Below are 72,089 nucleotides of genomic sequence, written 5' to 3' on the forward strand. Positions count from 1 at the left end.
ATGGAAAAAGGATAGAACAAAGATGGGCCACTTGGTCCCTCCTATGGAATGGGCATGCCCTCAATCCAACTATTCAGGGTTAGCTGAACTGCCTTTGTGCCAGTTTGCCCACTTACAACCCTCTGCCCCAAGGCCTGTCCCACCATCTGTAGATTCCCGCCAAACCTGTCCCACCATGCATGACCGCTGAGCTGCACATCTGCCTGTTCACCCCTCACCTCTAAAGAGAAGTCTTCTGTTGGCTTTTAAGTTTTTCTTTTTGATTTTCTCTTAGTTCTTGAATGAAATACACAGTTTTAGACAGAAAGAACAGGTAAAGTCTTTGACAGTGTTAAACAGACCTTTACATTTAAATTTCTAATATTTATCCCCAAGTTTTAGTAGAGGGAACTAAATCTCAAACAGCAAATGCCTTTTTGCTAAGCTAGATAACTTGATTACAGTGTAAACAGCCTTATGCATTCTAAACTACCAGATTTTAAGATACCAGAATTTCTAATTTTCAAGTTAAAGATTCCTTTAAAAGCCTTTTAAAACAATGTGAAGATTCTTTAAAATTTTTGGTAATATCCAAACCTCATAACTTTTTGAATTTTAAACTTAAACTCACCCAATTGTTACAGCATGCTGGCAATTTTTATCTTGAACATGTTCACACTCATACAAAATACATACTCATACAGATCTTAAAGCACGCAAGAATTAAAATCAGTTGTACGTACATTTTCTAAAATTCAGTGGCAAGAGCTTTTTTTTCTTTTGCCAATTTTACTCTTACAGATGACAAAAATTTAAGACAAGACTTTAATAAAGAACTTTTTCTAGGACATATTTTTTTTTCCAGGGCTAGCTTGTTTAGCCAGGCCTTTTTTATACCTTCAGTTAGAGGAAGGCTGAGTGGGAGTGGTGGGGGAGGGTCACCTGAAACTAAACTGGCCTGATTCTGTGTTATACCCAATTTTAGACAAGAACAATTTTCAAAATGTTACATTGCCAGCTGAAAAGTCCAAACCAGGCACACAGCCTTCTACATTCTCCCCTCTGGCAGCCTCCACAAGGAGAAAATGCAGCCTGAAGCTTGAAGAGTACCAAACTAGTCCTGCAACCTTCCATGCCCCACAGGAGGGGTACAGTAGCAGGTCTATGACCTGGCCCAGCTGGAGGCTGTTCAAATAAATAATGAAAAGCACAAATAAACACAAAAACCAAGGATTCACATTTAAAACTGGTACCAATTCTAAAACAGAACAAGACAAGACAACAACCAAAGGTTGAGTTCAGCACTAATGGGCTCCCAACTCATCCCTACCAGAACTCTGTGCCACTCTCACTCAGCAAGCTGAATCCAGAGTCTGCTGAGTGAGCCTGCCACTCACACCCAGAACTTCCCCACCTTGGAAAACAGAACAGAAAACACACCAAAGTAAACAAGACAGACATGTGGCCACAAAGACAAAATCAGGTGTCAGTGAATGGGGAGACATCTTACCACCATTCACAAGTGAGACTCAAATTACTTACCAGGGGATCCAATCCCCTCTACTCACCTCTGGAGGATTTTTCTTTTAGATTCCTGCAAACATTGACTTAGGGACCTTCCAAGGCAGAGGATAAATCCCAGTCATCTTGGGGCAAGGGAAATAAGTCCCTAGTGGCCATTCCCTCAGACTGGCAGGTTCTCCCCCATGCTCAGACCCCCTGGGCCAAGGCCTGAGGCTGAGATCTAACTGGGGACATTTGCAGTTTCATTACTGACAAAGAAGCAAGTTACAAAAGCAGAACTAGCAGTTTATTTTTTCTGGAAGTCTTTAAAATGAAGTAGGACAAGGTCTAGGGGTATCCCGGGAGTGGACTCACTTTGTCCCATATTTTTCCTGTAAAGTAAATTCAGTTACAAACATGGCAAGTAAAAGCAAAAGCATAATGAGACACAGACAGACACGATTATACACAGAATGAGGAGGGATCCCAAAACCAAAGTTACTTTTTTTCTCAATCTATTTTCTCCACAAGCAAGCTCCCATCCAACTAGGACTGCTAGGACTGGTAGATTGAGGGGTCCAGGCATCCCTGGATCTCCTCGGTCATAGGGGACTCTGCTGTGTCCAGCCTCACCCTACTTTTGGCCTCACTCTGGCACCTTCTCTACTTAGGTCTACAGCCCTTACCTCGAGGCCTTTCTTAGAACTTCTCTCCAACAGCCGAGGGCACACAATGTCCTCCTGGCTGGAGACTTCAATCCCCCTCAGGTTGGAACGGCTAAGAGCTCTATCCTGGATGAGCCCCCATTAAATGAAGTAGGAAGACTCCTACTCAGGCAGGCAAGCCCACCACCTAGTCATCCAGAGTGACAGAGTCCACTGCAACAAAGTTGTTAACAAAGAAGCAACTTTATTGAGACAGTTCCTACACTGACTGGTCATGGCAGCAGCACAGGCTCGGGAGCTGATACTGTGACCCCAGCAGCCCACATACTTTGGTTTTTAAAGGCAAAATCCATGAAGTCAAGCCTGGTCACTCATAGGTGACAATGGGATTGTAACACACACAAAGGATTGTACAGTCATACTAGACCACACACAGGTGGCCAATGAGGTTACAGTTTTCCTGTAATGGCTGTTTAAACAGGCCTATCACCTTCGTTTAAAATGGCATGCAAATTTAGCGGGTAAGGCAGGGGTCTACCTTTTGGTGAGCAAAAGACAGGGTTTACTATAAACAAGTGGTGTCACTAGTTTGAGCCAGATTACAACCTATCTGTTTTATCAGACAGTCTTTAACTGAACAATCAAGGGTGGGTTATGTTGTTAAGGGGAGGGGGACCAGATGCATTTTTTTATTCAGGGAACTGGGCCTAAAATCCCTAAAACAAAGGCAAATATCAAAATGGAATCATACAAGCTTGCGCCCCATCTCAGGGTCCACTTCAAAATATAATACAATACTGAACAACAAACACAACACATAATATAATATTTCATATGTGAGACATTTACACTGAGTTACAAACATAACAGAAAATATCCCCTGCTGAAAGTCATCTCATATGTCCACGTATATAACTATCTGTTTATTTCAGGGACTGAGCAAATTGCACATTTAAAAAAGATTAAATTACATAAAAACAAGTTAAAGAAAATTGTATTATTAAATATTAATGTTACATTATGTTATGGAGCATATTATCGTGTAAACAAAACACTTAAACTAAATTCCTCCCAGCCTGAGGAAAAACGCTATTTCAAAATTTCAGTTTCTTGAATCATTTATGATTACAAAATGTTATAACCTTTAGTACATAAATGCGTTTGTTTACATATATACAGGGTATTGTGTTTATCTTAGGCCTTTTCTCTTGACTCAGTTTTAAAGAACACCCACTCATTCCCTCACTTAGCAACTCTTTGGAATTGCAACTCTTATGAACTCTGGAATGCATGTTCATGTCACAGCTTTATTATGCAGCTATTTTTAAAAATACCTACAATTTGTAGCATTTCTTAGTAAATAGGATTTCCTTCTAGAAATTGATCACTTGTGTTCCTTCACAGAGCTTTCAAGGTACCAAATTCCAATCTAAGCCTGAGAAATGTTTAGATAGAAAATGAATACATAAAGAATTTTTTAAGACCCACAGAATTCCTTTTTGTAGAAATAACTGAGGGATTCTAGTCATTTAATCTCACTTTAAACCTTCACTGCTTGACTTTCTAGTTTGAGTTCAATTAGTCTGTTTTGATCAGACAGAGCATGCAGAAGTGGAATGATTGTTTATGTTGCAAAATTATTGTGAAGGTTTGTCAGTGGGATATGTTTATATCTATGAGGCACTGAATGTGATGTGCCTATTACTTGATTATTAATGTGTTTTGTTTAGCTATGTGAGACACATACCCTAGAATATGATGTCAACTTGGGTATACGATGCGACTACTAAATGTTAGGAAACTCATCTTTGAAGTGCATTTCTCCATTGCTTTGATTATATCAAACTTAAATTTTAATATCAAGCTCCTGTTTGTTGATCTGGAGATTAGATAGAGTTATCCTGATTCCAGAGCAAACATTGAATAGAAATTGGTTACAGAAATGCCAGGCTTCCAGTTTTAGTTTCCTTATAAAGTCGACAAAGTTTGGAACTTAAAGGTGGAGAACTGAATATGCATTTACTTTCCTGAATTTATTTCCTTTCCACATCTCATGGTTAAATTCCATCTCATGCTTGTAATGCATTCTGTGTTCAGAATATTGCTTGATTCCTTCTCACAGCTATAGTCCTTGAGTTGTAACCTCAAATCTAAAAAAATAAACTGGAATCACAGATGGTGCAAATATTTGAAAATAGATAAATACAATCTAGGATTAGCTGTTCAGGCTCAGAAATGTCAGCTTCACATTGCTTATTGGTCACTCAAGGAAATTTTAGTTAAGAAAACCCCATGGCAAAAGCGTCATGATAGAAAATTGCTGGTTTGGGGTTGTACAACATAACAAGCCCATAATTGTTATATAAACCTCACAATGAGTCACTCTGTAGCAAGGGAAAAGTATTTCAGAGAGGTCACAAAGGTCCAAGAGGTTATACAGAGGATTAAAAATTAAACAATATCATAACAGTACTGTACCATCTGCTGACTTCCATTTAAAGCCAATTTTTAATACATTTTTATTGTAAAAATACTGTAAGAGGGGTTACAGCTACATGAATAAGGTAATGAGTACATTTCCTATTGAGCATTGTTACTCCTCCTTTGTTTTTCCCCTACCCCCTTCCTTCCCATCTTAAAACCAATTTATAAAGAGAAAATATCCATTTGTATGGATGTACTTTAGGTAGGAACATATTAATTGACGTGAATATTCAAAGCAACAAATTGTTGACATAAAATTTGCAGCTCATAGTTATTAGTACATGTTTGGATTGCTTTTTTCTGTCTGAATAGTTTTTTGTTTTGATTTGTTTTGGTGTGGTTTGATGTCATGGCTTCACATTTGCATGGTTTGTTTGCTTTCTTAACTTGCACTCTACCTCGTGAGCTATGGGTACATACTGCCTTTTTTCAGTTGTGGGGCTTGAACTCAGGGCCTGGGTGCTATCCTGAGCTTTTTCACTCAAAGCTAATACTCTACCACTTTGAGCCACAGTGCCACTTACTAAAATCTCTCTCTCTCTCTCTCTCTGTGTCTCTCTCTCTGTCTCTCTCTCTCTCTGTCTCTCTGTCTCTCTCTCCTTTTGGTTGGTTGTAGGGCTTGAACTCAGGTCCTGGGCACTGTCTCTGAGCTATTTTGCTCAAGGCTAGTGCTCTACCACTTTGAGCCACAGCTCCACTTCCTCCATCCCTACCTTTTGCTAATGATTTAAAATCATATTTCACAGACTTTTCTGGCTGGTCTGACCTGAAACTGCAATTCTCCAGAGCTTAGCCTCATGAGTATTTAAGATTATAGATGTGAGCCACAAAGGCTCAGGTTGTCTAAGGGTTTTATGCAAGAGAAACTAATTTTTATTCAGATTTTTTTCAGGAAGTATAATACAAACCTGTCTATATCATTAATCACCAGGTTCACTGGTAAGACAACAAAGATTAAAAATTCCCACCTTGCCGGGCGCTGGTGGCTCACGCCTGTAATCCTAGCTACTCAGGAGGCTGAGATCTGAGGATCGCAGTTCAAAGCCAGCCAGGGCAGGAGAGACCGTGAGACTCCTATCTCCAATAAACCACCAGAAAACCGGAAGTGGCGCTGTAGCTCAAGTGGTAGAGCGCTTGCTTTGAGCTGAAGAGCTCAGCTCCCAGGCCCAGAGTTCAAGCCCCACGACCGACAAAAAAAAAAAAAAAAAATTCCCACCTTTCAAAATTTCACCACTGATAAATTTGCTAGATTAGAAACTTCAACAATTTTCTCAGGAGTTTTTTTTTTGTATAGTCTTTTTTTTTTTTTTTTTTTTTTTGGGTCTGGTCGTGGGGCCTGAACTCTGGGCCTGGGCACTGTCCTTCAGCTCTTCAGCTCAAGGCTAGCACTCTACCACTTGAGCCACAGCGCCACTTCCGGCTTTTTTCTTTTTTGCTTATGTGATGCTGAGGAATCGAACCCAGGGCCTCATGCATGCAAGGCAAGCGCTCTACCACTGAGCCACCTTCCTAGCCCTTTGTACAGTCTTTTGATTATTAGAAGCATGTAAATTTATTTTTGTTTCATCAATAAAGAATGTTAAAGTAGGAAGTCTCTACAGGATTAAGGGTTATTTTCATTTTTACTTTTTTCTGGCTAGTAGGTTTAGTAAGTGTAGAAGTTATGTTTCTTCTATCTGGAAGAAACAAGAGTTGATGGTATATTAGTTTGAAATTCAGATTTTCTTCCATGTGTCATTTCTTATGTAAAAGTCTATATGACAGACCTAGACCAAGTCAAAAAATGTGTTCTCTAGGAAGGAGAGCATGGCTGTCATTTAAATATATACTGAGCAAGTCAAAGATATAACTCTTTAATACCTCACCTAACAAAATGATAACTTTGACTCAAAGAGTTTTTGAGTAGAGCGATTTATAAATCCATCTAGGAAAGGAATGGTTTAAACAATTTAGAACTTACATTCAAAACTGGTTAATATCCAATAGAATATCTAAACCATAACATTTCTGGTTATCTTTTACAGTAGACAGAAAGTTTGTTTATAACTGATCTATCTATATTCTACAATAAACTATAATTTTAAAGATTCTGATCCTATGTTACATAATAAATACTAAAGGCTTATTCTAACACACACACACACACACACACACACACACACACACACACACAGAGTATGCCAGCTGAATAACAATCTACACTGCCATTGAAAAAATTGACCTACAAGGCTACTTAAATATTACCTGCAATTCTCAATATGCTTTTTAACATCCCAACCTCAGAAAAGCTGTACAATCTAGGTCTATACAAGGTGTCACAGTCAACTTTTTAAGCAAGTTTATCAACGGCTTTTGTGGCGTCTTGAGTGTCAGATTTGATTCACCAACAGCAAGGTTCTGGAATGCAGCCAGTCAGCTAACACTGCTTGTCTTGTTGATTTGTCCCCACAAATTGGACTAGGTGTCTGAAGTGCAGAGGAGAACAATTTGGTAATCTCAAAAGCCCTTCTGTGAAGATTAGATAGGATAACTGCAGATAGAGAAGTAGAAAACCATTTTTCTCTGGACTCATGTTTAGGTCAAAGACATGGTGGTATAGTCCCTGGAGATGGCTGTATTCAGAGCTGCTCTAAGAGAGACATAAGCTACTCATTGGTCAAGAGGTATCTGGAGATTTTTCTCTTTGTTACTAATGTCCCTGACTGCCATTACTCCACCTAACATCTATCTGTAGATTTGATGTTTTACCATGACTTCTATTTCCAAAATGTATTTTTTTTCTTGGAATTCTTAAGGGTCATTTACTTTTGTACACATCCCACTTTGAAAAACACTTATTTAATTCCAAGATATTCACAGGCTATCCAATAGAGTTAAGATTTGTTTGCTCTCAATAGAAATAGAAAAGAAATGTGATGAATATTTTCTAAATGCATAAAAAGAAAAACATAGAAAAGAAAACACCACCACCACCATCATTAATGAGCCATTGATTCTCAGAAGTATTCTTTGTCTTTTGGCAAGGATTTTTTTTCACTTTACAATAAAGCTTGAAAAATAGAAAGTGCAATACTCCGAACCATAATATATTTTATTGTTTTTCATAAAAGAATAAGATCAGACATACTAGATTTGGAAAAAGACCAAGAAAATGCTCATGTGTGCTCAACATTCACTGAAGTTGATCTCTAGTGTTTACTAAGTGAGTACAAGTAGATGAACTTAATATGATATTTTGATTTTTTAAGATACATTGCTAAGATCAAGAATATACCTCCAGAATTCATCTTCCTATTCTGGAATTTATATGATAATTTAAAAACTGTGGAATTTTATTTTGCAATGATCCATAAATATTTAAATCTCTCTTACACTATTTATGAAGTTCTTAATCTACAGAGATCCAAAGATCTATACAGTAGTAAAATCAACAACAGTAACAAGAAAATAATCTCTATTAGCAATAAGATTCATCTTTTTCTTTCTTTATTTTATTTTATTGTAAAAATGCTGTACAGAGGAGTTATAGTTACATGAGTAAGGTAACAAGTACATTTTTTGTTGAACATTGTTACCCTCTATTCCCTGTGTTCCATTTACTGTGGTAGCTGTGTGTCACAAAGCATTGCCTATTTATTATGAAGACAAGTAAAACATCATGCACTTGAAAATTTGCAGCTACAAATAATCATTATAATTAAAATGCAATATTTTATAATAGAAGCATAATTGCAGTCTTTTTGCTAATTTCAACTTCTGAAAGTTGATATTGAAGCTAAAAAGAGGCACAGAATTAAGTATTTGCAAGGGTACCTAAAATCATGTGAAAGGTTATTTACTGTGTGAGTTTAGAAGAAATGTTCAAGCTCTAAAATTTTCTGTATTTCTTTGGGAGACTTAACCATCTAAGTCAGTTTAGAAAAGATTTCATGCCATATATCAGTATTATCACATTCATTCTACCACCAGTGTTAACCAAGGCCAAATTGTGCTTTCCATCAGATTGTGGAGGGATGTAAGATTTGTCTAATATGGAAATACTTCTGTCTATAAAAAGTAAATCTTATGAAACAAATTGATTGTGTATTTCAATATATGCCTGCCACCCAGATTATTTATAAATAGACCTTTCTTTCCTCTTTATAGATAACCTAAGTAATAAATTACATGATCACCATATTCCTCGCAGATATAATTTAAATTTGTAAGTAGATATCTGATAAGAATTGGTAAATTTCCATGATCATAAAGTTTTATTTTATAAAAAAAAATTAATTTATGCTGGGCGCTGGTGGCTCACGCCTGTAATCCTAGCTACTCAGGAGGCTGAGATCTGAGGATCGCGGTTCAAAGCCAGCCCAGGAAGGAGAGACCGTGAGACTCCTATCTCGAATAAACCACCAGAAAACCGGAAGTGGCGCTGTAGCTCAAATGGAAGAGTGCTCGCCTTGAGCTAAAGAGTTGAGGGACAGCGTTCAAGCCCCACGACCGACCAAAAAAAAAAAAACAACTTAATTTACTTTTATTCAATAAGGAGACATAATATATAAAGGCACTATATATAGTATATAATAGTGCCAATCCTGGAGTTTGAACTCAAGGGCTCGGCACTCTATCTGAATATTTTTGCTCAAGACTAGCACACTATCACTAGAGCCACAGCTTCTTTTCTGTCTTTTTTTTTTTTTTTTTTTTTTTAATTTTATTTTTTTATTGTAAAGCTACTATACAGAGGGTCACAGTTACATGAGTGAGGTTATGAGTACACTTCCTCTTGAACATTGTTACCCCCTCCATTGTTTTCCCCCTACCATCCCCTCCCTCCCTCCCTTCCCCTAGGTTCTTTTTTTTTTTTTTTTTTTGATTGTGATTAAATGATTACATAATTTCAAAGTCACAAGTTCATTCTAACTTCCCTGGAGCAAATTGTCTACCACAGTCTGTAATATATAACAGTGTTCACATGTTATATACCATATTTGTGATCAGCAGCATGAGGATATTTAGTAGTGGTTCAACCAGATGAGCGGGAGTTCTTTGTTTCTTAAGTCCTGTTAGTTTTGTCGTATCACTAACCTTTTGGATTTAGCATCCACTTATGAGGGAGACCATGTACCGTTTGTCTCTTCGTTCTTGGCTTACCTCGCTCAACATGATTCCTTCTAGCTCCATCCATTTCCCTGCAAATGCCATTATTTTGTCATTTCTAATGGCTGCATAATATTCCATTGTGTATAGATACCACAATTTTTGGATCCATTCATCTGTGGTGGGGCACCTAGGTTGTTTCCATATCCTAGCTATTGCGAACAGTGCTGCAATAAACATGGAGGTGCACGTGTCCTTGTATATTGGTTCCTGTTGTTCAGGGTAGATGCCTAGAAGTGGTATGACTGGGTCGTAAGGGAGGTCAATCTTTAGCTTTCTAAGGACCCTCCAGACTGCTTTCCAAAGTGGTTGTATAAGTGTACATTCCCACCAGCAGTGTAATAGGGTTCCTCTTTCTCCACATCCCCTCCAGCATTTGTCGTTGGCTGATTTGTGGATGTGGGACATTCTGACTGGGGTAAGGTGGTATCTCAGGGTTGTCTTTATTTGCATTTCCTTCACCACCAGGGATGATGAACATTTCCTCATGTGTTTCTTTGCCATTTTTATTTCTTCATTTGAGAAGTCCCTCTTTAGTTCCCTTGCCCATTTAGTAATTGGTTTGTTAGGTTTGGGAGGGATTAGTTTCTTGAGTTCCCTGTATATACAGGATGTTAACCCCTTGTCTGATATATTGCTGGTAAATATTTTTTCCCAATTAGTTGGTTGTCTTTCTAGCTTAGTTGCGATAGATTTAGCTGTGCAGAAGCTTTTTATTTTAAGGTAGTCCCATTTGTCGAGTCTCTCTCCAACTTGTTGTGACCCTGGGACTCTGTTCAGGAAGTTCCTTCCTGTGCCTATTAGTTCAAGTGTCTCTCCTACTCTGTCCTGCAGTAGTTTCAGAGATTCAGGTTTAATGTTAAGGTCTTTAATCCATTTTGAGTTGATGTTGGTGCATGGTGATAGGCTGGGGTCCACTTTTAGTTTTCTGCATGTGGCTGCCCAGTTTTCCCAGCACCAGCGGTTGAAGAGGCTGTGTTTCTTCCATTGTATGTCTTTGGCTCCTTTGTCGAATATCAGCTGGCTGTAGGCCTGTGGATTTATATCTGGATCTTCTATTCTGTTCCATTGGTCTTCGGGTCTGTTTTTGTGCCAGTACCATGCTGTCTTTGTGATTATAGCTCTGTAGTAGAGTTTGAAGTTCGGCATGGATAGCCCTCCCATATTGTCTTTATCCCCTAGAATTGTTTTGGCTATTCTAGGTCTTTTGTTGTTCCATATAAATTTTTGGACTGTTTTCTGTATTTCAGTGATGTACGTCATTGGGATTTTAATAGGAATTGCATTGAATTTGTATATTAATTTTGGAAGTATCACCATCTTTACTATATTAAGTCGGCCTATCCAGGAGCATGGGAGGTCTTTCCATTTCCTAGTGTCTTCTGCAATTTCTTTCTTTAACTTTTTATAGTTCTCATTAAATAGTTCTTTTACATCTTTGGTTAGGTTAATTCCTAAATATTTTATTTTTTGGGAGGTTATTGTGAATGGGGTTGCTCCCTTTATTTCCCTCTCTTCCTGTGCGTTATCAGTGTATAGGAAGGCAACTGATTTTTGTGGGTTTATTTTGTATCCTGCTATTTTGCCGAAGTGACTTATGATTTCTAAAAGTTTGGGGATGGAGTTTTTGGGATCGTGGAGGTATAGTATCATGTCGTCTGCAAAAAGGGATAGTTTCACTTCTTCTTTCCCTATGCGGATCCCTTTAATGTCTTTTTCTTGCCTTATTGCCCTGGCTAAGGGTTCTAGGACTATGTTGAAGAGGAGTGGAGACAGTGGACATCCTTGCCTTGTTCCTGTTTTTAGGAGGATTGGTTGTAGCTTTTCCCCATTAAGTATAATATTGGCTATTGGTCTGTCATAAATGGCTTTTATTGTTTTTAGAAATGTTCCTTCTATTCCTATTTTCTCCAGAGCTTTTAGCATGAATGAATGTTGAATTTTATCAAAGGCCTTTTCTGCATCTGTGGCGATAATCATGTGATTCTTGACCTTGGCTCTGTTGATATGCTGGATTACATTTATTGACTTACGTATGTTAAACCATCCCTGTGTCTCTGGGATGAAGCCTACCTGATCATAGTGTATTATTTTTTTTATGTGTTTCTGGATTCTGTTAGCTAGAATCTTGTTAAGGATCTTTGCATCTGTGTTCATCAAGGAGATTGGCCTGTAATTCTCCTTTTTGGTTGGGTCTTTGCCTGGTTTGGGGATGAGTGTGATATTGGCTTCGTAGAATGAGTTTGGGATAGCTCCCTCCTTCTCTGTTTCTCTGAAGAGCTTGAGGAGTATGGGTATTAGTTCTTCTTTAAAGGTCTTATAGAATTCTGCTGTGAATCCATCTGGTCCTGGGCTTTTTTTTGTTGGAAGACTTTTGATAGCTTCCTGTATCTCATTATAGGATATTGGCTTATTTAATTGGTTAACTTCTTCTTTGCTCAGTTTGGGTAACTTGTATTTCTCTAAAAATGCATCCATTTCCGCCAGATTTTCTTCCTTTAGAGAGTATAGCTTTTGAAAGTAGTCTGTTAGAATTGTTTGGATATCTTGGGTACGTGTTGTGATGTTTCCCGTGGCATCCCTAATCCTATTAATATGGGTTTCCTCTCTTCTTTTTTTAATTAATCTTGCCAACGGGCCATCAATTTTGTTTATTTTTTCAAAGAACCAGCTTTTTGTTTGGTTTATTTTGGTTATGGTTTTCTGATTTTCTAATTGGTTAATCTCTGCTCTCAATTTGGTTATCTGGCTTCGTCTAGTAGCTTTAGGTCCCATTTTTTCTTGTTTTTCTAGCTGTTTTAGTTGCAACATGAGATTATTTACTTGGTCTGTCTCCATTCTCTTGATGTGGGCACTGAGGGCAATAAATTTGCCCCTCAGGACTGCTTTTGCTGTGTCCCACAAGTTTCTTTGTGAGGTGTTTTCATTTTCATTGAGTTCTAGGAAATGCTTTATTTCTTCTCTGATCTCTTCTGTTACCCAGGCCTTGTTAAGGAGTGTGCTGTTCAATTTCCATGTATTAGAGAAATTTCTGCGGTATGCTTTGTTGTTGAGAGCTAGCTTGATTCCACTGTGGTCAGATAGGATACAGGGGATTATGTCGATCCCTTTGTATTTGCTTAAGTTCCTTGAGTGAACTATGATATGGTCTATTTTGGAGAAAGTTCCATGAGCTGCTGAGAAGAATGTGTACTGTGTTGTTTTAGGGTGAAATACTCGGTAGATGTCAGTTAATTCCGCTTGAAGTATGGCCTCACTTAATTCGGTAGCTTCTTTGCCAATCCTCTGGTTGGTAGACCTGTCCTTTGGTGAGAGTGGCGTGTTAAAGTCTCCTAGTATTATCGTATTGGGATCTATTTTATTCTGTAAGTTTGAGAGCATTTGTTTAACATATCTGGGTGCACCGATATTTGGGGCATATAAGTTGATGATGGTTATATCCTCCTCTTGGATTGTTCCCTTTATTAATATGTAATGTCCGTCCTTGTCTTTCTGTACTGATTTTAATGAAAATTTTATTTTGTCAGATATCAGGATAGCTACACCTGCTTTCTTATTGGGGGAATTTGATTGGTAGATCCTTTTCCACCCCTTCACTCTGAGTTTGTTTGTATGTTTGGCTGAGAGGTGGGTCTCCTGAAGGCAACAGATGGATGGGTCTTGTTTTCTGATCCAGTCCTCAGTTCGTTTTCTTTTAATTGGCGAATTCAGCCCATTTATATTAAGAGAAAGTATAGAGAGATGCATTGTTGTCCCTGCCATTCCGTTTTCCTAAGTTTTTCTTCTTTCCTTTCCTCCTGTGCTTGCTCAGTTAGACTTTGAGTAATGCCTGTTTGGGGCAGGTCCCAGTTCCTGGTTGCTTTCTTCAGGTTGTGTCCCCCCTCTTAGAATTCTTTGTAATGCTGGCTTAATGTTTATGTATTCATTTAGTTTTTCTTTGCTATTAAAAGTTTTCAGTTCTCCATCGAATGTGAATGCTAGCTTTGCCGGGTATATCAGTCTGGGTTGGCAGTTATTGGCTCTCAGGGCTCGTATGGTGCTTTCCCAGGCTTTTCTTGCATTCATTGTTTGTGTGGAGAGATCTGCAGTGATTCTAATTTTTTTCCCGTTGTAGTATAGCTCCTTCTTCATTTTTGCTGCATGCAGGATTGTTTCCTTATTATTCAGATCCATCATTGTTACTATTATGTGCCTAGAAGTGTTTCTCCTGGGATCTTGCTTGTTGGGTGTTCGATAAGCTTTTGTGATGTAGTTAAGATGGTCGTTTTTGAGGTGGGGAAAATTTTCATTGACTATCTTGTTAAATAGGTGTTGCATTCCCTTGCTCTGGAATTCCTCACCTTCGTCCACTCCGATTATGCGAAGGTTAAATTTTTTAGCATTATCTGCTTGCTCTTGAATTTCCCTTTGGTTTAATTTGAGTGATTTTTCCATATCTGTCACTTTTTGGTCCAGTTGGTGTATTCTGTCTTCTGTATCTGACACTCTACCTTCCATTTCATTCACTCTGTTGACCGTGGCTTCTATTGTGGTTTGCATGGTGGAAATGGATCCCTTTATGGATTCAATGTTGGTTCTCAGAGTACTGATCTCACCTCTCAATGAGGTGATATCAGTATGCATTACCTCTAATTTGGCGTTTATCTCACTTCTTACTGAGGTTTGTGCAGCTTCTATTTTTGCATCCAATTTTTGTTTGATATCCTGTATATCTTTTGATAGTTCATCCTTGTGCTCTTTCAATTTCTGATCCATTTCTCGCTTTATTTCTTGAGTCATTGCCTCCAGCAACCCTTGGATGTAGTTTTTGTCTTCCATTCCTGCTTTGCTCCCACTGGGGCTCTCCCCTGCGTGGCTGCTGGCTTTTGAGGTGAGCTTGCTGTCCTGGGTAGTGGTAAACCTTGTGATTTTTCTCTGTGATTTTCGCATGGGGGTTCAGGAGACTGCTCTTCAATCTTGTTTTGGTGTGTCTGTCTTTGCTTGGTTGCTGATTCTCTATTGGTAGAGAGAGTCTGTGTCTGATCTGGATTCTGTTGGGAGCCTATTTCCAGCTGCTATTCACTTAGGATTCTCAGCTCTCTGCTGTAGCAATTCCCGCCTTTGGAAGGGTTGAGCAGCCTAGACTGCTTGTGTTTGCTCCTGCGGGTGCTCTTGGGAAGATCAGATGCTCTGGATGCACTCTCCCAAATACTGGAGTCTGCTATGGGCTCCTGATGTGTTTTTGTTTGTTTGTTTTGGGCTGGTTGTGGGCTTGAACTCTAGGTTTGGGTGCTGTCCCTCAGCTCTTCAGCTCAGGGCTGGCACCCTACCATTTGAGCCACAGCCCCACTTCTGACCCTTTTTGCTTTGTTCAGGCGCCGGTCCCCTGGCCTGGTTCCGGCCCCAGCCTGGAGCGCGCTCGTTAGGCCTGTGCTAATGTGTATACCACCTTGGTTATGCAGCCTGGAGGACACAGTTCAAATTTCTTCTACTGTTGGTAGTCTTGACCCAGGGGCACTGTTCCTGGCTTGAGCATTTAAGCTCCCTTCCCGGGGCGCTCTTGCTCTGGCCTGGCCAGCAGAGTGTGCTCCACCGGCTGGTGGGGCTCTCGAACAGTTCCCAGTTTTAGTGGGTCCTGTGGTCCGGGTGTTGGGGTAGGGAGTCTAGGTCAGGGTCTGGGGATTCCCTCCAGCTCTGGTCTCCCTTGATGGATTCCCTGTCCCCTGATGGGTACTCACCCTGTAGGTCGTCAGTTGTTGTTGCAGTCCGTCAGTTGTTGTTGCAGTCCGAGTTCAGTTGGGGTGGTTGCGGGCTGGGTTGGGCGGCCCCCCGCCGGGTCGTTGCGATCGCGATTGGGCGGGTGGTCTGCGGACAGGTCCCTTTGTGGCGCTGCTGGTGCCGGGCGGCTTTGGCGGGATGGAGCCTCTCCGCTCCGGTGGAGAGTGATGGGTGGGGTGGGATCCTCCTGGAGACTCCCGGCTGGTAGGTTTCTCTGTTCCTGGCGATCCGCTGTTCTGCAATCCGGTACCTGGTGATCTGCAAGCAGCCCCCTGTGTCTCTGGGGCTCCGGCAGCCCCCGCCGGGCCGGCTGGCCGGCGGCTTGGCGCACTGCCGCGCGGCCAGTAAAGGTTGGGGGAGGGGTCTTCGCTCTTCTCTGTTCTGAAATTCTTCTTTTCCTCTCTTTCTTTTTTTGTTATTTTCCACCTCTGGTTTTTCTCTGAGTGTTCGTCTTTTTGTTGTTGTCGGTCTCTTGGGGAGATTAAAGGTTGGAACTCGAACTCTCTTTTTGGTTGGAGAGAGCTGTGGCGTTTCCCTACTGCCCCGTCGCCATCTTGAGAACTCCTTCTTCTGTCTTTTTGATGGTTAATTGGAGATAAGAATCTCACAGACATTCTTACCTCGGCCAGCTTTAAACCATGAGCCTCTGATCTCAGCCTCCTGAGTATCTAGGATCATAGGAATCAGCCACCAGCACCTAGCAAAATAATAAATATTTAAAAGTGAAGTAAAAGAGGAGCTAATTACGACTCTAGGTCATCTATGACTCTTGCATCTCAACTAGAAAAGACAGGGAAGAATGAATAGATTCTTCACAATGTATCACAAGCTTTCTAACTACCTAGCATTATTTTGCAGGCTTAGTTTCTCAGCATTCTATCTGACCTTTGTTTATTTTTATTGATTGTGTGCTACTACAGGATTAATAAACTGTACACAGTTTTACTTTGTACATGCAGCACAATACCAAATTTGATGTTGTAAGTTTCTGATCTGAAGGATCACATTTCTAAAATCTAATGCACCTCTATGCCCACTGAGAATTAAACATAACACACGATTCTATCCAGCATAAATAATGCATGGGTTCATGTGCAAAAAATTTAGGTAGCATAATATGGGAAGGCAGGCTTATGTTTAGCACACACAGTTGTTGACTGGATTCCAAGTCTGAATCTGCCCCAATAGGCTGTTTGGGAACCAGCAATGGCTGGCAGAGTACCATACATTGTGCTGAATGCTGTTTATCAGCTCTAGTGACATCCAATGCAGGAGATGGAGACTGCCCATCAGTTAAGAAATGGAGCAGAGCCTGCTCAGGTGCTAAAGTAGGAACTGCGATTTTACTTAACCTTGAAGGAAATCTAACCTTAAAGAAAAAATCAATCTCAATTTATGTTGTTCTAGAATATGATTGGAATTATGGGGCCCATTTTGATATTCTTTCCATGATTTTAAATCCTTCACTAATCTAGCTCTTGCAATTGCTAGAAGCCAATTCAATGCAACATTAGACAACCTTAGAACAAGTGAATATAACATTTATCAGTGTATTTATCCAGGACTATAGAAGCATAGCTGAATAAGCTCAACAAATTATGACAAAGTTATAATAAAATCAAATTACATCAAATTGTAAAGCAGGACAGAGAAAGCAATTCAGTGCTTGTGTCAGAAAGGAAACAACAACCCACAAATGTTAGTACAACTTGGCTGAAACTTGGGAGAAGATCAAGTGATGACATAATTACAAAGGATCACATAGAGGGATCCGTGTGTAACCAGAAATGAGGGCTGATAATTGTTTGGCTTATTGGGAGAGCCACAGTGAGTACATTCTTGAGTATGAATCTTATATAAGAAAAGATGAAAGGATTGTTGAGAGATATGAACTACAGGCAATGCCACGCTAAGGATATTAGATGCTTTCATTATAGGTAATGGGGACACAAAAATTAATTTAAGTAGAGAACTAATATATCTAGGTTGAATTTCAGAACCATAAACCATATGAACTATTAAAGAAAAAGGAGCAGGTTGCACTATAGGTATTTAATCTATATTTCAGAAGGCTTACTTCACAGAGGTATGATATATGCTTAAGTTTAAAGAACACTCAAGAATGTCATTATAGAAAGATAGGTATTAGTGATTCAAAGGTACATGAGCTATTGTGATGGAGTGTAATGATGGTGATAGGGAATTGTAAAGTATGACACTGTGGCAAAGACAGTACATGCGTTCTTCCAACCACTACTATCATACTGTGATGATCAAGAAGAATGTATTTATACATTTTCTACCACTGATGGTATGCAATGTAGGAAATGATCTTAACGTATACTAATTATTGCAAATAGGGGAAACCATGGGACCTCTATTTCTTTGGGTCTGGCTTACATTTTTTTTTTTACTTTTGTATGTTCTTCCCCCTATGGTATATCCCCTGTTGTCACTATATTTGATTTTGGTACCCTGCATTGTGTATATGCTTTTATCTAATTTGAGAAGGGGAAGGGGAATAACAAAATGCTGAAACAACATCCAGACACAGGATGACCCACCGCAACAATGATACTCATAAGACACTATGTTGGAAATGAACTTTACAACTTTGCAGGGAGGAGGTGTAGGGGATGTAGGGAGAGGTGGGGAGGAAAGGGATAGATAGTAGGAGAAAAACAAAGGAGGGGGTAATAATGTTGGACAAGAAATGTACTCATTATCTTACTCATGTAACTGTAACCCCTCTGTACAGCAACTTTACAATAAAATAAATTTTAAAAACTTACAAAACAAAACAAAAATATGTCAAACTAGAAGATGATGTACTTACTAGAACATCACAAGAGAACTTTTAAATGAGAGAAAATGTCCATCAATGGGATAGACGGTCAATTCAAAGGGTCAATTGCTTTAGAAGACATAATGGTGGATAAATTCACTAAATCTACCAAAAGAGTTAATGTGGAGAAGACTGAAAAACAGTGTGAAATAATATTGCAAATTGTGATGTCTATCTTTTGTGGATAAATAGCTGTTAAAATTATATTAGAAATGTAAAGGAAGATTATTTTGACTTTTTTTGAGATTAAAACATATTTATGGGTATTTAAATGTCTGCATGGTGACTTAGGCTAGAACAAAGACCCTGGGTTGTTAAAGAATGTGTCTCACATAAAAGCAGAATAAACATGGCTGAGGCACTTAATTCTCTGTGACTCATTTATCCTATCTAGACAATGGGAAAATATACCATTACCCATCACAGAAATATATGAAAATTACTGAGCTAACACACAGGTAAAGGCCTTACCATGTAATAATTACTCAACATAGACTTGTTTCATTTCACATGGCATTTTTATTATCATCATTGTCTACTCTACTCCACGTCAGTACACCTGGTATACATAACAAGAGCATCAAGATCTCCTGGATAAACTAAAATAGATTGAAGATGACAAGTGAAAGATTCCAAAGCTAATTTACACAATTTATACAAACTGGTTAACTTGCCTTAGTCATCTAAACAATAATTCATTTATTTCACATTGGTCTGAATAATTTAGAATTGCTAATAATTTCAAAGACATAAGAAATCTCAAATTTATTAAATAATCAGTTTAATAACTCCAACTAATTCCATATATCCTTAACTTCTATTTAATTAATATCTTATAACAGTACTTCTCTCTAAATGGACTGTAATACTCAATTCTCTAATATAATCTCCATTTTAATCCCCTCTGGAAAGAGAAAGGAAGAGGATTCCAAAGTGGTTTCCCTAATTCCATGTTAATCGAGCCTTTCATTTTTCCAAAATATTAAATTTGGCATTAAGTTTCTCAGTCCTCATAAATAATTGCACTGGCCTTAAACAGATACAACTTTTCTATTTGAAGCTGTGATTTCTATTTAATAATTTACTTTTATTTAAGATAAAATTAACTATTTTACATCTCTTTATGTTGAAATGTATTACTATATATTTTTGTCCACAAGTAAATCCTGCCTGAGTTTATGTTTTCATAGATAGCTGCAACTATGTGAAAACACAGTGATTTCTTTGATACTGTACTTTCATGAGCACAGCTTGCATTTCCATAGTGGTGGTGACATGTGCAATGCAATTTATCACTCCCTTCTATTCTAGAATTTATAATTAGTCAATCAACTTAGAGATTAAGGGAGATTCAGAACATTTACTTCTATTCTGGAGGTAAAACAGTGTGAAATGGGAAAATAATGTGTGTATAATTTACTGAATTATTAGTTTCTTTGTTGGCAAAATTTCAGGTATGATCAAAATGCAATCTATATTTCAACCAGAATCTATTTTAAATATTTGTTTATTTTTATGTTACTTTCTCAATAGCTTTTATAAAGTTAATACTACAATTAGTTGATTTGGTTTATTTACTTTGTACAGTAAAATAAAATCTTTTTTTCATTTTTTCAGTGCTAGAATTGTTCTATTTCAACTTTTTTCTTTTTGATACTGAGAAGATCTTCAGTCCTCTTTAATTTTTTTTTTTTATCACTGCTAATGTGCTCTGGCCATTTCTTAGATTGTTCTCTATCCTAATGGTTCATAATCATTTTGTGAACATTTATCAACCCAAGGGATCATCACCTCTTTGCTATGTCTATGAATTTTCTGAAAGCACCTATCTATAGTAGAGCTATCCCAATAAACTCCTAATGGGAGGAACTTTGAAAGTGGAGATGATGTAGTGTGATAATACCAGCACTCCTGTCTCACTCGTCTTCCTGACAGAATCCTATGGTCATAACAGTCCACATACATAGAAATTATCCACTCAGATAGCTGGGTCACACTAACCTTCCAAAATGATTTGTGATCTTGGTAGTTCTTGACTACTAAGAAAGTAACTTAGATGTCATATAAACTTCCTAGTTAAGAATATGTCATTCCAGGCCTGGCGCTCGTGGCTCACACCTGTAATCCTAGCTACTCAGGAGGCTGAGATCTGAGGATCGTGGTTCAAAGCCAGCCCGGGCAGGAGAGACCATGAGACTCCTAACTCCAATAAACCACCAGAAAACAGGAAGTGGTGCTGTAGCTCAAGTGGTAGAGCGTTCGCCTTGAGCTGAAGAGCTGAGGGACAGCGCCCAGGCCCAGAGTTCAAGCCCTACGACTGACCAAAAAAAAAAAAAAAAAAAAAGAATATGTCATTCCAAAAACAAGTTTTGTACAAAAGATTTTCAATTCAACATAGTGGCTGAACATTCAAGATGTCTGTTAAACTATATTAAAAGTAAAATAAAAATATAAAAATGAAGTGTTTTGTTCAGTCAAAAATATGTTTTTGCATGAAAATATTTTGCCATTGTGTGCCTGTATTTTGTGATGAAATCCAAGGTACAAAATTTCCCAGTAATTCAAAGGGATGAATTTTGTTCTCACTACATGGAAATATAGGAAATTTACCCTCTGGGTGTGAGTGTCTATAAGCAAGTCATATTCTCATCAAGTGAGATTTCCTTCCCTTATAAAGTTGTGGAGTTGAATTCAGAGAAAAATTGTTACCAAGAGTCACACTACTATCCGAATGGATGTAAAAATGTCACGGGTACTTTATGCAGCCAGAAGAGTTCTGTACCTGATACTAGATGGGCAGATCCTATTGTGGATAGACCCAAGGAACAACAGTCCCACCCAACGGGCTGCCAACATCATATGAAGAGAGCTAAAGTAAAGGTGCCTCGGGCCTTCCTGCCAAACCTCAAGTTGAAAGAGTTTTAAAGTGACAATTGTAGACATGTCAGCTCTCTGCCTACTTCCCCTTAACTCTTCCTCCACTTTGAGCACATTCCTTGAATTCTAACTGGAAACATTTCTTCCTCAAAGCTTTGTTGGATATCACCTTCAATCCACAGATGCACTTGATCACTAATATACTGGGTTCCATTTTAAACTGTGGACTGAACTCTCCTCCCTCCTGTAGGGTCCTAAAGAGGGAAGCAGTAAAGATACTAAAGTGGGAATCAGAGGATGCATATTCCTAATTTGCTTCTCACTTTCTGTCTCCATTCAACATTGAACAATGAGTTTTGCTAAAGAGCTGAAGTCATAGAGTTCAGTGTTCCCATACTACAAATGAGAGAAAGAAGAGAAGACACTCACCCTCCCTGCAAAAGGGAGAAAAGTAGGGATAGGAGGGGAGAGACAGAGATGGGGAGAGAGAAAAGAGGAGATATGGGAAGAGGAAAGGACACCTCGAAGGAAAGAGACTTAACAGCTCTCTGAATAAGGAACCAGGTTCAAACAGATTCTGAATACAAGATGAATATTTTTCAAACATGTATGGCCTCCATCACCATCATAATATGACTTAAACAATGTGTTTTTTTATTTATTATTCTGGTTTATTTTTTATTTATTTATTTTTGTCGATTGTGGGGCTTGAACTCTGGGCCTGAATGCTGTCCCTCAGCTCTTCAGCTCAAGGCTAGTGCTCTACCACTTGAGCTACAATGCCACTTCCAGTTTTCAGGTGGTTTATTGGAGATAAGAGTCTCACAGAGTTTCCTGCCGGGCTGCCTTTGAACCTGACCCTCAGATCTCAGCCTCCTGAGTAGCTAGGATTACAGGTGTGAGCCACCAGCACCCTGCTTCTGGTTTTTTTGTTGTTGTTGTTGAACTCAGGATTTGAACAAGTTGATAAACACTCTACCTACTGAGCTTCACTCCAAACACAATCAAAACTTGAAATGTTGTTGTTGAAATACTAAACTAGCTAAATAATGAAATGACATCTTTATGCCTATAAGTTACAATAGATAAAATGACACACAGAGAATAAATGCTTAGTTGCTGAATATTTATATTTGAAGAAGTTAGTTGGAGAGTTTTAGTTTTATAAAGGAGATTTACTGGGGCTGGGAAGGTGGCTCAGTGGTAGAGCGCTTGCCTTGCGTGCTTGAGGCCCTGGGTTCGATTCCTCAGCACCACATGAGCAAAAAGAAAAAAGCTGGAAGTGGCGCTGTGGCTCAAGTTATAGAGCACTAGCCTTGAGCTGATGAGCTGAGGACAGCACCCAGGCCCAGAGTTCAGGCCTCACGACCGGACCCAAAAAAAATAAATAAATAAAAAATAAAGGAGATTTACTGGAAGAAAAGCATAGGTTAACTTTTTATTCAAAATCTGGTCTAGAAACTAAATTCTGTCATCACCACAGCTGTGGGACAGTAGGATCAGGGAAAAAAATTGAGACTTGGGCTTTTCAAGGAATGCTGGTATTGCCGTCAGTACTCTAGCACTACAGACCACTTCCATATCATGCTCCATTTCACAACCTTGAAGATATTAATTTACTCTTTAAAACATTCATTGCTTAGATTAAGATTGGGTTTTTGAAATGTGTTCCCAAATAATTTATGCAGGAGAAAAATGCTGAATACTAATTTGAGAATGATCTATTTTCTATAATCATTTTACATTTCATCCCCCTACTGAAAAAGTTCCGATCTTGGTTATTTTTTTCCTTGCTTTCATTTCCTGAAGGAGAGATTTTCATGCACTACGATTCAATACTATTAGTCACACAATTCAGCTTTTATTAAAATTCTATTTCCTTCTTTCTCTGAGAATGTAAGCTAGATCAATCTGATACAATACAGATATGCAAGGAAAAGACTTGTCTTCAGATACTAATTTTCAACTATTATCAAGTAGGAGGACTAATTTCCTGCAATGCCTAGAAATATCAATGTTCTACTAAGATTATTTCTAGAAATAGTCATTTTGGGTCAATATTATTTATTTTTATATATCTTCTCTGTTTAAAAAATATTTTTATAAAGCTGACATTCAGAGGTTACAGTTACAAAATTCAGATAAAGAATACATTTTTTTGGACAATGTCAACCCTTCCCTCCCTTTCTTGCAGTTTTCCCTCTTGTCCCCATCCACAACTTGCTTAGTTCATTTTCAACATAGTGTTTAGTGAGTACCACTACTGTATTTGTTCACCCTTTTCCCCTCCATTTCTGTTCCCTAATTCCTCTCCCAAAGAAAGATAAAGAAGACAAAAAGAAAAGAAAACAAAAACAGCACCAAAAGAAAAAAATCTCTTGTTTCCCTTTTCTGCAGTTCATTTAGATATTATTTTCTGTGTTCAGAGACACATAAGCATTGCATCTTTGTGTTCCATCCTATGAATACCCTCCTTCAGTCTTACTGTGTGTGACTGCCTAGAGTCCTGTATAATTTATCATGTTCCTGTGTATTTTAGACCTAGCTTCTATATATGAGAGAAACATGCACTGTTCTCTATTTTATTTTATTTTCCTAACCATTTCATTGAAGTTTTGCAGTTCTTTTAAAGGCATTACTATAAATCAGACAATTTTAAGTATTCACTCAGGCTTGTACCAGGGTATGGTTATTGAAGAGCAGACATAAATTTAAAAGAGGCAGTTAAATTACCCTTGGGAATTCAAGATTGCTTTCTAAATAAATGAAGCAAATAAACAGGTAACAGCATTTAAGGAGGAGATCATGGGCATATAGTTACATCCAATGAATAATTAAAAGCATATTCATTTTAAATTACTAAGTTCTCTCTATGTATTTATTTGTTGGCTATGTAGACTTTCCTTCTAGATTTTCCTTTATGTGAAACACACACACACACACACACACACACACACACACACTGCTTGTGGTAGTTTCCAACATGGTTGCTCTGAGCACCCTTTCTTATGCCAGGATCTATTATCCATGGTAACAGGGTTGGTCAGTAAATAGTAACATTTTGGGCTTAAAATTTCACCTATTATATGTTAACTTCCTACTAACATGGATGAGGATGCACATCTCATCAATTCATTCCCACCAAACACCTTACATGATGGTAAATCTACCCAATATGTCAAACATTTACTCTTTATGTCAAATTTTTAAAAAGCCAATTTCAGTGCTTTCACTGGTAATGACTTCATAAATATTAACTACAGATAAGTCACTAACTCAATCTCAGTATTTTCATTGCTAATGACTATATAAATATTTTCTTTTTTAACCAATCTTTATGTATTTATTCACACATTTGATAAAAAGATCACAGTTAAGAGCAAAATCATTACAATGATGTAACTGTACAGAATCCAATTACTGTAAGTCAGAAGATGAGGCAGCCTCAACCACTTAGCACCAGTGTAGACTCTCACACATACAACTGTTCACAACCACAGGCGCTAAGTTCACACATGGCCCAGAGAATTTTCTCTGGTTTCTGTCAGGTCCCAAGGGAGAGAAATAGTGATAAAAAGATGCCAGACTGCTCAATGCAACTCTGCTCTGCAAAACAACTCCGAGAAGAGATGAAACACTGGGGCTTTCGTTGTTTCCTTGGCACATAAGTGAATAAACAACTAGAAGGTCAAGGAGGTGTTTAATTAGTCAGGTTTAGATTCCTTTCAACACCACAACAGGATAGCAAGCAGGAAAAAAAAAGAAGAAACTCCAGAAAAAAAGGAGGAGGATTTAAAATTTGATCCCCTATTCTCCCAAAAGACTGTGCATGACTATAAGGAAAACCAGTGAGGCCAAGCAGTACCATCTGGTACCATCCCAACAGTGTGGCCTGCTTTTGTTTCAGTTCTGAAGAGGGAAGGAAAATCTTTTTAAAGGAAGAAACCACATTCCCACTGCACTGAGTTTGAGGCATGACTGCATCTGTTCATCCACACAGCTTGCCTACAGTTCTGAAAGCTCTGAGGAGGGGTGCAGCCTACATTTCTCTTGCATTTAGCCTTCTGAGGACAAGCCAATTCAGTAGCTGGGGAAATGCCTGAACCAAAACAATGTATTTTCTAATCAGAATAGCTTTGGCGAGAAAGTGCTTAATTCCCCCAAGGCCTTTTTAATAGAAATATTAAAAAATTAAATGTGATTTTTTTTGTGTGCATTTCACTGACCCTGACAAAGGAACTAGTGATACAGAAAGCTGTTATCTAAAAGGGCTCATTTCTAGTGTTCCTGGCAAATGGCTAAGGCTGGCAAAGAAGCAATGATCCAAAGAATATAGCTTTGAGTGGGATAGTATTCTGCAAAAGGAGAAATTTCTTGGTATAAACTTCATGTCCCTAAGGATAAAAGGCACTTAACATGACCAAGTATCATTCATACCCATTCACACTAGACCTGTTACCAAGAGTACTTCCAGTGACCCCCCCATAAGAAATGACCAGCCAACCACACCTTCCAGGTGACTTGCAGAATGGAAGGAAATCCAAGCACTGCACAACTAATGGTAAGATATGGAATGTCAGCAAGGAAACTACTTGGAAGAAGCAGATGGAAATCATCCCCTTCTGGCCTGAGGTGAAAGGTTTGTTCCAGACTAGCTCGGAGAAACACTGAATCTCAAAATGGTTAGCCTGAGAATTTGACAACGCCTCCACAATGCTGCCTTCTCTGTTTGCTAGAGAGCAATAAGGGCTCTGAATAAGATCAAGACTCCAGTTAATGAATTATCCTGCATTGGTGGTTACAGCAGATGCCTTCTAATACATGTGGCTTGTCCCTGTTCTGTAGCAGTGATAAGGGACTGAGACAGGGTTAGAAGTGTCTGTCTATCCTTATCCCAAAGTCTTTCAGGCATATTCAATCTGAGCAGGGCTATGCCTACCCCCAGTCTTCTGCTCAGAGGACTGGGAAGTGGCCTTGGCCTCACTGTTCATTTCTAGAGGCTTAGCCGAGATGTAGTCCTTCACTTTGATCTCCATGTTCTTGGCTTTCAGAGTGGCTATGTGAAGCTTTTCCAGGAAATCTGGCATGCCGCTGGAAACCATCCAACTAACACAATAGCGAGGAAACACAGTCTGGGGATTGTCACTGTATGTCAACAAGTAGTCAAAGCTATTCTCATCATATGACTTGTGGGGACGGATAACCATTTGGGATTCATAGGATCTGACCCTCACAAATTCTGGAGACTGTGGCACAATGGAGTGTTGTACAGCAAGAGACACCAACACCATCACATTGTTCTCTTGATCCACACTGTATCGTCGAACCTAAACATAATCCCGAGAGTACATCGGATAAGGGAAATGGGTTACCCAGTGAAGAACCTCAGAACCACTAACCACGTCAATTACCTCCAGCTTGATCTCCAGAGATTCCCACTTTTTTCTATACTTTGTGTCCAGCTGAACATTGAAGAACTGCCAAGGTGTCACATCTGTGTAGGTTCCAAAAACTCGGTACTGGTAAAGGTGGGTGCCAATAATTGGGCGCCGCCACAGTTTAAAATGTTTTTTATCCATCGCCATTTCCCATGGTTCCTCTTTGTCCTTTAAATCTTCATTCCCTTCTGTTTGGGATTTTGATTCTGGAGGGTGATGCTCGACTCCAGAGCTCTGAAATATGCTTGACATTTCCTCCAACCGTTTCATTTCATTAATGGATCTCTGTAACTCCTCCTCCTGGATCCTCTCCTCATCCCACACGAAGACACCAGCAAGCGCTGCCATCAAGGCAGAGGCTGATGGCCAGGGCAGGTGTCCGAGCAGGACGCAGCGCGAGCTCTCGGAATACAGGCGATCTGGTGCGCGTATATAAATATCTTCTACAGATGAGTCACTAATTCTTTTGTTATACTCCACACGGTTTAGGTTTCATTAATGGTAATTTCCTGGTCCTATTTTGTTTCCATTTCCATTCTATAGGCAAATACATTATCCTCAAAATCTGCAAACAAATTAGAAATTTCGCAATAGGCATACTCCTGTGAGAACTTACAATACTCTTGATTTTACATAGATTGGTCATTTTGAGGGCCTGGTAGTAAGTACCTATGATTAATACACTGGTTGCTAGATCCAACTTCTCTTCTTTGTGATTTCCATAGTAATTTTTTTCTGCAGAATTTTTTTTCTGTAGAAGTTTCTAGAAAATGATTATTTTGAAATATTGAAGATTGAAATATTTAATACCATACTATATCAGTGAGACATAGAGTTCAAGGTTGGAAATAATGTTCCTTCAGTATTTTCTAGAAATGTCTCCAGTGTTTTCTAATTTCTACAAATATCTCCACTGAAAAGAGCCCTCCTAATATTCAGTTCTCTGTATTGTGAAATTTCTTATTTCTTTTCAGAAAAAAAAAACTTAACTTCCTCTCTTTATTTTCTTCTTCTGGAAGGCTATTCTCTAGACAATCCATTTTCCATGTATCCAATATACTTGATGCCTGGTTTAGAAACACATGCTTCTAAAATACAGAAAATGTTTTGTAGTATTTTAAAAATTATTTCAATATTCTTTAGCCTATCTTTTTGTAATTATTTTGGTGTTTATAAATTTGTATTTGTTTTTATTTTATAGTTTGATATATACTCACATATTTTTCTTCTGTAGTGGCTTTAACTTTCCTTAAAAACATTTGTACTGATTATGAATTCTTTTTATAGCATCTGTCATTAACCATTGAATTTGTAAATGAATATTAATAATATTCTTCTGATGCTTTTATTTGATTTCTACTTTTCCAGGGTTCTCTTACTATCATCTTCTCCATATTAGAAGTCATACTGGCATGCCTGAGGATCATTGAATATTCATTCACATTAATAAGAGATTAAGTCATCTAGAAACTCTTTTGTGTAAACCTAGTTTAAGAAATGATGATACTCTCTGTAGTGTCCAGACAGCTTTCATTTTACTTGGGATAAATATGACAAAATCTGTGCATATTTTCTTTGGATTTCTCCATTTTCATATAAAACCTGATCTGTTTTTTAATGACAGATTATAGGTGGCTGAAAGGGATGTTGGCTCTCATTAGGAAAAAGGATTTGGAAAGGACTTGTTATTCAGGATAAAAACATTGCTTGTCACTTGTCACTTCCTTCTTTCCTAAGGACTCTCATATGTTGACTCAGTTGATATCTTCAAGGCCTCTCATACTTTTTATTTTACTAGGTTTATTTGGAAATTTATCTTATTCTATTTGGATTTTTTTCAAAACTTTAGAATACCTACAATATAATGTATTAATTATAATGATAAATTATAATTATATTATATTTATTGATTATATAATTATTAATTATAATTATTAATGAATTAATAAATTCATATCTTCATGACTTCTACATATACTACAATATACGTTAGATCCGTGTAGGCTTCAACTTTCATTCAATATATTCTTCTCACATACTACATATCAAAGTATCAAACATTAAGAATTGTGGGAATGTAGAAAGAGGTGACAATGACCAAAATGCATTGTATTCATAAAATGTTATGTTGAATAGCAACTCCTCAGTACAACTACTTAAAGATAATAAAAATATGTACCTTGGGGAGGTATAGGGGTAGTTCAATCAAGGGTGCAAGTGTTTAGCAAAAAAAAAAAACAAAAAAACAAGCTAGAGTGGGAGGCTCTAAGTTCAAGACCTAAGACACACACACACACATGTGCATGTGCATGTGTGTGCATGTTCGTGCATGTGAACACACACACACAACACACAATAATATGTCCTGGGACTCTGAACATGCCTTACTGAATAATGTAAGTGGAAGAGCATTCATTAAATAGGTTGTTTTAACAAACATTAAAAGGTCATAAGGAATTATAAAGCACAAGAACTATCCTTTTATTTTAGCACATTACTTCTAAAAATGCTAATGGTAAAGAAGAATGTTTTCAACAGCCACATATTATTGGCTCATGTGGCAAAAGAGTATACATTTAAATTACACCACTATTTTAATATAAGGAGTTGCTAAGTAGCATGTCTTCCTATATATCTGTGTAAATATGTGCATTTTAGTGTTACTTTTTTTAACCAAATGTGTGTTTTTATATTTATCAGCATTTTATTTTTTTCTTGTAGGGAGGGACATAATTACTGACATACTTTATTAAATGTATGTTATTTTCTACAATATTAACCAAATATCTTTATAACATCTCCACAATTGATAAACACACCTTTTTTGATAGGGATATTCAAATGTTTGATAGACAATGGAAAATATAAGAAAAAAGCCACAATAATATTTCTGCTGTGTTGACATTATTTCACTCATCAAATATAAGGCCTTAAGTTTCTTGTTTCTTTTTATTTTTTTTAATTTGTGAATCATATTTTCCTTCTTAGAACCCTCACCTTTCCTACTTTTTGATAGGCTGGAGTAGAACACTACTGGCAGCCTAAGAGGTGAGGGGCACTTGGTTGCACCTGACTATTTCTAATTCAGACCAAAGAGGGAAGAAGGATGTTTTCCTCACTTTTTGTCTCCCATAGTATTAGATGAAAATTGTTATGGGATAAGAAAATAGGAGCATTGCTTCCTATTTTCATTGTTGGAGTGTTTTTATCATTCTCTAAGCAAGCAGGAGGACCTCTCCTTGAGAAGTAGCCCAGGAGAGAAACACTGGCATTCGCCTCCTGTTTTCTTAATGTTGATTCTTGTGATTTCATTACAGCAAGAATCAACATATGAAACAGATGGTTTTGTTTTCTTCTCAGGTGAAGTATCCTTTCAGGATTCCTAGACCATCTGAACTTAGTCTACTAGAGAGATGAGAGACTTCTAGCCATGTGTCCATAAGTTGCTCTGATTTACTACTAGATTCAACAATCCAGCTTTCAAGAGACAGGTAAAAAAAAATTCAAAAGAAAAAAATTCAAAAGAAATCAATCAGTAATAAGTGACACAACATGAAGTAAATATAAAAAGAATACATTTCACCCACTTATATTTTTCAAGTAGTGCTATTGGGTTTAGCTTGGTTTATCTTCTAGATTCAGCGTTTAGCCTATTTCTTTTTTTTCTTTTTCTTTTAATATGCTTTTTATTGGAAAAATACTATACAAAGGGGTTAGTTACATAAGCAAGGTAATAAGTACATTTCCTATCAAGCTTTGTTGCCTCCCATGCTTTCTAAGATCTGAACCTGTTTTATCTGCAGATATGGGATTTTCTTGGGTTTTGTTGTTGTTGTTGTTAATGTGGGGTTTCTTTATTGCCTAGGCAGGTCTTAAACTCAAAATTATCATGCCTCAGCCTTCAGTAGATAGGTACAACCATGCCAACTTCATATTTATAATTCTTAACCTATTTCTCTACCTTAATGCACATGAGGAGTAATACTTCTATCCTTAATTGTGCAAGTCAGATTCTTAAAATTGTTTTATCTGCATAAGTCAAATGGGTTGAAACAAAAGTTGTCTTCGTAAGTACAGAAAATTAAATTTATTCATTTCAGGAATCCAAAGCTGGTTCAATATTACAAACCTACAGCCAGTATTATACTTAATAGTGAAAACTAAAGCCATTTCCTCTAAACTCAGGAATGAGACAAGGATGTCCACTCTCTCCACTTCTCTTCAATATAGCATTAGAATGCCTAGCTACAGCCATAAGAAAAGATGCAAACATAAAAGGGATCCAAATAGGGAAAGATGAAGTAAAACTCTCCCTCTTTGCAGATGACATGATCTTGTATTTAAAGAATCCCATGGACTCCATTCCCAAATTACTCAAGCTGATTCAAAATTTTGGCAAAGTAGCAGGGTATAAAATTAACCCTCAAAAATCAATGGCTTTCACTTATACAACCACTTTGGAAAGCAGTCTGGAGGGTCCTTAGAAAGCTAAAGATTGACCTCCCTTACGACCCAGTCATACCACTTCTAGGCATCTATCCTAAACAACAGGAATCAATATACAAGGACACGTGCACCTCCATGTTTATTGCAGCACTGTTCACAATAGCTAGGATATGGAAACAACCCAGATGCCCCACCACAGATGAATAGATCCAAAAATTGTGGTATCTATACACAATGGAATATTATGCAGCCATTAGAAATGACAAAATAATGGCATTTGCAGGGAAATGGATGGAGCTAGAAGGAATCATGTTGTCATGTTGAGCGAGGTAAGCCAAGAGCAAAGAGACAAACAGTACATGGTCTCCCTGATAAGTGGACGCTAAATCCAAAATGTTAGGTGATACGACAAAACTAACAGGACTTAAGAAACAAAGAACTCCCACTCATCTGGTCGAACCACTACTAAATATCCCCATGCTGCTGATCACATGTATGGTGTATAACATGTGAACACCATTATATGTTATAGACTGTGATAGACAATTTGCTCCAGGAAAGTTAGAATGAACTTGTGACTTTAAATGAGCATCATTATTCTACAATACCGTGAAATTCGGGAAATTATGTAATCACTTAATCAAAAAAAAAAAAAAAAGAACCTCGGGGAAGGTAGGGAGGGAAGGGATGGTAGGGGGAAAACAATGGAGGGGGTAACAATGTTCAATAGGAAGTGTACTCATTACCTCACTCATGTAACTGTAACCCTCTGTATAGTATCTTTACAATAAAAAAAAATCAATGGCTTTTCTGTATGCCAACAATGAGAAGAGTGCAGTTGAAATCAGAAAGCAATTCCATTTGTAATAGCCCCCCCCCCAAAAAAATAAAATACCTAGGAATTAACCAAAGTGAAGGACCTCTATGATGAAACTTTAAAAACCTGAAAAAGGAAATCAAAGCAGAACTTAGAAAGTGGAACAACCTCCCATGTTCATGGATTGGAAAGATAAATATCATGAAAATGGCTATACTTCCCAAGGCTATCTATAAATTCAATGTGATACCGATCAATATTCCAACCTCATTCTTCAAGGAAATAGAAGAGGCAATCCAAAAATTCATATGGAACAATGAAAGACCCAAAATAACAAAAACGATCCTTTACAGAAAGAACAGTGCTAGAGGAATATCAATACCAAGTTTCCAACTCTACTACAAAGCCATAGTAATCAAAACAGTTTGGTACTGGCATAAGAAGAGACCTCAGAACTAATGGAATAGAATTGAAAACTCAGAAAGGAACCCACAGACCTATAGCCACCTAATCTTCAATAAGGGAGCTAAAAAAAATAGAATGGAAGAAAGACAGCCTCTTCAGTAAATGGTGCTGGCAAAATTGGTTAATGACCTGTAGAAAAACTACAGCTATCAACTCCAAATGGACCAAAGACCTCAGAGTTAAAAGAGACACCCTGAAAACATTACAAGAAGGAACAGGAGAAACCCTAGGTCTCCTTGGCACAAGCCAACATTTTCTTAATAGAGACCCAGAAACACAACAAAACAAAGAACTGTTGGACAAATTGAATTGCATGAAGCTGCAGAGCTTCTGCATGGCAAAGGACATAGCTAGCAAGATCAATAAAAAGCACACGGATTGGGAGAAGATCTTCACTAGCCATACAATGGACAAGGGTCTCATATCTAAAATATACTTGGAACTCAAAAAATTAAATACTCCAACAACAAATCCTCAAAGAAACAATTGCCCAATAAATAAGTGAGCTAAAGACTTACATAGAAACTTCTCTGAAGAGAAAATAAGAATGGCCAATAGACACATGAAGAAATGCTCAACCTCTCTAGCCATAAAAGAAATACAAATCAGGGCTGGGAAGGTGGCTCAGTGGTAGAGCGCTTGCCTTGCATGCTCAAGGCCCTGGGTTCGATTCCTCAGCACCACATAAGCAAAAAGAAAAAAGACGGAAGTGGCGCTGTGGCTCAAGTGGTAGAGCGCTAGCCTTGAGCTGAAGAGCTGAGGATAGCGCCCAGGTCCAGAGTTCAGGCCCCACGACCGGACCCAAAAAAAAAAGAAAAAGAAATACAAATCAAAACAACATTGAAATTCCACTTCACCCCAGTTAGAATGTCTATAATCAAGAACTCTAATAACAACAGATGCTGGAGGGGATGTGGACAGAAGGGAACCTTACTGCATCGTTGGTGGGAGTGTAAACTTGTTCAACCACTTTGGAAAGCAGTATGGAGGTTCCTGAAAAGAGTACACATAGAACTCTTCCCCACTTTTGCTTATTTACCCAAACGATCCTAAAAAAGGCCATACTAAGGCTACCAACACAACAATGTTTATTGCAGCATTATTCTCCATAGCTAAGATATGGAACCAACTCAGATGCCCCACAGAAGATGAATAAATCAAGAAATGAAAAAAGTTATAAAAAATTATATTAAGTGAAGTCAGCCAGGCTCAAAGAAACATAGGTCCCATGGTTCTCTTATTTGCAATAACTAGTATATGTCTGGGACAAGTAGAAAAGGTAAAAAGCTATGTACATATGACCAGATAAGATGGAGTTAAGCAAAATTAACCCCAATATAGGAGGAAGCAACAATGCTCAATAGGAAAGGTACTCATTACCTTACTCATGTAACTGTACAGTATTTTTACAATAAAAAAGTATTAAAATTGCCTTTAAATGGAGCTCAGCAGATGGTACAGTACTGTTATGATATTGTTTAATTTTTAATCCTCTGTATATCCTCTTGGACCTTTGTGACCTCTCTGAAATACTTTTCCCTTGCTACAGAGTGACTCATTGTGAGGTTTATATAACAATTATGGGCTTGGGCTGGGAAGGTGGTTCAGTGGTAGAGCGCTTGCCTTGCATGCCTGAGGCCCTGGGTTTGATTCCTCAGCACCACATAAGCAAAAAGAAAAAAAGCCGGAAGTGGCGCTGTGGCTCAAGTGGTTAGAGCACTAGCCTTGAGCTGAAGAGCTGAGGGACAGCGCCCAGGCCCAGAGTTCAGGCCCCACGACTGGGACAAAAAAAAAAAAAAAAAAAAAATTATGGGCTTGTTATGTTGTACAAACCCATGGGGCTTGAACTATGGGCTTGTGCGCTGTCCCTGTGCTCTTCAGCTCAAGGCAAGCGCTCTACCACTTGAGCCACAGCGCCACTTATCATGAGGCTTTTGCCATGGATTTTTCTTAACTAAAATTGCCTTGTGTGACCAATAAGCAATGAATGTGAAGCTGACATTTCTGAGCCCGATCAGATAACACTAGATTGTATTTACCTATTTTCAAATATGTGCACCATCTGTGATTCCATTTTTTTTTAGATTTGTGGTTACAGCTCAAGGACTATAGATGTGAGAAGGAATCAAGCAATATTCTGAATATAGAATGTATTACAAGCATGAGATGGAATTTAACCATGAGATGTGGAAAGGAAATAAATTCAGGAAAATAAATGCATATTCAATTCTCCACCTTTCAGTTCCAAACTTTGTCAATTTTATAAGAAAACGAAAACTGGAAGCCTGGCATTTCTGTAACCAACTCCTAATCAATGTTTGTTCTGGAACCAGTATAACTCCATCTAATCTCCAGATCAACAAACAAGAGCTTGATATTAAAATTTAAGGCAACCTTAAGTTTTGATATAATCAAAGCAATGGAGAAATGAACTTCAAAGATGAGATTCCTAACATTTAGTAGTAGCACCGTGTACCCAAGTTAACATCATATTCTAGTGTGTATGTCTCACATAGCTAAACAAAACATATTAATAATCAAGTAATAGGCACACCATGTTCAGTGCCTCATCGATATAAACATATCTCACTGACAAACCTTCACAATAATTTTGCAACATAAACAATCATTCCACTTCTGCATGCTCTGTCTGATCAAAACAGACTAATTGAACTCAAACGTCAAGCAGTGAAGGTTTGAAGTGCGATTAAATGACTAGAACCCCTCAGTTATTTCTACAAAAAGGAATTCCATGGGTCTTAAAAATTCTTCATGTATTCATTTTCTATCTAAACATTTCTTAGGCTTAGACTGGAACTTGGTACCTTGACAGCTCTGTGAAGGAACAGAAGTGATCAATTTCTAGAAGGAAATCCCATCTACTAAGAAATGCTACAAATTGTAGATTAAAAAAAAATAGCTGCATATAAAGCTGTGACATGAACATGCATTCCAGAGTCCCTAAGAGTTGCAATTCCAAAGAGTTGCTAAGTGAGGGAATGAGTGGGTGTTCTTTAAAACTGAGTCAAGAGAAAAGGCCTAAGATAGACACAATACCCTGTATATATGTAAACAAACAGGCATTTATGTACTAAAGGTTATAACATTTTGTATTCATAAATGATTCAAGAAACTAAAATTTTGAAATAGTGTTTTTTCTCAGGCTGGGAGGAATTTAGTTTAAGTGTTTTGTTTTCAAAATAAATATGCTCCATAACATAATGCAACATTAATATTTAATAATACAATTTTCTTTAACTTGTTTTAATGTAATTTAATCTTTTTTAAATGTGCAATTTGCTCAGTCCCTGAAATAAACAGATAGTTATATACGTGGACATATGAGATGACTTTCAGCAGGGGATATTTTCTGTTATGTTTGTAACTCAGTGTAAATGCCTCACATTTGAAATATTCATATTATGTATTGTGTTTGTTCAATATTGCAAAATATTTAAATGTACAAAATAAAAAAGCTGTAAAAAATAGAAAATACTATCTCTCCACAATCATTAATACTTCTCCTTATTATCTTCAATTAACCTAAATTGAGTCAAATTATATAGATTTCCCCCCTGATAATTACATACTTATATTTAAAACACTGATTAAAGCTTTTTGTTGTTGTTTGGTTTTTTTCATTTGCTGATTTTTAAGGAGGATCTCATTATGTAGCCCAAGAGGGTCTAGGAACTTTTGATCTTTGACCCCAGCCTCTCCAGTTCTGGTATTATAGGTATGAACCACCAAACCTGGCTTTAAGTAAGTTTCTTAGCTTGAGTTATAAATCCATTTTCCAAGTTGTGTTAAAAATGTCTTTTACTGACAAAATTATGACATTCATAATTTAGCAAGAAAACATAGATGGACGAGTTTGTCTCCAAGTTTTCTTAAACATAGATTTCAAATATTTTAAGCAAATACCAGATTAAGGCTGACATAAAATAATGCATAGCAATTTCCATATTAAAATATTTCAGATTAATATTACCTACGATGGCTATTTTACAGTTGATATTTCACATATGACATATTCCTCCAGAGTTCAGAATATGAATTATTTCATCAGAAAGCTGCTACCTACTTAATGAAAAAAAAAAAAGTATAATTATCTTTGGAGAGAAACAGTTGCTTTTAAAATTACATTTTAGTCATATTTCAGAAAATGGATTTCACTGTGTGCATGAGATTTTACTGTGTATGTGATGTTTATGTGTGTATGTGCATCTGTGTGTTGTTTTACGAACAATGATGACAGCTATGAATTGTTGGCAGCTTTTTTTTTCCCCCATGTTGCGTTCAGCAGAAGGGTGCCACCTGGCGGAATTGTGAGCAAATTTGAAAACTTACCTTCCTGAGTATAAAAGAATACACTAACAGACCTTGAGAATCTCAACATTATCAGAGACAAGTGAAACAAAGACACTTAAATTCATATTGTATGCAGAAGGATCTATCTCGATAATTTTATACTACTTAGATCTTAAAGGTGATATAAAGGTAACTTTAAAATGTCAAGCACTATTACAGTAGAAGCTTTAAACATATTTTTCATCCATTTTACACAGTGTCCTGTGCACACAGGTACAAAGCAACACTTGTGATTGTACCACATTTTTATAAAAGGAATGGGTTATATTGTTATGTGCATAATATAGGAAGAAAGCCTTAAGACAGATTTGATCTCCTGGCTAAGTCTCAAGTCTACCATTTCTATGACTTCTCAGGCAAGCTTGGTTAGGTTGCTTAACTTAATACTCTGTATCCTCATCCCTACAAAGTGAAGAACAACAGGATATACCTCTAAAAAGTTGGTTTAAAAGTGGAAAGGAAGGGGATGGTAGGGGGAAAACAATGGAGGGGGTAACAATGTTCAAGAGGAAGTGTACTCATTACCTCACTCATGTAACTGTAACCCTCTGTATAGTAGCTTTACAATAAAATAAAATTAAAAAAAAAAAAAGAAAAGAAAAAAAAAAAAAAGTGGAAAGGACAAATGCATTTGATACAGGGTAGCTTATCAACCTCAAGCGCAGCCCACGGACCCTAGCAAACAAACATTCAGGAAGGGGTTGTTTTCAAGCAATTAATTGTATTTAGCCACTCAACATTTGGGATCTGTCCATGGAAAATAAGACATTGATCGTGTTATATGTAAATGATTTTCTCTATTCATGTCAAATTATTTACATTTTTGACATTTTAAAAAGGTGGAAGGATACAGGAACAAAAATAACTGTTGCAAAGCATCAATGAAGCTTTAAAAGATCACTGATATAATTTAACTATTTTCAATGATAAAAATATTTTCAATGATTCAAAGAGTAAAGAAAATTATCCCAAAGCAGTATGGAGGTTCCTCAAAAGACTTCACATAGAACTCCCCTATGACCCAGCAATCCCACTTTTGGGCATTTACCCTAATGTTTACAAAAAAGACCACACTAAAGCTACCAGCACAACTATGTTTATTGCAGCATTATTTACTATAGCTAAGATATGGAACCAACCCAGATGCCCCTCAGTAGATGAATGGATCAAGAAAATGTGGTATATATACACAATGGAATTCTATGCCTCCATCAGAAAGAATGACATTTCCCCATTTGTTAGGAAATGGAAAGGCTTGGAAAAAATTATATTTAAGTCAAGTAAGCCAGGCCCAAAGAAACATAGGTCCCATGGTTTCCCTTATTTGCAATATCTAGTATAGGTATGAGTCAAGCGGAACAAGTCAGAGAATGTGATGTTAGGAAAACGAGCCCTCAAATATGTATTTTAATGTTTTTGTTTCTTTCATGCATGTGTTTCTAACGCATTTATAAGATTATTTCTTTGTTGCTTTGTATGTCCCTCCCCCACAGTGTAACCCCCGCTTTCACTATATTTGATGTCAGTATAACATGGGGAGGAGATGGGGACAAACAAGTCATTTAAGGATTCAGGTGGACCTGTTGTAACAATGAGAAGTACAAAATGTCATGTCAAAACCAGCTTTACAATGTCGGTGTGGGGGGGAGGAGGGGGGTATGGTTGGGTGGGGGGGAGGGGGGAGGCTGGGAAGGGAGGTGAAGGGTAAACAAAGGAGGAGGCTGCAATGCTTGGTAAGAAATGTATGCATTATCCTGCCCATGTAATTGTAACCCCTCTGTACAGTATGCTCTCAAATAAAATAAAATTAAATTAAAAAACAAAAAACAAAAAAAAAAAAAGAAAGAAAATTATCCCAATCCTGCTCTTTCTGAAAGTGGGGATGTCTCTGGTCACAGCTCTTTGAGACAGAACAGTCACAGACAAGATGAAACACACACACACACAAACCAAGCCCTGCACAGCATGACAACAGTAACCAAATTACATTGTTTCATATCATTTTTACTCCAAAGAAGGCCGGGTTCTTTGACTGGCTAAATAGAAACAGGTACTTACTCGGTGGCTCAAGATAAGGTTAATAATGATCTCTATCGTGGAAAGTGAAAGACTTTTTTGGCAATCTTCAAAAGTTTAAGTCATTCAAAATCAATACAGATGAATGTTGTAACCTCAGGCAGAGTTTCATAAAGCTGAATTTATGAAAGTGAACTGAAATGAATTTGTGAATCTTCTTTTTGAAATATCATGCAAGCTAGGATAATCAATAGCATTTTTATAGAGGTATAGTAGCTAGTATTGCATAAAAGTTGTGAGACCATGACAAAATTAAACCACAATGACTGAATCTATTCATAATCGCGCAGTCATGTATTGAAAGTATGCAAGCATCCACAGCAATCACCCACATTCCATGGCCATCAATTCAAAGGTTAGTCCTTGGCCAAAGAATAAAATAGATATTGATATTTCACTCTTTCTTTCTCTTTTCATTCATCAGTCTCTTTAAACACATGTATAAAAATGCACACCAATGACATTTTAAAATCATGTAAGTGCTCAAGAAGTCACTTGAACCTACTAAATTAAAATGAGAGTTCTTCACATGTCCACTCCCTGAATATTTGAATTGGCCATAAAAATATGAATACTAGCAAGAAAAAATGGATTGGAGCTTGAATTAATCTTTCCCTTTGAATTTTAAGTACCAGATTAGTCCTGAAAGAGGGATCTGCTTTGCATATACAACATGTCCATTTATTTGCATAGACATTTTCAGTTTCTGCTTGTTCTGCCTTGCCTTTCCCTCCCTACCTCCCCTCACCATGGCTGTACTGTTTGCAGCACCTCAAGTAACCAGCTGGTGTCACAGGTTAGTGAGCAAGGATTTCATGTGGGAACTCTAACTTATTCTTATGGCGAGCATTATCGTTTCTTTTCTACAGTTTTTATTGTAAAATGTTGTACAGAGGGGTTACATTACATGGCTAGCATCATTCTAAGAGCAGCAAAGAGGCTAGGTGGCTTGTTAATGAAGTTTAAGGGCCGTCAGTCTGAAAGAGGATGTCACATCCATGCTCTTTTAGAAAAATTATTTTTATACATCTCCTAAGCAGTTTTTACATGGTGCTGTGTGCTGGGCAGTGGGAGGAGGTATAAAAAGGAAGGGAAACTTGGATATAATATCTTACTTGTGCCCTTACCTGTAGGTATGGAGCAAAGAGGCTGGTTTAAGGCTTTAATCCAAACAACATTGAGATACCACCTCACCCCAGTTAGAATGGCTACAATCAAGAACTCTAATAACAACAGATGATGGAGGGGATGTGGACACAAGGGAACCTTACTGCATTGTTGGTGGGAGTGTAAACTGTTCAACCACTTTGGAAAGCAGTATGGAGGTTCCTCAAAAGACTCCACATAGAGCTCCCCTACGACCCAGCAATCCCACTTTTGGGCATTTGCCCAAAGGTTCACAAACAAGACCACACTAAAGCTACCAGCACGACTATGTTTATTGCAACCTTATTTACCATAGCTAAGATATGGAACCAACCCAGATGCTCCTCAGTAGATGAATGGATAAAGAAAATGTGGTATATATACACAATGGAATTCTATGCCTCCATCAGAAAGAATGACATTGCCCCATTTGTTAGGAAATGGAAAGACTTGGAAAAAATTATATGAAGTGAAGTAAGCCAAGCCCAAAGAAACATAGGTACCATAGTTTCCTTTATTTGCAATAACTAGTATATGTCTGAGTCAAGCAGAAAAGGTCAGATAAGTTGATGCTAGGAAAATGAACTCTAAGATATGTATTCAAATGTTTTTTTTTCTTTCATGGGATTGTTTCTAACACATTTATAAGATTATTTCTTTGTTGCTTTGTATGTCTCTCCCCCACGGTATTACCCCTGCTTTCACTATATTTGATGTCGGTATAATTTGTGGAGGGGAAGGGAAAAAACAAATGGTTTAAATGGAATACAGGTGGACCCATTTTAACAATGGAATGTATAAGTCGTTATGTCGAAAACGAACTTTACAACTTTGGTGGGGGTAGGGGAGGAGGGTTGGTTGGGGAAGGGAGAGGAGGAGGATGGCAAGGGATGGGAAGGGGAAACAAAGGAGGAGGCTACAATGCTTGATAGGAAATGTACTCATTATCTTGTCCATGTAACTGTAACCCCTCTGTACAGTATTTTCACAATAAGAGGGAAAAAAAAACAATGCTTTGTAAAGCAGCATGTACCCCCATTAACAGGAAGGAAGCTTGAAGGGATTGAATAATCTCCACCACCCGTGTGAAACATATGTGAGGAAAATGAAAAGGGAAGGAAGGGGGCAGAAGCGACCACAAGCCAGCAGAGATGACCAAGACTGTTCTGTGGACTTGACCTGGGGGTAGCCCTGCTCACCTCTCACCACCGCTGTGGGACTCCCGCAAAAGACCCCCACCCCCTCCGGCCCCAAGGAAAGATGTTTCTGGAGACCCTGTGAAGTTCAGCCAGTGCGCTTGGACTTGAACCTGGGGACGGCGCCCCGCGCCCCTTCCTGGCAGGGGACAGGGCACAGGTGGGCTCTGGGCCTGACAGTGCTCTGAGCCATGCCACCGGTGCCCCTCCCTCCTCCCTCCCCAGGCTCCTGCTTCTCCTGCCACCGGCCTGACCTTTACCCTGCCGGGCACCCCAGGAATCACGCCGATCCCCTTACATCTCTATTCCAGTCCACGCACATTTACCCCGCTGCCAGCACTAAGGGACAATCCCTATCACCCCCATGTGATAAACAAACAGAAAGGTTGGGGGAGTGGAGCGCAGCGTCTCCATATTATGTGCACAGGCCCACGAGGGCCAGTAGACCTCTGGGACTTCCGGTGAGCGCCTGTGTCCTCACTTCCGTTTCTCCACTGGCACCGGCCCAACTGCCTGGCCGCCACCCATTGTACCGCCCTCATCCGGGGCTCCGCTCGCCTTCCAGGACCGTTAGGGCCTTCATCTGTCCTCGTGGCAGGGGGAGGTCTCCCTCTGAAGGGCAGGCAGGTCACGCCAGGCCCCGGATCAGCGGGCTCCAGGGCCTAAAATGCTGGCTAGCTCCCAAGGCCACCTGTGGTCTCCTCCTCCATGCTTCTCGGCTTGCTGAGCCATGCCTGCCACCACCCAGGAACACGGCATCCTAGGCAGCCGGCAAGGGGGAGCCCGGGTTCGGAGAGACCACCACCGCCATGGGGCGTGGGATGTGGGGAGCTCTCTCCTGCGAGAGCCCCTTGTCTACAGGACAAAGATGGCCTGTGCACACATAGATGGGCACATCTGACGGAAGCTAGGAGGAGGGCATAGAATCAGAGGGAAACAGGGGAAAACATACAAGAGAGCAGCCCATCAGCTGCGCTGGACATGGATGAAAACGAACTAAGCAACTCAACGGCAGCGATGGGAGGGAGGGAATGAGAGGGAAAGAGCAACAGGTTATACTACTAAGCAAAAGGAAAGAAACGCACATATCACCCGCTGTGGAAGAAAGAGTTGTATTGGCACAGCTCATAGAATTTACAAACTTTGCCGGGCGCTGGTGGCTCACGCCTGTAATCCTAGCTACTCCGGAAGCTGAGATCTGAGGATCGCGGTTCAAAGCCAGCCGGGGCAGGAGAGACCTTGAAATTCCTATCTCCAATAAACCACCAGAAAACCAGAAGTGGCGCTGTAGCTCAAGTGGTCGAGCGCTTCAGCTCACCTTGAGCTGAAGAGCTGAGTGACAACGCCCAGGCTGAGTTCAAGCCCCACGCCCGACCAAAAAAAAAAAAGAATTTACAAACTTTATAGACCATGATAATGACAGAAAAAAAGATTACATATATACATATACATATATATATATATATATATGTATAAAGGAATGAGGGTTATGGATTGGGAATGGACATACTTGATCTGAGAAAATATGAAAACAAACTTTTCTGTTCCTGGTTTGCTACTAAAACAAAGTAGAGTGTTAGCTTTTTGTGTTTCTCCTCTAACCGTACTGTCTTTTATATGTAAAAATCCCTTTTACCCTATGTTCAGTTGCTGATTCTCCAGTCCTTGTGCCTACTTGTCTTCAGTGTATTACAGACTTGGGATGGGAACCAGCCTTGCATAATGGTAGAGGTAGACATAATGACAATGTAATTAGCATATTAATCTTTATAATTTGGAACATGATTTTATTATGAAACGTAGTCATTACATGTCAAAGCAGTTACAAACATGTCATAGTGCCAGGGATCAAGCCCTTTTCCAAGACAAATGATACTAGAAACCTCGAAATCAGACTCATAAACTAGCATTAAAAATACAGTCTTCACCTCATAGAATTATCAACAAATAGCAAAACAGGGGAAAGAAATATGGAAAGATTCTTCACAGTTCTGAAAAAGAGCCAACCCCACAGACATTTTGACATGAAACTTCCATCCCCTAGGTTTGTGAGATAAATTGTTAGCGTATGAGCTACTTGGCTCCTGAGAATTTGTTACTACAGTCATAGAAAAGGTACACTACCCATTCCAGTAGGGTCTCATACACAGGCTATATGACAGCTTTCTAAGAGTTTTCCTCACTGCTCACTGAAATAGCAAGAAATTTTTCTTCTAACTGGGTTCTCATTCATTCACCTAACTTGGAAATGGGAAGAGTGGTACAGACTTAAGCTGCATTGCCCATCTTTTTGATGTAGCTCCCAGAAAAATCTAGCTTAATACCTATGTGTCTTAATATGCATGTGTGTGTATATACATACACACATATATATACATGTATCAGACTTTTCATTGTTGATACCCTCCAATGTAGGATCTGCTAGTTCATTTCTCTCCATGCTAAAAGATTAAATTATACTCAGTCAAGCCCCTGTGAATTCAAATTGGCTAAAATTTACGTAAAACTAAGAAGTTAGTAGAACTTGAAACTTATACATAGTTATATGAAAAGGAAGTATTTCTGTTTTTCCCTAGAAATGAGGTTTCTTGTGGAAATTAAATGGTGACATCTGCAAAAGAAAGGTCTTTTGCAAGGTTTAAGATTGTTTCTTTCCTATTAAACCTAACCCAATATTTAATGCCCTATTGTTGTTAAATTTTAAATTCAAGTCACTTCATAAGAACTCAAACTTTATATGCCATCTAATTTTCTGCTTCCTATTGCCATTATTCCCTCCTTACTTTCACTAATCATGGCTATTTTTTCTGCCTATCAGATAGGGACTAGGAACAGCATGTTAGAAGCAGACTCCCATGCAATTTCGTGTTTGGCCTTTCAGTGTAGCATAAACCTGGAGAATGAAGGATTGTTCCTGGGTTCTTAGGTCCTTTTTCTGAAAGGGATGCTCACCTGCTTTAAATCATTGTGTGATGCATGTACACACTTTTACATCTAAGGATAATAGTTGCTAGTATATGAATTCAGCAAAGATCATGAACGAATTTCTCTTGACATGCTCTATCATTTTCTTTTTAGTTTCAAAGTAGAAAATGATCACATACAGATATTGATAGGCTGTCATCCTAGTCCAAAATGGTTTACCACTCAGATCAAGTCAACTCATCGTCATGTTGGCATTTGAAGAAATGCTATCTGTTAACATGTTGTCTTAACTGTATACAAATAAAAGAATGAATACAAAATTAGAGGGCTGGGAATGTGGCTTAGTGATAGAGTGCTTGCCTAGAATGCATGAAGTTTGGATTTGATGGGTTTGATTCCTCAATACCACATAAAAAGGAAAAGCCAGAAGTGCTGTGGCTCAAGTGGTAGAGTGATAGCCTTGAGTAAAAGAAGCTCAGGGACATTGGCCAGGCCCTAAGTTCAAACACCAGGACTGGCAAAAAGAAAAAAGAAAAAGAAAAGAAAAAAAAGACAGAGCAAGGAATGTGGCTTTAGTGGTAGAATGCCTGCCTAGCATGTATGAGACCCTGGGTTTGATTCCTCAGTACCATATTAACAGAAAAGGCTGGAAGTAGCACTGTGGCTCAAGTGGTAGAGTGCTAGACTTGATAAAAGTAGCTCAGGAACAGTGCCCAGGCCCAGAGTTCAAGCCCCAGAACTACTAAAAAAAAAAAAAAAACGTAATCATCCAAGGTCCAAAAAGAGGTTTACATTCAAAATAAGGCAGAGCTGGGCATTTGGTGGCTTATGCCTGGAATCCTACCAACTCAGTAGGATGAGATCTGAAGATTGTGGCTTGATGGCTAGCATGGGAAGGATATACCAGGTTTTCTGAACTCCAAAACCAACTTAGAAAAGGCCAGAAGTAAACCTATGGCTCAAAGCGTAGAGCACTACCCTTGAGAAAAGCAAATTCAAGGTTAGTGTCCAATCGCTGAGCTCAAGCCCTATGACTAGAACAAAATGATTAAATAATTTAGAAAGGCGGAGAGCTAGAGAATAAGTCTATATGCCATGGAATTGTCAACAAATAGGAAAATGGTAAAAGAAAGATGATAGATAGGTAGATAGATAAATAGATAGATATAAAAATATAGATTTTTTTCAAGATAAAGAGCCAATGACACAGAAATTTTGACATGAGACTTCCATCCCCTAGTGTTGTAAGATAAATTGTGAGTATATGAGCAATTTTTCTTGTAATAATCTATTACTGCAGTCATACAAAACATATACTCCCCATTCAAATAGCTATCTGATAGTTTTCTAAAAGTTTTCTTCACTGCTTACTGAAATAGCACAAAGTTTCTCATTCATTCATTCACTCACTAACTTGGAAAAGGAAGGAATGTTACAGATATAGCTGTAATGCTCAAACTTTTGATAGTTGCCAGAAAATCTGGCTGAATATTTGTGTATCTTTATGTACATGTATATATACATATAGGAATGCATCTCACCTTCCAGTGACATTCCAGTATATACTCTGTTGGCTTATCTTCCAGTGTAAGCTCTGTTGGTTTATCTTCCAGTGTAAGTTCTGTTGGCGCATCTCACCTTTCAGTGATATCTTCAAGTGTTATGGGGAAGAGTCCACCACTCAGAGACAGCCTCATGTAAAAAGATGACTTTATTGGGGAAGTGAATAGCTGACCAGCCAGGGACACAGCACAGACTCGGGAGATGAAACTGTGACCCCAAACAGCCTACAAGCTAGGGTTTTTAAAGGTAAAATCCATGTGATCAAGCCTGTCCACACAGGTGGCCAACAGAATTGTAACACACACATAAAGATTGCATATTTATGTTAGTGGCCAATGAGGTTACAGTCTGTCTCATAGTATCTGTTTGGACTAACCTATCATTCTGGTTTGAATTGGCACGAATTTGGGGGTTCCCACCTAAAGCAGGGGATATTCTTACTCCTGGGGGCAGGGATGAGGCTGCTCCTTCCTGGAGGGGCAAAGATGGCTGGGCTATTCTACAATTGTTAACCAAACAGGGCTGCAGATCTTATCTGGGCTAATGATAACTAAACTGGGCTCAGATCCCATCTGGACTATTGAGATCCTGTCTGGGCTATTGAAAACCAAACAGGACTGCAGATCTCACAGCCTTATCTCAACAACCAGCAGGGCTTTCCTCATTTCCTGGGGTCTCAACAAACAGCATATTTTCTGACCCTGAGGGCTTGTGAGAAACCAGTGTTTTGATTCTCAGGGGTGGGGAAACTCCTCATATAATAAAAATGGAGTTAGTTTTGGCTCCCCCCAATGCAAGTATATACTCAGTTGGCTTATCTTCCAGTATAAGCTCTGTTGGCACATCTCACCTTTCACTGATAGCTTTGTGTAAGCTCTGTTGGCTTCCCTTCCAGTGTAAGCTCTGTTGGTGAATCTCACCTTTCAGTGATATCTTCCTGTAAGTTCTGTTGGCTCATCTTCCAATGTAAGTTCTGTTGGCTTATCTTCCAGTGTAAGCTCTGTTGGTTCATTTTTCTCTGTGCTAAAGGGTTAAAATATACAGAGTCAAATACCAGGTAACTTTCATCAAAGTTACGTACAATTTACCTAAAAGTACTAAGTTAGTAGAAAGTAAAAGTTTTGCACATTTAGTTATATGAGAGGGGGTATTTCTGTCTTTTCCTAGGAATGAGGCTTCTAAGGAAAAGTATATGTTTATAGCTGCTAAACAAAGGTTTCGTGCAAAATTTAATAATTGCTCTTTACTAGGCCAGGAGTCTGGCTCAAACTTGTAATCTTAGTCTCTCAGGAGGTTGAGATCTAAGGGGCACAGTTTCTACCAGCCTGGACAGAAAAGTCCGTGTTTCTCCAATTAACTAACAAAAAAGCTAGAAGCAGAGCTGTGGGTCAAGTTGTAGAATGCCAGACGTAATAAAGAAAAGCTCAGGGACATTGCTCATGCCCTGAGCTCAAGCCTAAAGATGTCACATTTAAAAAAAAAAAAAAAAGAATATTTGTTTCCTAGTAAACCTGACAAAATGTTTAATGCCCTTTTGCTGTTTAACTAATTTTAAATTCAGTTCAACTTCACAAGAACTCAAACCTGACTTACCATCTAATTTTCTGCTTCCTATCTGCTCTATCCCCTCCTTACTGAAGTAATCATGGCTGCCTTTCCTGGCCTGTCAGATACAGATGAGGAACAGCAGGCTAGAAGCAGGACTCTCATCCTGTGTGATGGTGGGCCTTCAGGATTACTGAGTTCTGGAGAATGAAACACTGATCCAGAGTCAATGATCTCCATTCTCCTGAGATCTACAGAATAGTAGGACTGCCTGTTTCTGAAAGGGACTCACATCCCTTGGCTCTTTATGAGTTGCATACATGCACTTGGATACTCCAAGGATTGTGGCTTCCAGTCCTTGAATTCACAGCAGACCATGTCCAAGTCTCTTCTGACCTGCTCTATCATTTTTCTAAGTAGTTTCAAAACTGAAAATCACCAGGTGCACTTTTTGATAGGTCATCATGTATTCTGTCAATTGTTGTCATACTCCAAAATGGTTTACCCTGCAGATGACAAAAGAAGACAACTTACCCAATATTCAGGTTTTTATCATAATGGACCAAAATGTCACTGTGAACAAATGAAAAAGAGAAAATTAAGTTGCACTATGTAGCTGAAATCCCAGTTTTTCTACATTGTTTTTCATGACCACTGAAACCATGGCCTTGTGCAGTCTATACAAGTGCTCAGTCACTTGACCTAAATCTCCAGCTCTTCTGTCTCTACCACCACCTCTCTCAAGTACTGAGGTTTGAACTCAGAATCCTGCTTGCTAGATGCACATTTGGAGTCATGCTTTAGTCTCTGCTGGCTTATTCAGTGATCTCCTTGTTTGTGTTTTCAGCATAATCTGGGATGGATGGGCATGCCTCAGTCTCACATCTATTACCCTAGCTACTCAGAGGCTGAGAACAGAGGATAACAATCTGAAGCTACCCAAATATCTTGAGGAGTTCATCTGCAATTAACGAGCAAAATGCTGGCCTGAAAATGGGTTAAAGAATTAACACATCAACTGTGACTAGTGTTTTTGTTTTTTTGGTTTTTTTTGTCGGTCATGGTTCTTGAACTCTGGGCCTGGGCCCTGTCCCTCAGCTCTTCAGCTCAAGGTGAATGCTCTGCCACTTGAGCCACAGCACCACTTCTTCAGTTGTGAATAATAAAGCAGAATAGGTACTGTAAGCTTATCACCCCCACTTTGGGTTGACAGCCCTCTCCCTGCGTCCTTCACAAGCCAGGCCCAGCCATAGTTGTCTATTCCTATCAGCCCCGGCTACGTCAGCAATGGAGGATCCACGAGTTTAAGGAGACTCTGTGGTGTACTCTTCTGACAGTGTGGCACAAAACTTACTCTAGATTAGGGACAAAGTGATCATCAATTTTAATCCTACATGAAAACATTGTGGACTGTAAGATTCTTCACCTAGAAGAAATACTATATGTGTCACATCTCTATGGCTAATAATGCAGAAGTTAGAAACAAAGTTCAAATTTTCTATTGGTAATTGCTATTTTGCTGCCAAAATAGGCAGCAAAATAGGTCTGAAAGGCAGTCTGCCTTTTGTCATAAGGTGCTTATTGTGGATCTTGTTCTTTCTGGAGCTCTGGGTGATTGTAAAATGACTGTAGGAGGGAATGGCTGAGATCAAAGAACACAAATGCAGAGTGGAGGGGCTGGGTACTCTAGCTTTAATTATTTCACAGGCCAAACAAAAGCAGCTTTTGCTTGATTTAGAGGCAAAGGTACACTGTCTCTTGTTATACATTATATAATTCCTTCTTCAGCTGGATGAGTGGGACCCACATGGTCCCACAGTGGGGGAAAATACACACTGTCAGTAGTATATGCCAGCAGGCCTGGATCTAGCCAATCCACCAATCTTAACAATGGTGAATGAGGGACATAAGCCCAATATATGTACTTACTGTTCACTACAGAAGTACAGATGAGTAGTGCAGACCATCACCCAAAACAGATTTTCAGGTGTTTCGGGGCTATCAGTGCTGACCAAACTGGCTTTTCCCTTTTTGTTTTTTGGTTGACTGTGGAGCTTGAACTCTGGGCGTGGGTGCTGTCTCTTAGCTCTTCACTCCAAGACTAGCACTCTACCACTTAAACCACAGTGCCACTTCCACTTCCTTTTTTAACAATGTCTTAATCTGGTCCCATGTTGGCATTGTCTAACTAGTTTTCTTATGATAAGGATGATGGCGGCATCATCACATTTAGTCCTGCAAAACTGCAGGCCAATTCTTCCTTAGGACTAGGCTGTATTGTTTTCTTCTCCCTGGGGTCAGATGAGCCCAAGAGGAACCCACACATTGCTGGTGGATCCATCTTGAATGACAGAAGCATAGCCTTTCCCACCAGAGGTCATTAGTCCTGGTTTCTATTTATCAAATTATTTAAACCATATAGTGATATGATAGCGAGGTGGTGCTGGGGAAGTAAGATGCTTTCAACTCTAGTGTAAGGATCAACTTGAGGTAAATTTTAAAAAATTATAGAGTAAATAAGGTTAGGGCAAGAATTTCCCTTGGGGTTCCCCTTTTTTGTTTTTTAATAATTGAAGCTCAATGTTTCATGGGCTCTTTCCACGATGGCCTGGTTTTGAGGACTTATCAGGGTGACAAGTTGTTACTAACCAGGTTTCTTTTAAATAGGCTACAATTTCCTAGGCATCTATGTTTCATACCTTGGAATATCTTTTTTTGGGGGGGGGCGGGGTCCAGTCGTGGGGCCTGAACTCTGGGCCTGGGCGCTGTCCCTCAGCTCTTCAGCTCAAGGCTAGCACTCTACCACTTGAGCCATAGCGCCACTTTTGGCTTTTTTCTTTTTGCTTATGTGGTGCTGAGGAATCGAACCCAGGGCTTCAGGCATATAAGGCAAGCGTTCTACCACTGAGCTACCTTCCCAGCCCTACCTTGGAATATCTTTAAGAATTTTAAATTCAAAAAGTATGGAGGTGACATCAGTACATAAAGTGATGCCAATTATGATGGTATCAAAGATGTAAAACAGAAAAATACTTTCTCCTGAAAGAGATAATAAAAGATGGGTTACTGGATTCATCTTCGTTACAAATTTATACATTAATGGATTATTTAAAATGCATTGTCTAGACTAGATTAAGGGAAAATATATTAAAGTTCTCAAGTAGTCAATTTATATTCATATATTTGCATCTATGATTTACTAATTTATGCTTAGTAAATAAGAGACATAACCAAACCACTTAACAAGAGGCATGTACTACCTTCTCCCATGTATGAGGGAAGAAATGTACAGTTCTGTTGGACAAGCTCAGTACGTCACATCCTTAAAGCAATGGGCATGTGGAGTTTATGAAAGGGGTAGGGAGTGCTATTTTGAACTCATGATCTGGCCTTGCTGGTATCCCAAGGGGCTGCTAATTCCCTCATAGGACAAAGACAGTCTTCCATTTTCCAATACCGGCTTCTGCAGAGGTGAGTGGGAGGCCTCCAGGGAAAACATCTACTAACTCTCAGGCAACCTTTTTCAGGCTCTCACTAACCTGGCAGTAAACTCTCTGTAGGGTATATTGAATAGGTTTCACTAGGTAGGTGATGAAGAGAACAACACGTGCTATTTAAGCAGGAAAAGTTTATTTACCAGACTGCTGCCCCTGCCATGGAGAGGCATGTCTGAAAAAGGAAGGGATGACCCACCCCTGGGCCAGGATTTATCTAGGCCAGGGACAAGAAGAGGTGTGGCCAGGTGGGGGAAAGATGTGGCCACACTGGAACTGGATGTGACCTCAGGGTCTGGGACCCTCCTAAGGTCAGATGGGAGGCATGTGACCAGAGGTGGCCCAGGATGTCACCTAGCAGGAGGAGAAGGTGACTGCTTCCAGATCTGCCAATTACCTAGGTAATAGATACTGGGTGGAAACTTAGCCAAGAGATAGGGAGTTGTCCCTGTACAGACCTTACACTCCCTTTAACTCAAAAGCAGGAGTATAAAAAGTCATCAGGAAAGAACACAAACTGCCTTCTGAAGTGCTCTGGAGAAAGGGAGGCTGGGAGATCAAACTTACGACTTCTGGAGAGTGAGACAATCCATTGAGCACAGTGAGAGGTGAACAAAAAAAATTTACACTATTTACACCAGAAAGGGGTCTTGAGACTACCTTGTCCTGGGATAGATACCTAGAACCAAGAGCAGCATCAACCACCAAACGTCCAAACCTCCAATAGGTAATCCTGACCCCCTAACCTTTATTAGTTGGTCTGCAAACCTCCAAACCTCAGACCTTCCAAAGCTCCAAGCCTCCCAAAGGGAAGGCTTTTCCCCTTCTTCCCTTCCTCCTCCACTGCAGGCCTCTCCACTCTCCACAGGCCTGCCCTGCTCTGCACCAGGAGGTGCTTCTCCACAGGCCTCTCTAGAGGAAGGTCCCAAATGGCTTCCAGAGGAGGCCCCAGATGGCCCCCCAAAGAGGCCCCAAATGACCTCCATCCCAAATGGCTCCTCAAGGAGGCCCCAAATGACCTCCAAAGCTCCAAACCTCCAAAGGGGGTTTCTCTTTCTTCCCTTCCTCCTTCTCTTCAGGCCTCTCCACTCTCCACAGGCCTGCCCTGCTCTGCTCCAGGACGTGTCTCTCTCTGTTAGGCTTAGGTTAGCCAAAGTAACTCCATTTTTTGTCTAGGAAGCTATTTTGGTTTGTAAAGTATGAGCTGACCTTGCCCGCACCTGTTGTTTGTGCAGTAAGGGCAATCCGACCCTGTCTACAGGGGAACCAAAAAAAAAAAAAAAAAAGTTAGAAAAACCCCAAAGGTTCAGCCTTTATCCCTTCTCCATCCTTGCTAAAAAGCAAAAGAACATCTCTCCCTCAGTCAAGTTTATCAAGCTGGCAGCTTTGCAGAAGGCTACTGACAACCTTGAGGCTTATCACAGCTGCACTAAGTGGATGTATTAGTCAGGAGCTTATATTAAAAATAATGTCTGTAATAGTGTCAATAGCATTGGTAGTATTGCTCATGCTGACCATGCCAGGATTATGTCTTGCCTAAGCAAGGCTATGTTTTTGCTATGATTTGCTTCTGTAACCTTGCTTGCTTGCCTCAGTAACAGGGCCCAGACAAACAAAGGCGAAAAGTCAGGTCAGGTGAAGACTTCCGATCAGTAAAAAGCACATATGTGACCCTTCTGTTTTAACCAAGAGGAGTAAGATTGGCTACATGCTTACAGTTCATGGCTTGTGGTGCTGCCCTATGAAAGCTGGCCTGTAGGAGTGGGAGTCAGCGCGCTCTCCACAGGTCAGTTCAATTCTCCGTGCCCGGCACGAAATAGCGATGCGATTTACTTTGGCTTTGTGTCAGCCTCGTAACTTGGATCACGAACCTTAGCACTCTCCACAGGCCTCTCTAGAGGGAGGCTCCAAAGGGCCCCGCGAGGAGGCCCCAAGTGGCCTCTCCAGGCTTGCCCTGTCCTCCACAGGCCTGCCCTGTTCTGCTCAGGCAGGCTTTCCCTCCTGCCAGCTCTCCCTACTCTCCTGCTCCTCCCCTTCCTCGGCACTGTTTTCCTCAGGATCCTAGGTCTTTCCCTAACTCTCCTCCCCTCAGGACTCCCGGTCTCCTCCGGACTCCCCTCAGGACTCCCGGTCTCCTCCGGACTCTTCTCCCCTCAGGACTCCCGGTCTCCTCCGGACTCTTCTCCCCTCAGGACTCCCGGTCTCCTCCGGACTCCTCTCCCCTCAGGACTCCCGGTCTCCTCCGGACTCCTCTCTCTTCAGGAGTCTCCCGGTCTCCTCCGGACTCCCCTCAGGACTCCCGGTCTCCTCCGGACTCTTCTCCCCTCAGGACTCCCGGTCTCCTCCGGACTCTTCTCCCCTCAGGACTCCCGGTCTCCTCCGGACTCTTCTCCCCTCAGGACTCCCGGTCTCCTCCGGACTCCTCTCCCCTCAGGACTCCCGGTCTCCTCCGGACTCCTCTCTCTTCAGGAGTCTCCCGGTCTCCTCCGGACTCCTCTCCCCTCAGGACTCCCGGTTTCTTCCGGACTCCCCTCAGGACTCCCGGTCTCCTCCAGACTCCCCTCTCCTCAGGATTCCACGTGTCCTCCGGACTCCTCTCTCCTCCCTCGGGACTGTCTGTTTTCCCCTAACCTCTCCTCCCACACTCAGGACTCCAGTTTTGCTTCTACTCCCCCAGGGCCTCGGAGCACGCAGCCTACCTATACCGATAGGCACACTCAGGCTTTCAAACCGCCATTCATGCTCCTCCCCCAAGCTGCCCCCTCTCCAATCCCAATAGGCAGCTCACCCACGTGGGGCTCGATGCCCCTCCCCTCCAACAACATGCCCCGCCCCCTTTAGGCGGCATGGCCTTCCGGCCCGCACACCCGGTGGGGCAGTGACGTCAGCCTCTCAATGCCCTTCTCTATCCCGTGGCCAGTACTGTGGAGACGTGAGGCTCGCCTCTTGATGCCTGGCTCCCTCCAGTAGGCGAGACCATGGGGCCATGTAATAACCCCCAGGGGTTATTACAAGGTCCAATTCCTGACTGCCAGGGCAGCCCAGCTGCAAGGCCTGTCTGACGCACCCACCTTCTCAGAAAACCAGCAAGCAGAAAAGGAAAAAAAATCTCACTTTCTTCCTACCACATTTCACTAATGAGATAAGCATTCCTCACATCACCTCCAGGCCTCATCAAAAGTTTTTGTTTGAACAAAATGACCACCCTCATCAATGACTATTTATGACCTAGTACCTACTATTTTATATGCAACCAAATCTTGGTTGAGATTCAAGTTGTAATCAAAGCACTAATATTTAAACCTCACAAACATTCATTGCCTGGCCCTTTTTTGAACAGTACTTTCTGGAATACATTGTGGGAGTGTCAGTTGCAATATAATACTAATTAAAGCCAGTCAGTGAAAAACTGGGTTTGGACTGGCCTTTATTTGGGGCCAATGACTTCAAGAAGAATTATTTTGATGAAGAGGAACACATATGGTTGGGTTGACTTGCTAATTATCGTTGGCTCCTTTGTTTTGTAGTGGTAAAGCAATGAGTTTAATAGAGTTTAAGAGGAGTTTAATGTACACGATTAAAGGAAACAGTGGGCCTGAGCTAATTGGCTCAGGAGCCTAGGGTTCCTGTGACAGCACAATGTCGATATAGGCTTAAAGAAAGAATAAAGCTTACCCTGCTACATAAACTTGAAGGAAAACATTGATAAAGCAAATTATAGCCATTGCCAATGATATCATTCTGTATTCCACAGGAATATGAAGTTCACTCTTAGCTGGGAGATTATCCATAACAATCAGCCCCACATCAACAAAAAGATTCCAAATATTCTGAAATAAAGACAGTGTGCTTTTTCTCCACAGTTAACAATTATTAAAGCCATTCATCAGATACCAAAGGCAACTGGCAGGAAGAATTATAGTACATTAGAATCTCAAAATATTGGGGCTGGGAAGGAGGCTCAGTGGTAGAGTGCTAGCCCCACATGCATGTGGCACTGGGTTCAATTCTTCAGCACCACAGAAGCAGAAAAAAGCCAGAAGTAGTGCTGTGGCTCAAGTGGTAGAGTACTAACCTTGAGCTGAAGAGGTGAGGGATAGCGCCCAGGCTCAGAGTTCAGGCCCCACAACCACCACCACCCCCAAAAAATTACTCTGTCTTTACCCAAGAAAAGCAGTCATCAGCGAATGACATTCCCACCAAACCAATGACCTGGATGTTATGTAGATACATCAGAACCCCACTGCAAGACAGAACAAAACTGAAATAAAGTAATCTCTCTGTGTAAACTCTTTAAATTTGAGAATTTCATTAAGAAGCATCTATCAGTTTCTTGTAGTAAATAAAATGTCATTTATCTGAGTAAATTTTAAGAATTCAGTTGTCAAACCTCTGAAGTTCTGACTTATCTAAGCCCTTGAAAGATGACTTTGGCTGGTGGTTCACAGCTTTAGTATTATCTACTCTGAAGGCTTAGGAGGATCACAGACCAAGGCTAGCACCAGCAAAAAATTCTCAAAGGCCCATTTCAACAGAACAAGCCAGGTGTGCCTGGTCTCCCAGCTATGTCAGGAAACCTCAGTTGGAAGAGTGAAGCCCAGGCCAGTCAGAGAAAAAGTAAAAAATCCAAAGAAGTGTGGGCAGGTAGTAGAGTGCATGCCCAGCTAACATGAGGCCCCAATACCAAACTACAAAAGCACTTACTGGGGATTGAACCCAAGATACACAATGTTGCACTTGCTAGGCAAATGCTTTGCCACTGAGCTATATCCCAGCCCTCCAGTACCACTTGGACCGGAAAGGTTTTTCTTTTATCAGTGAGGTTTTCAAGTATATGGATATATATTCTTCAGTACTTTTAGTACAGCAATGAGTACAAGAAAAAGAATTCAATTCTATAAGTACGTATATGATTGAACCTTAAGTGCTTCTAAGACTTTTTCTCATATATTTGAAAGATACTCTCCATTAATTGATTGTATTATTTCTATATTTATGAAGAAAAATTCAATGGATTTCAAAGTATTTTTATAATGGCCACTCAAATTATTAATTTTGAAGAAACCTGAGTCACAGTATAAAATCATTCTTTCATGTAGAGAAGTAGATTAACATGTTTCCAGAACTGAGTAAAGAAATGTGTACAAAGTACTTAATAGAATGCAATCTATACTTACTTTGTTTTTTGTTTGTTTGTTGTCAATCATGGGCTTGATCTAAGGGCCTAGGTGCTATCCCTGACCTTTTGTGATCTACCACTTTGCTCTACCACTTTGAGCCACAGAGCCACTTCTTGTACTTACTTTATAATGTAGGCTCTACTTTTTCTTCTATGAGTAGAAAATCAGTATAGCAGTACATAGACTGGGACAAATGTCATTTCTTTGCAAGTTTAAATGTCTAGATTAAGGCAATTTTCCAAACTAAATTAGATTACAATAAGAAGGGATATTTTGCTACATTCTGTCAGTGGAAATTCTTTTTGTTCTGCTTTGACTTTTTCAGATGCTTTGCCAAATCTTGATGCTAAATGTCACACACATAGTTCATTGCTGGTATTTCTAGAGTCTCACATACCTAAAATCCAGAGATGTCACAATTGAATTCACGATTTTCTTGATGTTGGTGCTGTAAAATGAATAAAAATCAAATCAATCATATATTGTTTAACCAAAAAGCAAAGGCCTTTATGAGTAACAATTTAAGTATATGTATCAATTTAAAAGGAAATTCTTTTTTTTTTTTTTTTTTAATTTTTTTTTTTAATTTTATTTTATTTTATTTTATTTGAAAACATACTGTACAGAGGGGTTACAATTACATGGGCAGGAAAATGCATACATTTCTTACCAAGCATTGCAGCCTCCTCCTTTGTTTACCCTTCACCTCCCTTCCCACCCTCCCCCCTCCCCCCCCCAACCAATCATACCCCCCCTCCCTCCCCCCCACCGACATTGTAAAGCAGGTTTTGACATGACATTTTGTACTTCTCATTGTTGCAACAGGTTAAAAGGAAATTCTTCAACAGTTTTATAATAAAATATTTTTTTTTACTAATATCTGAAATGTTTACATTTCTGTTTCATGTGATTTTTACTTTCACATCCAGAATGTATATGCAGAACAAACACCAAGTTTTGGATACTTAGTAATATTTCCTTTGGCCATACCATTCTAACCTGACACTATGGTCGAATTAGACTTGAAGTCATCAACTAGTATACATGTGGAAGAGGGGCACTGCTTTCTGATGTCAGCTCCTCCATGAACGAATTGTGGAATCCTGGGCAAGTCATTAGACCTTGACCAGACCTGTTCCCACAGTAATGAAATGGGAGACATGAGGGATGAACATGGGCAGTAAATGGGTCTCTTGTCTTTTAATCATCATCTCTTGAGTCAGACATCTAGCACATACTTAGAGTGAGTAAGGTAAGGTATTTTAGTAAAACCTATTTCACAGAAAAAACACCCTAAAGATTGGGCTTTTCCCGTTAATCAAAAGAAGAGCCTGTATAAAGTACTGTCTTCTTTTATCTTACAGCTGAATATAATGTAGCCTCTGGAGAGCAGTTTTTACGCTGCTGAGGCTTCCAAGAAGGGACCAAACTTCCACTCTGAGTGAAAAATCCCCAAGACAAAGCCCATAGCCTGTGCCCCAAATTGTGAAATGGATACTGAGAATAGAGGCAGTGCTAAAGCTGCTCATGGATGAATGCAATTAACTTGAGATACAGGAAATTCACAGTTGTAATCTTCCCTACATCTCCTCTCTACTGCCTACTGCCTAATGCCTACTACCTTTATCCTGGCTTGGCATGCTAAACTGATATGGATCAAGAACCAAGCTGGCCCAAGAGGTGAATTCTCTCCCTCAGGAGAATTCTCTCTGATCTCACACACCAACTGAGTCTCTGTGAAGTGAAGAAGTGTTATAATAAATGTGAACTTGCCTAACAGGGTGACAATACAGAGCCATGTGTGACAGGCTCATGGAGGTACAAAGTAGAGACTTGGAGGTAGCTCTGGCCACTCCAATCTGTCTCCTGGTTATTGTTAAAGAGTATGCTATGTAGCTACAACCAGTCTGTGCAGAGTTCACAGGAAAAAGACTGTGTCCTGATAAGCCTGTAATGCAGAAACAAATTCTGTTTATATTTGGAAGCAACAGATAGCTACTCCAACATGAGCAACTCAAAGAGTAGTAGTCATATATGTATGCTCTTCAAGGCCATTAATACAAAGTTGTACTCAATCCAACAGGAAGGAATCAAAATGAAGTGGTAGGCATCAGGAAGATGCCTTAGAAGAAAGATGGATGGGATGGGAAGGGAAAACAAAGGAAGAGCCTACAATGCTTGGTAAGAAATGTACTCATAGGCTGGGAAGGTGGCTCAGTGGTAGAGTGCTCGCTTTGCATGCATGAGGCCCTGGGTTCGATTCCTCAGCACCACATAAGCAGAAAAAGCTGGAAGTGGTGCTATGGCTCAAGTGGTAGAGTGCTAGCCTTGAGCTGAAGAGCCAAGGGACAGCGCCCAGGCCCAGAGTTCAGGCCCCATGACCGACAAAAAAAAAAAAAAAGAAAAGAAAAGAAATGCAAATCAAGAAATGTACTCATTATCTTGCCCATGTAATTGTAACCCCTCTATACAGTATTTTCACAATAAAAAAAAAAAAAGAAGAAAGGTGTCCAATAAGAGAAATTCAAAACTACAAAATAAATAAGGATATTTAATGTAGCATCAAATGTACCAGGTGGAAATGCAAATAAATCATTCCTAGAGCAAAAGTAAAGAACATAAAACTCTCAATAATAAAAGAAAGAGAAACCAGGAGGTGGGGAAGATGAGGTGTAAGTGGTAGAGTATCTGCATAGCCAAAACACCTAACTCACCTAAACAGACCTATCACAAGCAATGAAATTGAAGCTGTAATAAGGTTTACTAAGAAAGACAGTCCAGGACCATATGGATTCACTGTGGAATTTTTTCTGAGCATTAAAGAACTAATCTTAATGTTTCTCAAAATTCCATACAGTAGAAAGAGAAGGAATGCCACCGAACTTATTTCATAGAGCCAGGATCAATAGACACCAAAACCAAGTAAGAACAAAGAAAATTTTGAGCCAGGGCTGGGAAGGTGGCTCAGTGGTAGAGCGCTTGCCTTGCATGCATGAGGCCCTGGGTTCAATTCCTCAGCACCACATAAGCAAAAAGAAAAAAGCCGGAAGTGGCGCTGTGGCTCAGGTGGTAGAGTGCTAGCCTTGAGCTGAAGAGCTGAGGGACAGCGCCCAGGCCCAGAGTTCAGGCCCTACAACCGGACCCAAAAAAAGAAAATTTTGAGCCAATGTCCTTGATAAATGTAGGCATATATGTTCTCAATAAAATACAAACTAAATTCAACAACATAAAAATACCATACACTACACTATTATGAATTGGGTTTAATTCCAAGGATGTGAAGATGGCTCAACTTATGCAAATTAATTAACATAATAAAGGGCATGAGCAGAGAAAAGGACAAAGCACGGGACCATCTCAATAGATGCAGAAAATATATTGGGTTTTTTGTTTGTTTGCTTGTTTTCCAGTCCTGGGTCTTGAACTCGGGGTTTGGGCTCTGTCCCTGAGCCTCTCTGTGATTAACGCTAGTGTTCTACCACTTGAGGCACTGTGTCACTTCGGGCTTTGTTCTGAGTACTTTATTGGAGATAAGAGTCTCAGAGCTTTCCTCGGATTGGGGCCACCTGAGTAGCTAGGATTACAGGCGTGAGCCACCAGCGCCTGGCTCAGAAAATACTTTTGACAAAATTAACATCAATCATTTTATGATAGAAACCCTAAAAGAACTAGGAATAGAAAGAATATATCTCAACGCAAGAAAGGCTATCTGTGAAAAGCCTGTAGCCAACATTGTATGAAATAGGAAAAAAATGAAACCATTTTCTCTACAGTCAGGAATGAGGCAGAGATTATTGTAATGCTACTTATCTTATACAGAGAAGTAAGGGAAGAAAAGAAATGAAAGGGATACCAACAGAACAGGAGAAATCTAATTATGCTTATGTAGATATTGAGATATCTAAAAGACCCTAAAGATTTTACCAAGAAAACTCTCTTAGATGTGATAAAGACTTTCAGCAAAGTAGCAGGATTCAAAAACAACACATTTAATTAGTAGCTTTTCCTATACTTCAATATTGCACAAACCTTCTCTACAATACTGAAACAAATTGGCGGGTAGTAAAATAACCTCCATACATTTAGTATCTTTACATCGTTCTCTTCCCCCAGTAATAGACTTGTTTTCCTAAGATATGGGATCCATTAATGGCTTCTCTCCCTCTAACACCAGACTGATTTATTCATATTTTCTTGGAAGCAACATATTCATATCATCCACTCTGAGCTGTTGGGTTATATATTATTCATCAATAAAAGTCAAACTATATCATTAGAGGGCTGGGAAGGTGGCTCAGTGGTAGAGCGCTTGCCTTGCATGCTCGAGGCCCTGGGTTCGATTCCTCAGCACCACATAAGCAAAAAGAAAAAAGCCAGAAGTGGCGCTGTGGCTCAAGTGGTAGAGCGCTAGCCTTGAGCTGAAGAGCTGAGGGACAGCGCCCAGGCCCAGAGTTCAGGTCCCATGACCAGACCCCAAAAAGAAACAACTATATCATTAGAGACTTGATACATGGAACAGTGATGTAGAAATGGGCATCAGCGGCTCAAACTTGTAATCCTAGCTACTCAGGAGGCTGAGATCTGAGATCTGTCTTTGATGGCTTATTCAGTTGTTTGTGCTTTCAATATAATCTGGGATGGATGGGCATGCCTCTTTCTCACATCTATAACCCTATCTCTTCAGAGGCTGACAACAAAGGATAACAATTTGAAGCTACCCAGATGGAGATATCTTGGAGAGTTCAACTGCAATTAACCAGCAAAATGCTGGGCTGAAATTGGGTTTAAGCGTTAACACATCAGCCATGAACAAAAAAAGTAGAATAGGGACTTGGGAGTGTGGCTTAGTGGTAGAGTGTTTGCCTGGCATGCATGAAGCCCTGGGTTTGATTCCTCAGTACCACATAAATAGAAAAAACCAGAAGTGGTCCTGTGGCTCAAGAGGTAGCAAAAAAAGCTCAAGGAAAATGACCAGGATCTGAGAGGTCCAGCAATAGAATTGCAAAAAAGAAAAAAAAAACTTAAAAAATAAAACTGGGCAGAATAGATAAAAGTCTCTAAGTTTTTATCCAAAACAACACACACACACACACACACACACACACACACACACACACACACACACACACCTTAATCCTTGTCATGTGGACCAGCATTTTATAAGGAAGTCCAATCACTGCACATTAAAGCAGTTACAAACCTGTCATAGTGCCAGGGATTATTCCCTTTGGCCTAAGTAAAGTATGTCCTTACACTATTCAGACTGTTAGAAACCTTGGAATATTATTTTAAAACATTAGCAGAGCTGGTGACTCATACATGCAAGTCTAGCTACTCAGGAGGTTGAGATCTAAGGATCATGGTAAGAAGCCAGCCCAAGAAGGGATGTTCCTGAGACTCTAATCTCCAACAAACTACCTAGAAATTCAGAAGTAGATTGATGGCTCAAATGGTAGAGAGTACTAGCCTTGAGAACAACCACTCAGAGAGAATGTCCAAGTCCTGAATTCAAGCCACAGGACCTGCATTAAATAAATAAACAAATAACGCATTGTCCTAGAGGATGAGTCTAGGGTAACATAGAATAGTCAACAAATTACATATAAGAATCTTTCTACATAGAAAGATTCTTCTTCATAGCCCTGATATGAGCCTTCTATACGTTACAGGTGTGAGATAGATTGTTTATGCATGAACTATTTTGCTTATGATAATTCATTACTACAGTTGTAGAAAACTTAAACTACACATTTGAATGGGATCTGTTACACAGAATATGACCAAGGCTCTTTTGACCTGCTCTATCATTTTCTATTTAACTTCAAAACTGAAAATTATTCCATACAGTTTTTGATAGGTCATCATGTATTCTGTCGATTGTCATCATATTCCAAAATGGTTTACCATGCAGATGACAAAAGAAAACAACTCACCAAGTAATTACATTTTCATTGGAACTGATGACAACCTCTGTAAGTATGTTGTTGTCATCACTGTGAACAAATGAGAAACAAACAGAAAGTTAATTTGGACAGTTTAGATGAAATCACAATGCTTTATTACAGTGCTATTGAAAACATGGCCTGGGCATGCTAGGCAGTTAGGCATGCTCAGTCTCTTGAGCTAAATCTCCAGCTCTTCTATCCCAAAACTACCTGTGTCAAGTACTCAGTCTGAACTCAAAGCCGGTAATAGCTAGCTAGTTGCTCAACTTTAAGTCTCACTCTCTCTATGGTGGCTTATTCAGTGATCTCCCCGTTTGTGCTTTCAGCATGATCTGGGATGGATGCGCATAGCACTGTCTAACAGATAGATCTATATATTCAAAGGCTGAGACTAGAGGATAGCAATTTGAAGCCACCCAGATTAGTAATGTCTTGGACAGTTCATCTGCAAATAACCAGCAAAATGCTGGTCTGAAAAATGGGTTAAACAGTTAACATATCAGCTATGAATAATAAAGTAGAATAAGGTTCTGAGTCTTAGCCATACCAACACACACACACACACACACACACACACACACACACACACACACACACACTAATTTGCAACATGATTTTATTAGGAAATGAAGTAACTGCAGAGTCAAGCAGGTACAATCTTTTCACAGTGCCAGGGACTAAACCCTTTATTCAAGGTAAGACATGTCTTTACATTGTTCATGTTGTCAGAAACCTTGGACTCAGGCTGATAAGAAATTGCCTTTCAAGGTGCAGAAAAAAAATGTCCTCTACAAAAACAAGGCTGGGAATGTGACTTAGTGGTAGAGTGCTTTCCTAACATGCATGAAGCTTTGGGTTTGAGTCCTCAGTATCATATAAACAGAAAAAGCCAGAAGGGGTGCTGTAGCTGAAATGGTAGAGTGCTAGCCTTGAGCAAAAGAAGCTCAGGTACAGCACCCAGCCCTGAGTTCAAGCCCCAGAACTGGCAAAAATAAACAAATAAAAAATAAGGCAGATCTATAGGATGAGTATACACATCATAGAATTGTGGACAAACAGCAAAACAGGGGGAAAGGGTATAGAAAAATTATTCAAAGTCCTGAAAAAATAAAAAGCCAAACCTGCAGGCACTTTGACTTGACATTTTTATCCCTAGAGCTGTGAAATAAAAAGCCTGTGTGCTATTTTGGTTTGGTTTTGGTTTTGTCAGTGGTCCAGGCTTGAACTTAGGGCCTGGGGGCTGTCCTTGAGCTTTTTTGCTGAAGCCTAGTGCTCTACACTTTACTCACAGAAACTGGTTATCTTTAAATAAAAATCTGTCATGGACTCCCATGCCTTTTACAACATATATTAGTCAAGTGAACTTAAGTTTGTTCATTCTTTGGAGATGTTACTGAAGTATCAGTAGAAGCATTTATAATGCTGGTACAAAGTAAAAAAACACACACACACACACACACACACAGAAAAGCAGTCACACATTTTGGAAGGCAGAGACTCTTGGTACTGTAGGATTTCAGGTCAAAAAAGTATATATACACACATAGAACTTATGGGACTGTGTGGGGAGATAAACAGGGGTAAAGGGAAAGAGAATAATGGAAGGTAAATGATACCAAAATACAGTGAAGCTATGTATGAGGTGCTAATCTCACTGAAGGCTGCTAACAATAGATGGACGGGAGATGGGAAAGAGCAGGAAGAAAGGATTCTCATTAAAAATGGAATGCATGTGCATGAGAAACATGGCTATACTGTCCCGACCCGCAGGACTTCAACGAGGGCAGTGAACCTAAGCGAGAAGGAATGAAGGGACAAGAGAGACGAAGAATGACAGCAAGACAAGGATTCTGATCAAGCTGCCAATTTTTATTTTTCACACAAGAGTACTTATATGCTTGGAATAAGGAAGTTTTTTCATTGGCCAAAGCAGCTCCAGGGTGCTTGCTTAGGGCAAGGTGAAAAGATGGAAAGGTTGGACAGCCTCAAGATGTTCCAGTGAGATAGTTGGCTCCCAACATCTCCCCCTTTCTTATTTAGAAAATTGACCATCAATTGTTGGCTGCTCCTTTTAAGGGGGTGACAGAGGCTCTGTTCCTCTAAGGGCCCAGAGTTTTTCTCCGCTACCGAGCGAGCGTCCTCACTCGGGGAGGGGAGTTTTACAGGCTTTGGCATGTTTTTTGAGGGGACAGCTTGTGGGTATGCATGCCAACCGTCATGCACCAGAGCTTGCCACTCAGGGGTCTTGGGTTTTGGGATCTCGCGGATCCATCCCCCTGCAGTCTTACCTGCACCCTTGATTTGAGCATTTTTTCTTCCTCCCATAGGTACATCCTCCCCCAAGCGGAGGGGCCTATAGAAGGAGGGCGAACCTATCCCTTATGGCAAGGGCACAATAGGTCTTGCCCGTTGAATGGTCAGGGGTTATGAATAAGGAGAAGGGTTTTCTAAATAAGAAAAAAGAAGAGGGGGGCGTTTCCCACTGGAACAAGCTCATGGCAAAACACTAATTAAAAGTATGGGGTAAATCCTAGATCTCAATGCTGCGGTCTGCCATATCAAAGCGATGGTGATGAACCTGTATGGGCTTAGAAGCCAAGAGATTAATCTGTTATTTAATAAATTCAAACAGGAAGGTCCACGTCTGGAGTTCTAGCTGCATCTGCAAGAGAAAAGGCATCATCCTCGGGGGGAAGGTTTCCCCTGGGTTGTGGTAAACCATTCATCTGTTTTATCAAGCATTCTGGCAGCCACCTTGGGGCTGCTTGTTCTTGATCTAAAATACAGGCTGAACCTCACCCCCAGATAAGAACAGGATCTGGGCCCTTCCATTTGCCTGTAAGGGGGTCTTGCCACATGACAGACGGGCGAGCAGAACTGGAAGATGGATGCCAATGCCTGTCAGCTGCCGAGTGGCCTTCATTGTCCAGAGTTAGAAAATTAAGGGCAAGCAATGTGTGACTAAGGCGATCCCTAGGAGTGGAAAATGAAAAGGCAGAGGCTTTGAGGTGAGTAAGCCAGGTTTTTAGGGTGTAGTGGGCTCATTCTACGATGCCCTGACCTTGGGGGTTATAGGAAATACCAGTAGTATGACAAATCTGAAAAATAGTACAAAACTGTTTAAACTTGGCACTGGTATAGGCAGGGCCGTTGTCTGTCTTTATGTGGGCTGGTTTTCCCATTACAGAAAAGGCTAAAACAAGGTGAGAGAGAACATCTTTGGCAGTTTCTCCTGAGTGTGGTGAAGCAAAAACAAACCCGCTAAATGTGTCTATGGAGACATGTATATATCTTGTTTTTCCAAATTCAGGAAAATGGGTAACATCCACTTGCCAGATTTGATTGGGTAGCAGTCCACGGGGGTTAACACCCAGATGTTGTACAGGAAGGGAGACAACACAGGCAGGGCATGCCTTTACTATCTCCCGTGCTTGCTGTCTAGTAATTTTACAAAGCAACCGAAGGCTCTGGGAGTTTAATGGTGGAGATTATGTAATTCTGTAGCCTTTTGGACAGACCCAACAAAAACCGGAAAAATGGAACGAGTGGCCGCAGCAGCTTGAGCATTACCCTGTGTAAGAGGGCCAGGGAGATCAGAATGTGCCTTAATATGTCCCGGAAAAAACGGATGTCTCCTGGCCTGAAGTTGAGTAAATAAAAATGCCGCATTGGAGGAAGCTTTAATAGCAGGTGAAATTTCTAGCAAGGGAACAGAATGAGAAATGTAAGCACTATCTGTATAAATATTAATAGGCTTATCAAAAAACATCATAAAAACCTGTGTTATAGCAAATAACTCCACAAGCTGGGCTGATTGGTAAGGAGCATCAAAGGTGATGGTATGGTTGTTAACAACGAAGGCAGCACGGCCATTGCTTGAGCCATCTGTAAAGACAGTGAGGGTTTGAGGAATGGGAGCCTTTTGAGTAACCTTGGGAAAAACAAATAGATGTAGCTGGGCGAAGTGTAAAAGGGGATCATTGGGGAGATGATTGTCAATTAGTCCTAAAAATCCTGACAGGGCGATGCCCCATTCATCCCCAGTCTGAAGTAAAAATTGAGTCTGGTCTTTGGTGTATGGAATTAAAATGGTATCAGGGTCCTTGCCGAAATATTGTCGAGAAAGCAAGCGACCTTTGATAATGATAGAGGCTACCTGGGCAGGGTAAACAGCAATAACCTTGGGGGATGTGGTGGGTAAATGGACCCAAAGCAGGGGCTGCCCTTATTATGGGAGTGGGGTATCCGTTGCCAAAACAATCCTGTGTGTGTATGAGAGGTATGTAAAATAATTAAGACCAGAGGAAGATTATAGGAAATCTGTGTAGCAAATTGCTGGGCGATGGCCTCAGTAACTTGGGTTAAAGCATTTCGTGCATTGGGAGTAAGCTCGAGAGGAGAGGAGGGGTCAGAATCACCTTTTAAAATCTCATTAAGAGGCAAAAGCATGCTGGTGGGCAACCTTAGGTATGGCCTAAGCCATTGAATATCTCCAAGCAACTTTTGAAAATCATTAAGGGTGTGAAGATGGTCTAAACGAAGTTGAATTTGAGGAACCCAAATTTGATTATTTTGGAGTTCTAGACCCAAATAAGTATAGGGGTCCTGTGTTTGAACTTTATCGGGGGCAACCTGTAGTCCCAGGGCAGTAAGGGCTTTATAAAGGTCTAAATAGCAGTTTCTAAGTTCGTGGGTGTCAGGTGCAGCAAGCAACAAGTCATCCATATAATGTAATATATAGACGCGCTGCCATCGTTTTCTCACAGGGTCCACTGCCTGGGCAACATATTTTTGACAAAGGCTAGGGCTATTAGCCATACCTTGGGGGAGTTCCTTCCATTGAAATCTTTGCATGGGGCCTTGAAAGTTAATGCGAGGAAGGCTAAAGGCAAAATAGGGTCTGTCCTCAGGATGTAGGGGAATGGTAAAAAAAAAAAATCTTTTAAATCAATAACCGTTTTGTAATAGTCCCTGGGAATAGCCACCCATGTGGGAATGCCTGGCTGTAGCGCTCCCATTGGGCGCATAGCTTTATTAACGAACGGCGTGTAGATCTTGTAAAAGGCGCCATTTGCCTGATTTTTTATTGATAACAAAAATAGGAGTATTCCATGGTGAAGTAGAGGGCTCTATTTTGCTTGCCACCAACTGTTCCTGTACTAACATGGAGGCAGCCTCCAATTTTTCTTGGATAAGGGGCCACTGATCCACCCACACAGGGGGTTGGGTTTCCCAAATGATTTTATCTGCATGGGGCACAGGAGGGTCAGGGGCCGATACTAAAAGTCCGAATACCCAAGCCCATGTTTATCTGTTTTTTGGGTAGCTTGGATGGGCTCAACGATTCCTTGTCCTGATTTTCCAAGACCCGTACCAGGGACAAAATCCATATGGAGCATTGGGACTAGCAAGGATAATTTCCATCTGGGTCAAGATATCCCGGCCCCATAGGTTAATAGGGAGGTCAGGAACAACAAAAGGAGTAACAGTTCCCCTATTGCTCTCTTTGTCAGTCCAATTAAGAACCCTGAAGCTTACCAAAGGGTTTTTTGACTGCCCTATGCCTTTAAGGTCAGTTAGGGACTAGGTAAGGGGCCAACTTGGTGGCCAATATTTTTGGGAAATAACTGTGGCATCTGCACCAGTATCCAAAATTCCCTGAAACTCCTTTCCTTCAATTCACAGGGTGAGGGTGGGTCTTTTTTGAGTGATAGGCTGAACCCAATACGCATCAGAAGACCCCAAAGAAGCAGTTCCTTACGAAGTGGTCTGAGCAGTGGAAGAACCCCCTGAATTTAATGGGAGCAGTACCAATTGTGCAAGCCTAGTTCCAGTTGGAATAACTGCAATCCCATTAATGGCCGTGGCCAAAATTTTTATTTCTCCTGTATAATCATTATCAATAATACCAGGAAAAACTTGGCCACCTTGTAAGGTAGCAGAGGCTCTTCCAAGAATAAGGGCACACATATGAGACGGAGGGGGTCCCAGGGTCCCAGTGGATATTATTTGAGGTCCTTGTACAGAGTCTAGTACTGTGTCGGTGGCGGCACAGAGGTCCAGTCCTGCACTGCCTGGGGTTGCCTGCTGGAGGGAGGCAATCGTGGAGAGAGGTGGGGGGCTTGTGTTGGACTGGGAGTTTGGGAGGGGACAAACCCTTTCGTCCCTGGGCTTGTCTTGGGGATAGTCAGGGCCAGGGGCTGGCCCCGAGGGAAGTTTCCCGAAAAAAAAAAAAAAAACGAGAGAGAATGGGCTGTCCAAGGACATTTGTTTTGGATCTACATTCGTTTGCCCAATGACGGCCCTTACCACATTTGGGACAAAGAGTGGCAGGGAGTGGTTTACCTGTAGCTTTGGAGGGCATTGCCCCTCAGCTTTGTTTGTGGACAGGACATTCCCGTGCAAAATGGCCAGGTTGTTTATAATTAAAACAAGAACGGGAGCCGGGGACTGAACTTTGAAATGCCTTGGTAAAAGCAGCGCCTATGGCGAGTCCCATGGTGTGGGCGGTTCCTACTCCAGCACAAAGCCTAACGAACTCAGAGAGGTCACCCTTGTTTTTATGTGGCTGGAGGACATCTTGACATGCCGGGTTAGCATTTTCAAAGGCAAGATGTTTAACAAAGGCACTTTCACTTTCACTAGGCCCAAGAAGCCTTTCCGCAGCCAAGTTAAGCTGCGAGACAAAATCACTGTAGGGTTCATCTGGCCCCTGTCTAACTTTTGCCAGGGAAGTAGTAGCCGATCCCTTTTGAGGGAGACGCTACCAAGCATAAAGGCCAGCATTTTTAATTTGTGCCAAAAGTCCGGCAGGAAAGCGTGCCTGTTTAGCATTGGTATCAAAGGGCGCACTACCCAAAAGTTTAGTATAGGTCCAGGTTTTTGAAGATGTTTTAGCCAAATTTTTTTGCACAGTCTCTCTACATTGTTCCTTAAAGTCCGCATTCCATAAAACAAAATCACCCCCACTAAGGGTGGTGCGGGCCAGGAACTTCCAATCATTAGGGGTGAGCCAGCGTGCACTTTGGTTTTCTAACAAGGCTAACGTATAAGGGGCAGTCGGGCCATATTGGGCACATGCATTTTTAAGCTTTTCAACAAACTGGAGGCTAAGCCTCTTATACTCTTATTGGCCTTTTCCCTGGGTGGGTTGTTCCTCTTCATCCCCAGTATCCTGTTCCTCATCTTCCTTTTCCTCCTCTTCTGATTCGTCCTCCTTACCCTCTGAGATCCTATCTGTCTGGCTCCCAGTTACTGGAAAGGCAAGGACTGATTGATGGCGTGATCCAACCTTAATTTTATTAGGCGATTTTGGCGTATCAGCCAAGGCCAGTGTGCGGAGTTCATAATCAAGGGACCGCAGTTCTTTTAAAAGTTGAAGGTGTTCTTGCCTATGTTGAAGGGCCTCGCGTAAAGGGGCCAGGTTAGGTAAAGCGGGGAGAGAAAAAACATATGGATCTGGAGGGGCAGTGGGCCCTTGAAGAGCCGGGCCACAAAAGGAAGGGGGCGCATAGGAGGGATGAGGAGTATTTGAGGTAGAGGGTTTAGTCTGAGGTAGGGGGTGACTGAGTAAGGGGGGCCAATCAGGCTGATGATATTGGGCCGCCTCCTCTTCCAGGGTGGCCTCCTCCTCGGGATTTAAATTATCCTGAGGGGATCGGGCAGCCTGGAGTACAGGATAAAAATGTTCATCTACCTTTTGAGAGGGAGTTTCAAGATATTTTAGGGAGGTTTTAGATTTTTTTTTTTTAATTTTATTTTATTTTATTTGAGAACATACTGTACAGAGGGGTTACAATTACATGGGCAGGATAATGCATACATTTCTTACCAAGCATTGCAGCCTCCTCCTTTGTTTACCCTTCACCTCCCTTCCCAGCCTCCCCCTTCCCTCCCACCCAATCATACCCCCCACCCCCCCCACCGACATTGTAATGCTGGTTTTGACATGACATTTTGTACTTCTCATTGTTGCAACAGGTCCACCTGAATCCTTAAACGACTTGTTTGTCCCCATCTCCTCTACTTGTTATACTGACATCAAATATAGTGAAAGCGGGGGTTACATTGTGGGGGAGGGAAGGTTTTAGATTTTTGAACAGGGATTTTCAGTAAATTGACCAGCAGGCATATCTAATACACCCGATGGGCAAGCCACAGGGGGCCGAGAGGCATGTTGGAGAACCTCCTCTTCTGTTTTTACAAGTTTTAAAATTCCACTATCAAATAGAGAACATTTAAAAATGTCATTAATCAAATTCCAATAGGAAAAGGTGGTAGCAGGAACCTTTTCCGAACCAAAGGTTTCATAATAATCTGTTAAACAATCTCCTACTCTTTGCTATCGTTTTGCATCTATGATTCCTTCAAAGGAGAACCAAGGACACAAGTCCTCTATGAATGAGAAAAATAATTCTAAATCCTTTTTCTTAACCCGCGTTCCCCGTGTCTTGAAGGCCTCCTTGAGGTCTGACAGAAATAGATCATGTGATTGCTTGTCACTCACCTTGCGTCATCCTCACTCTCCTCCTGGATCTGTCTCTCGGCGGGGTCTGTCGAGGCTATCTCAGACCGTACTTGGCCAAGTTTTCCCAGAGGACGGCATTCCTTCCTTAGTCAGAGGCTCGTGAGGGCGGTGAACCTAAGCAAGAAGGAATGAAGGGACAAGAGACACAAGAATGACAGCAAGACAAGGATTCTGATCAAGCTGCCAATTTTTATTTTTCACACAGGGGTATTTATATGCTTGGAATAAGGAAGCTTTTTCATTGGCCGAAGTAACTGCAGGGTGCTTGCTTAGGGCAAGGTGAAAAGGTGGAAAGGTCGGACAGCCTCAAGATGTTCCAGTGAGATAGTTGGCTCCCAACACTATACCACTTGTTACGGTTAATAACTAAAAAGTTTAAATAGGAACTTCAATTCACAATAGGCTCAAATAAAAATTACCTAGGATTGCCTATAATATTAGCTACTCAGGAGGCTGAGATCTGAGGATCAGGGTTCAAAGCCAGCCCAGTCAGGAAAGGCCCTGAGACTCTTATCTCCAATAAACCACTCAGAAAACCAGAAGTGGTGCTGTGGCTCAAGTGGTAGAGTTATCACTCTTGAGCTGAAGAGCTGAGAGATAGTGCCCAGGCCCAAAGTTCAAGCCCCACGACTGACAAAAAAAAAAAAAAAAAAAAATTACCTAGGATAACCCTAAATAAAGACCAGTCTTCCTTGCAACTATAACATCTTAAAAGAAACATGGATGAAGGCATTAGAAGATGGAAAGGTAGTTTGGCAGAGTTCATACTAATATTAGTCATTAATACTACGGGCATACCTATACAATAGAATATTATATGACAATAAAAAGCAATGAAGTATATATAGATAGATACATACTTTAAGGTGGGTGAACTTTTAAAATACGCTACATAAAGCAAGCCATGCCATAGCTACATGAAATGTCCAGAATAAGAACACAGAAGGACATAGAAAAATACCTCAGTGTTTGTCCTAAAATTCTGGCAGGGAGTCAGGAAGAGAATAAGAAAATTACTAGTACTGAGTATCGGGTTTCTTTCTGGAGTGAGGAAAGGTATCTAAAACTAATGTTTTATCTAATGTTAAATGGTAGCTTCCCAAGTCTGTAAATGCAAATAAAGTATATTGAATTGGATACCTCAAAAAGAGTGAATTGTAGGTTCTATGAACTGGATCTCAATAAATACGTTGAAAAACACGCAAGCCCTATTAAGCTGGGGCCCTCAGCTCCACCACTCAGCCACGCCCGACAAATGACAGGAGGCAGAGGTCCATAAACAGCAGTGAAGATGACCCGATTTGCTCCGCCTCCCTCCAATAGAGAGCGATCCGGGCCTGGAGGCCAAGCCTCCCAAGCAGCCGCCTCCTGTCCTGAGGCTTCCCAAGGCTGCTTAGAGGACAGCGGGCTCCACAGATGAACAGAGCTGCGGGGCAACCCGGCAGGCCTAAAGGTCTCCCAGGCTTTCAGGAGCTCTTTGAGAAGGACCCCACATCTTCCCCCAGGAAAGCGCTGGAGACAGAACTGAGTCTCCTTGAGAAAAGTTGGAGGAGACCGCCATCAAAAACCCTGAGTAAACCTTCCTTCAGGCCATGCCCCAGTGTAAGCTCCACCCCCAGCTCAAGTCCACTCCACCATAGGTCCTGCCCCCAAAGTAAATGAGGCTCGCCCCCAAAGTAAATGAGCCCCTAGCATAG

General features: G+C 40.2%; 2 protein-coding genes and 1 long non-coding RNA gene across 3 annotated transcripts in view; all 3 read right to left on the bottom strand.

Annotated features, from left to right (window-relative positions):
- Window positions 1-26,162: 26,162 nt before the first annotated feature.
- Window positions 26,163-26,549, bottom strand: LOC122112686 (stAR-related lipid transfer protein 7, mitochondrial-like). The gene has a single exon (XM_042685572.1). It carries the CDS (start codon window positions 26,547-26,549, stop codon window positions 26,163-26,165), a length of 387 nt encoding a protein of 128 aa, XP_042541506.1.
- A 36-nt stretch (window positions 26,550-26,585) lies between these two features.
- LOC122112685 (stAR-related lipid transfer protein 7, mitochondrial-like) lies at window positions 26,586-27,044 on the bottom strand. The gene has a single exon (XM_042685570.1). The coding sequence runs from the start codon at window positions 27,042-27,044 to the stop codon at window positions 26,586-26,588; it is 459 nt and encodes a 152-aa protein (XP_042541504.1).
- A 44,956-nt stretch (window positions 27,045-72,000) lies between these two features.
- LOC122112517 overlaps window positions 72,001-72,089 on the bottom strand; it is a 15,761-nt gene continuing 15,672 nt past the window's right edge. Inside the window, exon 3 of the long non-coding RNA XR_006148232.1 lies at window positions 72,001-72,011. This is a non-coding gene — a long non-coding RNA (uncharacterized LOC122112517). The remainder of the gene's footprint in view (window positions 72,012-72,089) is intronic.

Source organism: Dipodomys spectabilis, unplaced genomic scaffold, assembly GCF_019054845.1.
Source record: "Dipodomys spectabilis isolate Male_0828 unplaced genomic scaffold, ASM1905484v1 ptg000095l, whole genome shotgun sequence".
Taxonomy (NCBI): Eukaryota; Metazoa; Chordata; class Mammalia; order Rodentia; family Heteromyidae; genus Dipodomys; species Dipodomys spectabilis.

What these genes read in the sequence shown, in the direction of transcription:
- LOC122112686 (XM_042685572.1), bottom strand. Translation starts at nt 26,549, where the DNA reads ATGGTGTTGGTGTCTCTTGCTGTACAACACTCCATTGTGCCACAGTCT.
- LOC122112685 (XM_042685570.1), bottom strand. Translation starts at nt 27,044, where the DNA reads ATGGCAGCGCTTGCTGGTGTCTTCGTGTGGGATGAGGAGAGGATCCAG.